This window comes from Terrapene carolina, unplaced genomic scaffold, assembly GCF_002925995.2.
Source record: "Terrapene carolina triunguis isolate 2854851 unplaced genomic scaffold, T_m_triunguis-2.0 Scaffold130, whole genome shotgun sequence".
Taxonomy (NCBI): Eukaryota; Metazoa; Chordata; order Testudines; family Emydidae; genus Terrapene; species Terrapene triunguis.
The window spans coordinates 30337896-30401715 of NW_020664481.1; the positions used below are offsets into that span (position 1 = coordinate 30337896).

General features: G+C 40.8%; 1 protein-coding gene across 1 annotated transcript; it reads right to left on the minus strand.

Moving 5' to 3' along the window:
- Positions 1 to 3476: 3476 nt before the first annotated feature.
- On the minus strand, positions 3477 to 60504 carry ADCY7 (adenylate cyclase 7). Its single transcript, XM_024209214.3, has 25 exons — positions 60343 to 60504; positions 58940 to 59149; positions 56698 to 56862; positions 47106 to 47255; positions 44080 to 44228; positions 43418 to 43529; positions 39283 to 39410; positions 37362 to 37520; positions 32841 to 32973; positions 27353 to 27538; positions 26158 to 26201; positions 24224 to 24304; positions 22909 to 22981; positions 21307 to 21404; positions 19608 to 19692; positions 17403 to 17540; positions 15473 to 15535; positions 12658 to 12830; positions 11124 to 11205; positions 7913 to 8068; positions 7021 to 7167; positions 6382 to 6489; positions 4993 to 5107; positions 4002 to 4126; positions 3477 to 3882 (listed from the first exon to the last, which is right to left on the minus strand). The coding sequence occupies exons 1-25, from the start codon at positions 60502 to 60504 to the stop codon at positions 3736 to 3738; spliced, it is 3189 nt and encodes a 1062-aa protein (XP_024064982.1). The 3' UTR covers positions 3477 to 3735.
- Between the last annotated feature and the right edge of the window lie 3316 nt (positions 60505 to 63820).

The window sequence follows — 63820 nt, forward strand, 5'->3', positions numbered from 1 at the left end:
GTCTACCATCACAAATACACAATATAAAAGCAATAGGGAACTGAAAGCTATTTGACAGAAATATACAAAAGGATACTAAATTATACTGACCTTTTTTATTAGCACAAAGTTTAAGTATTAAACTAGTTAATATATTATGAATCTGCTGACAGAAAGGAAACAGCCAACCTCAAACTACAGTTGTCTAATATACTACTTCCTGTAGGAGACTGCAGCAAAAGTAGTTTTGACCCACCCCCCTCACTAAGGCTTTAAAAACTAAGTTTTTACGCCACAGTAGGACATTACTCAGATTTGTTCCTGTCATGGAACATAGGCACTTTCCAAGAAATTACACAGTAATTAGAAAACAGCAGTGGTGCAGGCAACAACGATTGTTAAAGAGACCATTTGGAGTCATATGCCCTCATACTAAAATTGAAATATTAGCAAATGCTGCTTTGGGTGGTGTAATAAATCATTATCTGAACATAGCACTTTATACTGAACAAAATAACACTTGGATTTATTTTAACCACTTTACTTTCTAGTCACAATATATACAGGGAATGGAGGGGAGAAAATCCTTTCCTGATAAATGTTTATAACCGGCTGTTAGTGTCTCAGAAAGAAAAATCTCTTCCTCACAACCCAAATTTTGTAGGAGTATGTCTTGACATGATTATGTATAGTAGAAAGTTGTTAGCTGAAAATTTAAAGCCATAGCTAAAGCTAATTACACTCACCTGAATAAACTTTAAAGGAAAAATGTGAACATTAAACAAACAGAATTGGACTTATTATAAATAACTAACACCACCATGGAATAAACTAAGTGGAGTAGCTCTCAGGAGTATGATTCTATTATGCAGGCCATGATGAAACATTTCCACTATAAAAGTGATTTTTTTCACACATCCTTCTCTAATATTAAATAATAGAATCCTTTAGTTTTATAACCTGTGTTGTCTTTTAAAAGGAGCAAGGCTTTAAACAAACCCAGCCAGCGACATGTGAAGCGCATAGAACAATCAGATAAAATTCAGGGTTATGCTATGTATAAAAGTTACCTAAATTGAGCATACAAAATGTATGCACAGATACAGAGTAATTAGAGGCACAAAATACAAGTTGAGTGAACATCATATTGGCTATCCTGTTTTGAAAGTTTGTCCCTTGGCTCATTGCACTAACTCAGATTAAAGAAAAAACATTTTTATTAGACCTATCATAAAATAGCTATAATAAAGTATATCAGATTCTGCCTAGTTCAAAAAAAAATTTTTTGCCAAGAATTTCAATAAAGATGTACTCCTTCTTCATGTTGGTCCTACTACTAAAATGTTGTGTGCTCCGGTTCTGAAGAGCTAATTAAAGAGGGGGTGCCATTTCTGGCAAATAGCTAGTTAGCCTAAAGCTGAATACTTGTATATTTCTTAAAAAGTAATGTACATTTATATACATCTATATCTGTACTTTCCTTGTGAGATACACACCTCACGAGCGGTAAAATGCTGAAGATCAGCTGTATCCTTACTCTACAGAGAAATATTGGCCCCAAGTCACATTTGCCTCAAGATTTTTGGGAACTTATGCAATATGGAGCTCAGTTTGATTAGCTATTATTTCCAGAGCTGTCCCAACCCTTTAAAGAATGCTAGTGCAAAATGGTCAAAAGAAAAACATGTTGAGGGCATTAATTCCACAGAGAACATAACAGGAAAAAATATGTATTGAGAACATTGACAAACTTCTGAAGATATCAGACATGTCAAATGTTTAGAAACATGCACAACTCTGAGAACAGAAGCATAGGTGATTAGTTTGGAAGGGTTGTCAAAGGAGTAAGTGCCATCTAGGTTCAAGTTTGCCTCAGGTCACAAATTGGAAAAATAAATAAATTTGGTCTTGTATTTGCCTTTATCACAAAAACACTACACATTGGGCCATCCTGATTATCACTACCAAAGTTGTTTTTTTTTCTCCTGCTGATAATAGCCCACCTTCATTGATTAGTCTCGTTAGAGTTGGTATGGCAATACCCATTTTTTCATGTTCTCTGTGTATATATATCTTCCTACTGTATTTTCCACTGCATGCATCCGATGAAGTGGGTCTTAGCCCATGAAAGCTTATGCCCAAATAAATTTGTTAGTCTTTAAGGTGCCACAAGTACTCCTCGTTCTTTTTGCTGATACAGACAAACACTGCTACCGCTCTGAAACCGACACAATTTGAGTGGCTGTTTCTTGTCAAGAGAAAGTCCGAGCAGGAGATAGCTGGCAGGTCAGAATTAAGGTGCATTGAAAAATCTGTTAAGGGAAGTTTGCACATCAGCTGCTGGTATCCTGCCTGACTGGCCAATGCAGTTTATACTTCACCTTCATAAGCACCAATCCTGACTAACATGTTAAATGCAGATTTTGTTAATGACGAGAAATAAGTTGGGATAGCAATTCTGTATACCTCAGAAACAAGTCAGCAGTTTGAGGGACTGGCTGGCCTCATCCAGGCAATGGAAACCAAACAAGAGAACCTCACAAAACACAGTATAAATACACACAGTCAAAGGGCATGATTGCAGTGAATGCAATACTCACATTTCTGTGGTGCTGACATTTACTGTCTCACTACAACATGCACATCCCTAAATGGGCTTTCACTCTCTGGAAATAGTCTGGATTTCTTCAAAGTCAAAAGACTAATTCTGAAGGTCAAAGTGGCTTACTTCCAATACGTACTAAAACAGTTGTTTTCATCTCATCTAAGAAATGAAATATGGTTTGTCCCTTGGTATAGTGAAAAGCAGGGTAAAGAGAGCAACATGGGTTGTATCCATAATAGAGGTATTTTGAACCAACTTCAGACAAAAATCATTTCCTGTACAACTGCTGATCAAGAAAGGCTTTACATAATGTAAGTTATAGGTATGGGGGAGGCATGAGTTTGTAGAAAAGTCATCAAGGGACAGGGGAACGTGAATTATTGCGCAATTACTCTTTCCAAAAGGAACTAGAGTATAATCACCATATAATAAACTGTAGTTCATTTGTGTATTCCCCCCCTCTCCGCATACAGCAGTCTTTTGTCTTGAAAACAGCTTGGCACTAAAGACCATGCATATATGCAGGGTCCAAATGTACTGTCACTTTTTCTTAAGGTCTCTGACAAGTGCCACACTGCTAGCAGATGTAACAAAGAATGAGGCAGTGGAATCATAAGTACAGGATTGGAAGGGACCTCAAGAGGTCATCAAGTCTAATCCCCTGCACTCAAGGCAGGACTACGTAATACCTAGACCATTCCTGACAGGTGTTTGTCTAACCTGTTCTTAAAAACCTCCAATGACAGAGATTCCACAACCTCCCTAGGCAATTTATTCCAGTGCTTAGCCACCCGACAGTCAGGAAGTTTTTCCTAATATCTGTTTTAACTGGGAAATTAGTTCAATAGTGCATCTGCGTGTGCTATTAAGGCCTTTAGTCTCCCAGATTGCATGTAGGAAAGGAAATATTAGGAAATGCTGCAAGACAATTCCAGAAAAATCCTCAGATTATCCCAGAAACAGGCAGTCCAACAATTGCTTCTAGGCACTTTCAGACTTCTTTTAAAGTCACTCTCCTACCTTGAGATGCAGAGGAACCATTAGTACACATACATTTGGAATAATCTCCTTCACATAAGGAGGGAAATTCTAAGACTTCACAGAAGGGAAGTGGTGGCTCAAAACACATTTTGACAAACTTCGTTACAGACTCAGTTCAGCCCAATACCTTGGGATTTGGCTGTATCTGTGCACACAAAGTAAGTCCTTAGTTCTCCCTTTCCTTTGACATTAATGAGTCCCCTACATTCACATGAATATCCCAGTTCCTGTAATATTTTGCTTGTCTCTTCTGTAACCTGAGTGAAACAGAAATAGTGAAATTCTTGTAAGACACCATGGAAATTAACTTTGAGGATTAAGCAATAAAAATGCTAAAAGTAGTTTTCTAGAAACATCTGAATGCCCATCTTTGTACCTGGATTTTTCCAAGTTCACCAGTACTCTCCATCCTGCTGGCGACATTGACAGTGTTTCCCCAGATATCATACTGGGGTTTACGAGCACCAATCACACCTGCTATTACAGGCCCATGGTTTATCCCTACAGAAATAAAAGTACGTGTCATTAGAGTTAATATAATTTTGCACTTCAGTAACTCCTTCCAGCAGAGGATCACTTTCATAGAATCATAGAATAGCAGGGTTGGAAGGGACCTCAGGAGGTCATCTAGTCCAACCCCCTGCACAAAGCAGGACCAATCCCCAGACAGATTTTTACCCCAGTTCCCTAAATGGCCCCCTCAAGGATTGAACTGACAACCCTGGGTTTAGCAGGCCAATGCTCAAACCACTGAGCTATCCCTCCATTTATAACCAGCAATGAATAAAGCCTCACTGCACCCTTTGAGGATAAGGAAGTGACTTGCCCAGGGGAAGTTTGTGGCAGAGCTGAGCATGTCGTCCAGATCTCCTATCTCACCGACCTGTGCTTTAAGCAGAAGTCCACCCTTCCTGCACTTCATGTAGAACATTAACAGTCTAACAACAATCCTAGAATTGCCATGTAACGAGCCAACAGTAGCACACTACCCAGCGCTCTCATCACCCCCATATCCAACCAGCAAACACACCATGCTCTCCTTCTCCTCCCCGTTTGCAGCTGCAGCATTATTTTCCCTTTTCCCACACCCAGCACCAGAAACATCCCTGAATATTGCAGGAATATCAGGATGATGAGACTACAGCCACACTCCAACGTTAGAGGTGGAAGCTTGGCGCATTTAAAAGCTAGACTAGACAATAATGTTCTCTCTCAGTATTTATATTATGCTTATTACCATAATATCAGTGTTCAGTGTCAAGAATAATTCAGCAATTGACCAGTGGCTTGACCATCTAATAATCCTTTTCCAGCTCTAGTTTTTGCAAAGCTTGTAGCATTCACATCCTGTATGAAACTGAACTTACCAACACGTAGGCGGAAATTGTTAAAGGAATGTCTGTTGATGCCATCCAGTTTACTCATCAAGGCAATTCCATACTCCACCATGATCCCAATTTGAGCATGCTGTCTCTCCTGGTCCTAGGTAATTTATAATGGATATTAATGCCTTAATATGCAAGATCATGTCAAGCTCTCAGTGTAATGAATGGCAACTGTCCATCCCAAAGAACTATGATGTAAACACCAAAGCAGTTCAGTTATTGTGTGTTATGCTACTGCATCGCGAGTGGTCACAGTAATGCTGGTTTCTGATGAAGTCCAGTACTATCAATTAATTATATATCAATTTATCCATGGCAAGCCCCAGGTGAAATAACATACCATTACACAATCACAGCTCAGTTCAGATGAACATGCACAATAATTAAAATGAATATTAAAGTAAATTGGGTCTGGCTGGCAAACGGAGAGCCTGCTCTGCTTAGTATTCATAAACCTGGCTCTTTACATCTCCTTCCAGACTTTAGTGCAGATTTAAAATTAAGCATCCTGTACGTACAGCACATGTATTCTCACTCCTCACACCAAAACCACCTCCTGATGATGGGCCTGAACCAAAAGCCTGGTTTTAAACACCTCTTAGCTACAGGGTGTTTGAAATTTAGATCTGATTTTTGCTACCTGAGTTTATTGTTCTACCATGTTCTCTGCATAGATAACAATTATATTAATCAATTTGCCATCAAATCCTGAATCCAAATCAGACATGGCTGAGGTTGTTCATTCTTTGGTATCAATAGCCACTTGGTACTCCCACCATTCAAGCTATTCTGTTGTGTATCCAGGAGCGTTCAAGCTCCTGGAGTCAAAGATTTTTGAGAATTTAAAGAAAAACAATGTTGGTTTTGGATTTAATATCTGCTCTTGAGGAACAGAACTACAGATACATGAAAGTTAGTCAAAATCACAGTTTCCCAGTGCTTTGACTCACAGAATAGTGTAGGAACAGTTGTAAACAAGAAAACAGCAAATTGATTTTAAAGGAAATAAGCTGACACCAGCTTCACTGGTCTGGTATTAAGGAGTGATGAATTCTCTGCTGTATGTAGGGCTGTAATTCCATTACATGCGACATCTTGGTGACAGTTTAAACCACAGTATTTGTTCTCGACACCAGAACCCAAATATTGCAATTACAGCCTTAATTTTGGAACATTTCAGAAATATATTATTTATAATGTGAAAATACAAAATACAGCCCCAGAATATATTTCCTATCCTCCTCTTCCATACCTGAAACTATGACTGCTGATAACTTCCATCTTCCTTTCCATCCCTCTACACTCTGTCACCTACACACATATGGACAAGTAGAATTCTAAATGTGTTTATGCTTCCAAAGGGTATCATACCTGGTTGTTCTCTTGGCCTGGTGCGACACTAAGGCCTGCTGCTGCCATGTAAGTGCTTCCAATGGTTTTGATTTTTTCAACACCACTAAATTTAGGTTTTAACAACAGCTGATTGGAAGAAAGAAACTGAATTATAATTTGAGATCTTAATGCCTTATATCCCCATGTGTTCTCACCAATGATCTTGTATTCCGTACCACATACATAAGATTTATCTCCAGATACATTATGTCACTTTATCGCAGAAAACATACATTTTAACAAAGTGTGGAAGATTTCTTTTGCTGCTGTTTCCCTCCACCCACTCCCTTTTTTGGACACACATTATAGAAACGTAGTAAATCCTGCAACCCAGTAATAAAATCTGTGACAGATCGGTATTTGCATCATGAGGAAAAACACTAGGGCTTATTTATACTGTACTATTAAAGGGTTAGATGGTCTAACCGCATGAGTGCATCAGATGGAAATTATTAGAATTTCACTTTCCAAGGCTGTAAGGCTGAACTAAGACTCCTGGTTCATCTTACTAAATTTTTTTCACTTTTCATGGTTCCTACATTGAAACACCGCTCTAGAAAAACATTTTATATTGTAATCATGTAAATCCAAGCTAGGTTTGCCTGAAACTTGAAATACCTCATCAAAATCAGCAATGATTTCATTCAGCAGCCGCAAGCACTCCAGTCCCTCTTTATTGACATCACATTCGGTATAAAACACCTTAAAATCAGGTACTGATGCAAACATGACACAGACACAGTCATAAGACTGATGGTACCAATCCTGTTGGAAAGCAATAGAAATTTCACAGTTACCCTGTAACCCCACAGTGTATAACCAAAATTGCATTCAGCTTTTAGTACCTTTAAAAAATAACTATGACTAGAAATGAACCAAGCTAAGCCACTGGAATTCAGCAAAATGATCAGGACCACCATATTTTCCTATTTTTATTGAATCAGAATTCTAAGTGCTGAGAATGAAATCCAATCAGATACCTCCAACTGCATTATACACAGTGACTGCTGGCTCTGCTCCAATAGCCCCCATCCTCCCAGCTCAGTCAATCCAGTGACTCACTATGGAGGTGTTGGCAGAGTGAAGTGCAGGGTCTAAGAAGTGCTGCTATCAGTGCCCTTTTATCATCTGCCATCAGGGTGCTGCCAAGTGGATGCTGTCTGCCCCTCAGCTAGCTCCTTATAGGAATTAAATGAATCAGCTCTGTCAAAAGGGGTCTTTGGAGAGGTGAATCCTAACGTCACTAAACCAATGATCATCTCTGATGTGGATTTCCATGCCCCACTCCTGCCAGTGCTAAAAGCAAGTATTCATTTAAACTGAAGTCCTCTTAATGCCAGGGGGTAGCAGCTCCTTGGGCTTGGGAAGGCCATGGGATTCTCATATCGTGGGCCAAGAAGAGGGAGGAACAGAGGAAGCAAGCAGTCACCCCATTCATGGGCGGTGACGTGGCATTCTCACAGGAGTCTGATTTACCATCCTTCCTATCAGTAGAGTAGATTAAATATACCTCATTTAATTTGTCACCGATGAAATGAGCAGCAACATGTGCCGGAAGGACATTTTCCAGCAAGAGCCTGTTTACGTTCTCCATGGTTTCAAATTGTTCATGTTCTTTTTTAAATTTATTCTTCCACAAGCAATCTAGTCGACAGTAATACTCAATCTGAAAACAAGAATTCATACAGCAAAATAAATCCCCATAGCTCTGATAAGAGTTTACAGGTTTCAAATCAAGTGAAAAGGGGGGCAGTGACAGCCAAGTTTTGTCAGGACACTTCGGACCCAAATGGCCACTGAAATTGTGACTGAAAACCTGCACAAGCATCTGTTTTTGAAAACAGAAGTCACATCTACACAAGCCAACAGCCATTTGTGCATGCGACTCAACTGGCATCAGATGTACACTAGTCCAATTTGCACACAGAATCATAAGACTGGTAGGGACCTTGAGAGATCATCTAGTCCAGTCCCCTGCACTCATGGCAGCACTAAGTATTATCTAGACCAGTGGTTCTCAAACTTGGGCTGCCGCTTGTTCAGGGAAAGCCTCTGGCGGGGCGGGCTGGTTTGTTTACCTGCCACGTCCGCAGGTTCGGCCGATCGTGTCTCCCACTGGCTGCGGTTCGCCTCTCCAGGCCAATGGGGGCTGCAGAAAGTGGCACGGGCCGAGGGACGTGCTGGCCGCCCTTTCTGCAGCCCCCATTGGCCTGGAGCGGCGAACCGCGGCCAGTGGGAGCTGCGATCAGCCGAACCTGCGGAAGTGGCAGGTAAACAAACCGGCCCGCCCCGCCAGGGGCTTTCCCTGAACAAGCGGCAGCCCAAGTATGAGAACCACTGATCTAGACCATCCCTGACAGGTGTTTGTCCAACCTGCTCTTAAAAATCCCCAATGATGGAGATTCCACAACCTCCCTAGGCAATTTATTCCAGTGCTTAACCACCCTGACAGTTAGAAAGTTTTTCCCAATGTCCAACCTAACCCTCCCTTGCTGCAATTTAACCCCCTTGCTTCTTGTCCTTGTGACATTACACTCCATAGCCTTTATGGAAATATCCTTATGATATGGATATGACATAACTGAGATGTATTTTATGCAAGATGGCTCATGTAAGATATCATTGGAAAAGTTATGATTTACTGAATGTGATTATCCAATTTGTATGCACGTATCATTTCTGTATCTAAAGTTAGGAATATGGACTAGGTAACAATTACAACTGGGTGTGTATTGGGAAGACACCCACCAGATGACAGGCCACCAGATTTGATGGGCCATTAGGAAAGGAACAACAAGACTGTGAAGATACTAATCTCTCTCCCTCCTAGGAGGCATTCTGGGATGTAACTGTGACACTACTAGGTCAGGTGGTCTTGTCACCTGATACTAAACATTATTTTGGACTTCTTGTAACTTTCCATTAAAAAGGGGGTCAAGTTTGGGAAACAAAGGATTCCCGCCTTATGTAAACCTTATTTAAGGGTGGGGAGCAAGGCAAACGGGACTTCTCTCCATGACCTGTCTGCCCAAGAAGAAAGACTGCAAAAGACACCTGAAGGGAAGGCAAGGGTGGAGTCCAGTCTGGAAAGAAATATAACTGGAACTCTAAGCTATAGAAACTTTGCAACCTGCCTAAAATAACATTTAGGGTAAGAAGTTACATTTTGTAACCTGTTCCTTAAGTATACTGAGCTTAGCTTGCATATTTTGTTTTGTTTGCTCAGTAATCTGCTTTGTTCTGTCTATCTCTTATATTCACTTAACATTCACCTTTTGTAGTTAATAAACTTATTTCTTGTTTATAATATAACCCAATTTGTGCAATTCATAATTGGGGGGGGGGTGGAAGAGGCTGTGCCTACCTTCCTCCACATTGAGGGAGGAGGCGGATTTCAGAATATACCTTTGGGTCTGCATTCCAAAGGAGGTGGAGTGCTGGGGCAAGTCCCTTAAACTGATCTCAGTGTCTGTGTTGTTCTGCAGTTGGGTGTGGCCCTGCCTGTGTGTGTGCTGGAGGCGGCTTAATAGCCTGCCTCAGCAAGACAGGTTAAAGGGGGCCCAGGCTGGCAGAGCAGGCAGACTCAGTGGTATCTCAGCACATCAGGTGGCAGCTTAACAGGGGGCAACCCGTTACAGTCCTATCCTCAGAGGTTAAGAAAAACAATGTTTCTCCCTCCTCCTTGTAACAACCTTTTACATACTTGAAAACTGTTATCATGTCCTCTCTCAGTCTTCTCTGTTCCAGACTAAAGAAACCCAATTTGTTCAGTCTTCCCTCATAGGTCATGTTTTCTAGACCTTTAATCATTTTTGTTGCTCTTCTCTGGACTCTCTCCGATTTGTTCATATCCTTCCTGAAATGTGGTGCTCAGAACTGGACACAATACTCCAGTTGAGGCCTAATCAGTGCAGAGTAGAGCGGAAGCATTACTTCTCGTGTCTTACAACGCTCCTGCTAAGACATCCCAGAATGAAGTTCGCTTTTTTTCCAACAGCATTACACTGTTGACTCATATTTAGCTTGTGGTCCACTATGACCCCCAGATCCCTTTCCGTAGTACTCCTTCCTAAGCAGTCATTCCCATTTTGTATCTGTGCAACTGATTGTTCCTTCCTAAGTGGCGTACTTTGCATTTGTCCTTATTGAATTTCATCCTAGTTACTTCAGAGCATTTCTCCAGTTTGTCCAGATCATTTTGAATTTTAATCCTATCCTCCAAAGCACTTGCAACCCCCCCCCCCCCCAAGCTTGGTATCAGCTGCAAACTTTATGAGCGTACTCTTGATGTCATTATCTAAATCATTGTAAAGCAATCTGTATTTTTATTTAATCATTACAATTCAATTTAATAATTATACTTTAATTAGTTTAATAAGTATGTTTATTTTGAATATTGCACTGTCCCAAACCACCCTGCCAGAAGGGTGGAAGATGATTTATAAATACAATTGAAAGTGACTAGACAATGTAGATTCTGGGTGCCCAATTTTGTGAGTGCAGTATCAGAAGCCACTTTTAAAAGTTTGCCTTTAGAGTTAGAATCCAAAATACTATTGAAAAATGTGTAAAAATCTTTCCCTTCTTTCCCAAACACTATAAAAATGATTTTTCGGTGTCTAGGACAAACTACAGGGATAGAAAACAGGTGTCTTATATTTAACTCAACTATCACTGAATGAAAAGGACTGTGGGGGTTTTGTTTTGTTTTTTATCCATACCTGTCTTGAAAATAGGATCAGAGTTACGTAAAACAGAGCCAGGTATAAGTTAGTCATCAATATTGGATCTTTCATGAAAAACCTGGAATACAGAAAAGCAACATACAATCGTTGTTTTGAATCTTTTGGAATCTCTGGATGTTTAGAAACAGAACCCCCTGGCGTTCCGAAGAACTCTTTAACAGAAACAACACAAGTGACAGTCCCCCAATTTTAACGTAGTCCCTCTGCTTATGGGTCCTGTCTTCATAGCTGTTCGCCTGCATCTTCATGGGGCTTTTCAATCATACTGAGCTAACACATTTGAAAATCACACCCCTTTTTGCCCAGCAAGACATAACCACAGAGGCTTAAAGTAGGAAACAGCTTCCTTGCTTGTGATGGGCAAAGAGACTAAGAGCTTGTCTACAAGACAACTGGAGCTGAAATAACTAAATCTGCTGTAGTTCACACCTTTAGATATTTCGGTATAAGTCTGAGTAGACGCACTTATTCTGGAAGAAGAGTATTCCATGTCACACTCCAATCCACTCACTGAAATAACTAAAAGTGGGAATTACAACCGGTTTAGTGATTTTGGTTCAGTTCCTGTGTTAGACCAGCCTGAAGTCTCAGCACGCTCACACTATCTTTTGGCTTGATCCCACAGCTCAGACAACTGCCACGCTATGAAACAACTGTGAGATTGTACCCAGAAGATTTGCAAATGAGCACACCAAGCTTCCCACATGGTACACACGATTTATTTTATGGCTTCTTTGCCCTGTTCAATTAGACTGGAGGAGTTAAATGTTTGGTTTTTAAAAGTATTTGGAATCAGGGAAGTAATTTCACAGTTAACTGTTGTGCTGATAAAAGTGGTATGATTAGTGTTGCTTTGGCAAACACATGTTCTCCACAAATACTCATTCCCCATCAGCTCTGGACAAATATTGGATATACCATGAATATAAATGTCCTACCATTTTCTAAAGATTTAATGTACAATGTAGACAAAGTGCCCTAGACTTTGCCATGCCATTCTTCCCCTATGGAAAGTGGAATACAAAGTACCACACACCTTAGGGTTATTACATTGTGAAGTTTATTTTAAAAGACTATTTTAAAATGTGTGAAATGAGCAGCTAAAGTAAGCTCACTTAAGAACCAGCTAAAGCAGATCTATTGACTGAATAACTCAATATTATGGAGAATACTGGAATTTTATGGAGGAGAACAGCCTCCTTCATAGTTTATAGGTTGAGGCCAGCTTCACATTATAGGCTCAGTTTTCAAATTCCCCTCACTAAAATCCCCAAAATGAAACCAGTCTCCCTGAAATTTCACATCCCACATCTCAACCCATGAATGGTACCATTTTTATGGGAAGTCTGGAAAAAGAATTTTTTTTCTAAGATTATGATATATACAAAAATGTCCTAATGGTTTCTGGCTCAAAGTGTTGCAGTACTTCAAAATTCCAATGAAAGTGAAGGACTCTACCAATCCTTTTCATGGAGAGTTATTGTCCATTACTGGGGACTTCATAGCATACCTTAGAGTGGTATTGGTGGTGTTGTTGTAGCCTGCACTCACGTTCTTTGAGGGATTAAAGATGAAGATGTACACAGTAACAGCGATGGACAGAAGGAGAACTTTGAGTTCGAAGCTCATCCGAAGGAATACAGAGCAAGCAATAAACCCTAATATGCAGCAATAAGTATAATACTGTAACAGAAGAAGTTAATGAGATGCTGAATAATTCACACTCTTAGGACAAAGTCGATTTTACTGCTTGTAAGGCTAGGAATTTCATGGCTATCATAATTTAGATCAAGTAAAGAATGAAAGCAGTTGTCAGATATAATCTGTTTTTTGGAAAATCTACTAACAGACAAAACTTAGGCTTTCACCAATTTATCCTTGGATTTATCCAACATAAAACATCATTATATAAAAAACAGTTAAGCAACACCTTGTACAAATGAAAGTGAAGAGCTTTTGACAAGAGGCTTTTTTTTCTATAACTTCTTAGTTTTAAAAATGGATTTCTATTAATGTTTTGAAGATCAAGACTAATTTAGAGAGACAACATAGTCTAGTGCAGGGGTAGACAACCTGCGGCATGCAAGCTGATTTTCAGTGGCACTCACACTGCCCGGGTCCTGGCCACCGGTCCGGGGGGGCTCTGCATTTTAATTTAATTTAAGTGAAGCTTCTTAAACATTTTAAAAACCTTATTTACTTTGCCTACAACAATAGTTTAGTTATATATTATAGACTTAGAGAAAGAGACCATCTAAAAACGTTAAAATGTATTACTGGCACGCGAAACCTTAAATCAGAGTGACTAAATGAAGACTCAGCACACCACTTCTGAAAGGTTACCGACCCCTGGTCTAGTGACTTAAGCACAAGGCTGGGAACCAGGAACTTCAGGATACAGCTACACTATAAAAAATACACCACACAGCAGTGACTCTCAGAGCCTGGGTCAACTGACTGTCTTGTGCTTTGGAGCTAAAAGTACCATTGTAGACATTGCCATTCGGGCAGGAGCCTGGGTCCGAAACTGAGCAAGGCGTTGGGCCTCAGAGCACAGACTCCAGCCTGAGCAGGTACCTCTCCACTGCTATTTCTAGCCCCATAGCAGGAGCCTCACAAACCCCAGTCAGCTGACCCAGGTTCTGAGACTCATTGTGGTGGGGGTTTTTTACTCTGATTTTTGACAGTGACTCCCTTTGCAACCTTGAGCAAGTCACAGCCTCTTTGTGTCTCAGTTTCCTCATCTGTGAAATAAAGATACTACCACTACTTATTTACCTACCAGTGGGGGAGGAGGGGGTTTCATTAATGTGGTAAAGAATTTTGATGACTTGATCCAAAACCCAGTGAAGTCAATGGAAAAACTCCCATTCACTTCAGTGGGCTTTAGATCAGACTTTAGGCAAATCCTAAGTATTGTTTCAAAATATTTACCAGTTTTACAATCACATTCTTTGTTTCTTTTGAGTATAAAAGAGAAAAATATATACAAGGCACTGAACAAATTACTAAGCTCTTTGTACCATAACAGTGATAACAGATATAGGGCAGATCAATAGAGCTATCACAATTTACACCAACTGAGGATCTGCTCAATAGCATGTGATATACTGTATTGGGCCAAACTTGTCCTCTTAAAAGACCTTGGGCCTGATTTTCATAGATTCAAAGGGCAGAAGGGACCATTGTGATCATCTTGTCTGACCTTCTGTATAACACAGGCCACAGAACTAACTCAAAATAATTCCTAAAGCAGATCCTTTAGATCAACATCCAATCCTGATTTAAAAATTGTCAGTGATGAAGAATCCACCACAACGCTTGGTAAATTGTTACAATGGATAATTACCCTCACTGACAAAAATTTACACCTTATTTTCAGTCTGGATTTGTCCAGCTTCAATTTCCAGCCATTGGATTGTGTTACACCTCTCTCTCCTGGATTGAAGACCATTATTAAATTATTTGTTCCCCGGGTAGATACTTACAGACTGTAATCAAATCACCTTTCTTTTTGTTAAACTAAATAGATTGAGCTCTTTGAGAACACAGTATTCCAACAGCAGTGTCAAATACAGAGGTAAAATAACCTTTCTACTCCTCCTTGAGATTCCCCTGTTTACACATCCCAGGATCACATTTTCAAAGGTGCTGAGCACTCAAAGTTTCCATCAGGACTTTAAGAGTGAAATTCACGACAGGTATGTCAACAATGCAGCAGGGAAGGTACCTCTGAGTGCAGGAAGTCAGCCCCATGCTAGCTCTGCTTGAGCCAGCATGCTAAGAGTAGCAGCGTAGCTGGGGGTAACATGGGTGGCAGCTTGAGCTAACTGCCCAGTACCAACTGGGGCTCTTGATGGGTTTGTACTCAGGCAGCACCTTTCCAGCTGCAGGGTAGACACACCATATATGCAGAGGTCAGTGCATATCCATGTACCATTTAAAACCTTTCCCCCCATGCTACCAGTATACCCCAATACACTTTACAGTACAATAAATCATCAATATTTCAGTCATATCCACCATTTGTTTTCTTACGACTTTTCTCAAATTCCAGCTTTGCTTTTTTTAAATCTGAAAATTCCAAAAAGAGAAGCTATAAAAGCATCTTCTTTAGATTCCACCTAATGCAGAAAAATAGTATGAATGACCACAGACAGGACAGCTGGAATTGCAGAGGTGAAGCTTTGTGCACTCAATAATTAAAAAGCTATATTTTTAAAGAGCAAGGGGAAGATACCAAGCGCCTGCCAGCTGTCAATATTAAACCCAGCCTTTGAGGTGTGTGTGTTTTAATCTTGGAAGAAAACTGGTGTTCTACTCACAGGCAAGAAGACATCCTTAATACAGGATTCAGTATAGTCCACAGCTGTACTTCTTTCAGTAGCCTGATTCACAGGCTAGAAAGAATGGAAAAGTTGATTAGCAGCAGAATGGGATGTGCCCCATACGCAAACCGCACATCATTACAGCGATGAGGGCGTGCACATCTAAAGGTCATGTTAGAACTTGCAGCATATGTTTCAAAAACCGACCTAGCTCAGAGCTGTGCAATCAAGTGAGAAAACTTGTTCATGACCATTCTGGTGACTCTTCAATAGAATTTCATTTCTGAACATTAAGTGCCAAAATCGGAGTGCAATTCCCCTGAAATCAATGAACAGACTCCCTTTGGATGTCAATGGGAATTGGGTCAGTCCTTAAGTAAGTGCTAATTATTCTTTAATTTTAAAATATTTCCCACCTTTAAAGCACATTCTTGTCTGTCTGGGCTATAAATTGAAAAATCTACAAGACTGAACAAAAGACTAAATTGCCCAATAGGATTCTATATAAAGTTTAACAGATAGATAATAGTATACACTCTATTGTACTGTACCAAACTGGTCCCCTAAGTACACCTGAATTTCAAAAGGTGGTGAATGCCCACAACTAACGACTTCATCTGGCATCAGGAGTGCTCAACACTTCTGGAAAATCCAGAAAGATGAACTACAAAACCATCTCTTGGAGAACCCAGATAATGCAGGGAATTACAGCTGGAAATGCTTACTGACAGGAGTTAGCCTTTGGGTTATCAATCATTTAAAAGCTCTATTTTCATAAAGAGAAGGGAAGTTACAGAGAAGCTGTCAATATTACACAGAGCATTCCAGGTCTCTGTTTTCATCTAGGAAATGGAAGTGGTGCTGTACTCACCACGCAGGTGACAGCCTCATCACTTGATCCAGTAGCGTTTGTGGATCTACTTTTTTCAGCAGGCTGATTCATTGCCAAGAAAGAATATAAAAGCTGATTAGCAGGCGGGGAGAGGGGGGCGAGTGGGGAGACAGTCATTGGTTACATAAATAATAGCACCAGCACCCTGGGGCCCTGCTCTGATTGTCCTCTGGGCCCTACTGTACCATAAACGTTAAATATCAATGATGATGCCCTGTACGCATGCGGCACATCGGCAAAGTGATCTGGGGTTGCAAGAAAAGGTCATGTCAAAACCTGACACACGTTTTTCAAAAGTGAACCTGTTTTCAGAGCTGGGTGACCAAGTGAGAAGAGTTATTAATGAATATTTTGATGACTTCTAAACAGATTTTTGTTTTTCAGTTTTATGGGCCAAAAGTCCAATAAAACATGTACATTGAAGTCAATAAAAAGGCTCGCTTTGGATTTCAATGAGAATTGAATCAGACCCTAAATCCTGCAGTCCTTATTCAAGTGAACTCCCATAATGGAACTAACAACTGAGTAAACACTCCTGAATAGGACCATAAATATACCATCATGGCTCTGTTTTAAAACAGGGGTCCAATTCATACTTTCCTTGGTTTTCCCCCTCAGTGACCTTAGCTAGTGCAATGATGAAGTGCTGTATTGCCTATACGTCATAAAACCACTACCCACTCACACCCCAAATAATTTCGTGTTATAAAAAAGCTGCAGTTCTCTTATAGCAATAGTAATTATAACCAGCGGATACTATACACGGACAGCCTGAAACAAAGAGAATGTGATATTATATATGGATTTCTGGTTCTACAAATTGGGTGTCTTTCCTCCGCATTCTACTTTGCCCAACATACATCATTATCTTTCTGTACATCAGCTCAATGTTAAAAGCAAGTAGTGAAGAGTTAAACATCAGAAAATAGGGCCAAGAACATGGTACTTGAGATGGGAGAGGAGTGGGGTGGTCAAGTCTGCAAAGGTTACAAAATGAAAGAAATGCACAGAATAAAGATAAATGCAAGTACTTACCAAATTAAAAATGGCAATAATCAGCAATGCACCTATAGTGATGACTGCTAAAGGGAGTCTCACTAGAGGCATGGTTTCTACCTTATCCGAAATAGCACAAAGGTGGCGCATAGAAGGCCATTGTTCTGAGCAGCATTTCTGTAAAGGAAACAAGTTTGTCTTAACAAGATGTATTACATGGAGGCTTTAGTGTGCCAAGAGTCATAATTCTAGATACAAGAAAAAACATTTTGTCCATTGCACACACAAAAGTCTCAATACAGTATTAAACAATCACCAGGGCACAAGAAAATGTTATCTCTGTTTTAAACAGAGAAGTGTTGTTCTCTAATGGTCAGAGCAAGAGACTGAGAGCCAAGACACTCGGGTTGTATTCCCAGCTCCAGAACTGACTCACTGAAAGACACTGGACAAATCACAACTATGCCTCAGTTTCCCCATTAATAAAATGGAGATAAATGCTTCCTTATTCCACAGGGGGTGTTTTCTGAGACTCAGTTAATTTATATTTTCAAAATAGCTTCATGTCACCTAATGAAACATGCTAGAGAAATTATTATTAAATTGTTTACACTAAAATTTGCTAATTTTTCTTTTATGCTTAAAACAAACAACTTAAAGGAGACCAAATAAAATAAACCAATCATACACCAAAAAAACCCCCAAACCGGCACTTCCTATTATGGAAAAAAAATCTCTTTGATAACACATACATCTATGCAGAATGCAAACATTATGCCAATGGAACAAAAGCTTCTTATTCTGGGATACTGAATCCAAACTGTCCTTTTGTAGTACCCGGTTGGCAAAATCAAGCCTAATGCAATGTTGGTTATGGATTTCTTCCTTTTTCTTCCCTCCTGTGGCTCAGCAGAATATATAATACAACATGTGCAATTCAAGAAGGGTCTGCTACTTAATCCTGTAACAAAATTACCATTCTTATATCAGGGTGCAGTGAATGCAGTCTTTTGGCCTAAGGGTATGTCTACACTGCAATTAGACACTTGTGGCTGGCCTGTGCTAGCTGACTGGGCCTCCCAGGGCTCAGCTAAGGGGCTGATTAATTGTCATGTAGACGTTTGGGCTCGGGTAGCAGCCCAAGCTCTGGGACTTTCCCACCTCGCACGGTCCTAGATCTCGGACTCCAGCCCAAGTCCAAACGTCTATACACCGTAACCAAACAGCCCTGTAGCCCGAGACCTGCAAACCTGAGTCAGCTGGCACTGGCCAGCCACAGGTTTTTAATTGCAGTGTAGACATACCCTAAATGGCTTAGGCTCTGGCTACCTAAGAGAACCATCTCTTTCCACATCTTTTTTCATGGTAGCTGAGATCTGCAATGCTGAGGACACCACCGCCATGCTGGGAGTGGCTGATGGCAGGAAATTCTCAACAAAGCTTTAAAATTCACTTCTCTCCTTGGTCCACCAAAGCCAAATTTAGTGACCTTAAGAACACACAGTAACGCTCCCCTGTTCTCCCAGGCATTTTCAAAACAGAGGGCTGATTTGGGGGTGGGCAATGGGGAGGCTGGACTGGAGGATGTTGTCTCTTTTTGTAGGATTGCACTCTGTTTTTGTGCAGCCTGTTTTAATTTTATTTGCATACATTTGGTAATGTACCTGTGCACCACAGCATAGTCAATTCAAATGCAAGTCATTTTACTTTCTAGAATTCTAGGTTTACTTAGGTCCACCTTTAAGAGCGTTACCCTTCTGCCAGCTATGGAATCGCCACCATTACAACATTCATGGATTTGCATTTTTCTTATTGCTTATGAATTCTTATAGTCAATCTAGTCCTAAAATCAATATGCACTCAAAACTCCCTTTCACTTGAATGCCAGTTTCAACATAGAAAACTACAGGATCCATAACCAGGATTACCACTATATAGGGTAAAAAACCCCAGAAAATACGACTGCAAGAACTAAAGGACTTTTTAAAAATCCAGTTAAAAGTGTGTTTACAGCTGTATAACATCATGTAGGAATTATGATCAGAATTTTCAAATGCGGGTGCTGGACATTCAGTCCCATAATCTATATTTTAGGCACCTAAATACAAATGTCCTGACTGTGGGAAGTGCTGAGCATCAGCAACTCTTATGAAAGCTCAGCACCTCTGAAAAGCAGGTCATTATATGTAGATGCCAAACTTTAGCCATCCACTTTTGAAAATGTTGGCCTATGTTTTTACTTACCAGGCATTTATCAGCAAAACACACACACAAAATAAGCACAATTATGATTGCTACAATTCCAAATGAAAGTCCTAGTTTTGCGGTTCTAAAACAGAGAGAGGAGAACAAAGTTAAACAGAAGTATTATGCATATTGTCATAGTCAAATTGCAACTGACCAAGCAACACTCACTAATGCAGTTTCCCATAACTAAAATAAGTATCCTTGCTGTTCTTTTGGCATTAGATGATCATGAGAAAGGGCCTTCCATGGATGTTTATTGCCCTCTCTTGGCAAAGATTCACTTTCAGGTATTCCACTCTCTCATTCAAATCATGTGTAAACCACACAGCCATCATTAGTGTCACAGCAGAGAAAAACAGATATGGCAGAAAATTTAAAAGACCAGGGAAAGTCAGCTGTCTCCGAGCTGTGACAAAGAGCCATTTAACAAACCTTTTTTCAAGTTCCTCTATCATGTCTCCTTTTCCTCTCAAAGAAAAGGGAGCATGAGGCATATACGCCATGTGCTCTCAGTGAAGATATCATTCTTTTATTAGTAATTGTCCACTTAGCAGTTTCTCATCTTTGTATTTTAGGCTCAAATATTCTTCAGTGATGCTTTTTTGTACTTGAGTAACAACCTAGTCTCTGGCCTTAGAGTCATATTAAGCAACTATATTAATAATGTTATCCATGATCGGATAGCAATACTAGAGCTAATATTACTAACCTAATTCATAATCCTGACATCATTACAAGAGATGTTTGTGGTGAGAGTTTCCTTAGTGCTCCACAGCCAATTACAGGTGTCTTGCCCTTCTCCCCCATCATCCAGACTCTCACCAAATCTGGTCTTCCTCCTCCAAGCCTCTCTGAAGGTGTCTCCATCCTGACTGCTTAAATCTTTGTCAAAATTTGGGCCATCTCTACTGATCTACTGTGTCTTCTCTCACCTCTGCAAATCTTATCACCAGTCTATACAAGATGCCACTGCTGCAACTAATTTCCTCTAATGAATACAACACTAAGAACTTCTAGTAGTTTCCCAATATGAATTTATAGTAGATTACACTGTATCGTTGAGCTAGTCACTCACATATTCAAAACCCTTCATTGATTTTCTCTTTCCTTCCCCATCAAATTCAGGCTTCAAACCCTCCTGAACTGCCTAACCCTACTCTCCTTTGTTCATCTTTGGTCATTAAGGTGATGGTCAGAAAAACAATCTAAAATGCACTTCCTTACTTAATAGATCTTCTCCCTGTGTGTAGTGAGCACAGCTAAAATACACTACTAAGGAAACACTGTCCACTTAGATTAATGCAGCTGTCCTGGCTCAGGTGCAAAACTACCTATGAATGCACCATACTACCAAAAAGTATGTCACAATTAAGAATGAATATGTATGTGTGTATGTAACTTGTTAGGTCAACCCAGCCATGTCATGCAGGGATATGAGAAATCCTCATCCTGAGCGACGTAGGTAAACCTATCAAACCCGTGGTGTAGACAGTTCTAGGTTTATGGTAGAACCCCTCCTGTCACAGTAGTTCATGTCTACATTGAAGCACTACTATAGCGGTTTAAGTGTAGACAGCCTTAGCTACAGCCCTTCAGGATGATCTGGAAGAGCTAAAGGTGTCGCTCACATGCAAGCAATGTTTTATCCAGAGAATCCATTTAAAATGTAAAGAAGTGCAAAACACCACACACTTACTTTGGCATGACAAACATCTGTATCACAAATATACAGAGCAACACAATACTGGCACAGGCAAAGTAACTCCTCAGTCTGGGGATGGGGATGGTGCGATACTGAAACAAAGATTGTAATCATTAATAAGGATAATTCTAGAGTTAGTTTTTGTAATCTACCACTTGTATTTTTTAATTCTACCACAAAGTATCTTTGCACCATACTATTAAGCCAAGAATGTGAAGAGAAAGCCAACCAACCAGAGAAAATGTACATTTAGGCATCGTTGAAGAAAAATATTCCAGTCCAAAAGAATCAGTTTCTAACCAGCTGGGACACCTAACGAGGTGCAGTAACTGCACAACAGATTATTACACAACATGTAAATCAGCACAGCTTCCAAACTAACTCTTACTATAAGGGTTGATTATTCGACTATTTATATTATCATAGTGATTGGGGGCCCCGTCCTGTGTGAGTAGATTAATACACACACAGTGAAATCTGTTTTAAACTACCACACGAGACACCAGAAGAAAAAGTTTTAGCAGAAGTTCATTTAACTGAACGCTACCCAAAACTGAACTGAAACCTTGACGACACTGATGCAGCCTCAAACTGAGAAGGCTCTTTATGAAAGTTTTACTATATATACACACTTGTAATATATACATATTCCTCATTAATGTGTCCATATGCATAAATCACTCTGGGTTTAACGAGGGATCTCCTCAGACTGGAATGGTTCAGTGAAGGCTCTTCTTTTTGGGGGGTACGGGGATGGGTTGTGGGTCCTACTGAGTTTGGGAAAGGGCGAGCAATAGAATGGTGAAACACTGTATACATAAGGAGATTTGAAATTCAATCCTGCCTCCATTTAAGCCATGACTCAGGATGTTTTAGTATCAAGGATAACGTTACCATTCATATAGGGTATGTACTGTACCTACCAAATATCATACGGCTATATAAAGAAATGATCATGGAAAGCAGAGTCCTATTTGCTACAATGTATGTAAAGACACATTTTAAATACCTCTTACTGCTTTTTTATAATAAAGATGTTCAGAATAATGCTGGACCCACTGCCAAAATGTCCATTGACTTTAAAGGGCCAAGGTTTAACCCTAGATTATTAACTGGTCCATATTATTAACATTACCAAGAAGCAGGGAATAAGCCAAGTGAACCAAGAGATCTGCATTACATCACATCACCTAAGACGCATTTGGAGCTGCAGTCACCTCAGGAATCCCAATATAGGAACGAACAAACTTTCATTTCAATTGTCCTTTCATGTTTCTATGAAGGTACGTCTACACTGCAGCTGGGGGCAAGCCTCCCAGTCCCAGCAGCCAGAGACGAGTGTGATAAAAATAGCCACGTGGACATGGCAGCTCAGGCTAGCTACTCAAGTTCAGACCCAGAGCTTGGGCTTGGACATGGGCAGCTAGCCCAAGCCATCACCTGTGCTACAATGTCCATACTGCTATTTTTAGCGCGCTCAAGCAGAGCTAATGCATGTCTGTCTACCCCGACTGGAAAGCATGCTCCCAGCTCCCATGTAGACCTAGTCCTTTAACTGTAACTTAGGATAACAAAAAAGATTCATCTCTTACTAACCTCTTTTTCCAATCCTGATTCTACAAAAAACAGTGAGCATCCACAGAAGTCATCTGAGTTACTACACCCTGGTCTGCATTAAAATAGAAATAGGTTTTACAAAATGTATGCAATAAACTAATATAACAGAATGCAAAAATCATATGTTTCAGGTTGGATTCCATGGTTCACATAGCCAGTGGCTTGTTTATCACGGCATAATGTTTTTCTGAACAGCTGGCAAAGCACTCTAAGAGCCTTTACATTTCAGCTATTGGCGGTTTTGCACCAGTTTAGTCATCCCTTTGGTAGTATAGTCATCAATACAAAAGAAATCCAGTCTGAAACCTTCTTGGCTGGGTTAGAGATGTTAGAGATGGATTAGAGATACTAGGTCACCCATGCCTTCACCCTGCAAATACCTGCCATCTATTAGGGATGGTTTGAGTACAATTATATTAGCCTTACCATAACCCAGTAGAAGGGATGGATGGCTCCCTCCCAATTGAAATGATTCTATGTTTGTATAGATCATAGGAATTTCTATGCTAGAATTCATTTTAAAAGATATAAAATACAGCCTTCATCCGACAGATATACTGTGCCAACTGCTGTGCCTGCTATTAGCACTGATACTCCAGGTACCCTCTGTGAACCAGCCATGGGAGTCATATCTGTAGTGCTCCCAGCAGTTACCCATGTGCTCCTGACCTCTGTCGACATGTATGCCCCAGCTGCCTCACCCTCTGACCTTCCCACATTTCCTGTGACCTGGATTCAGCCCACTACTGTGTAATGTGCTGGGAGATGCCTAGAATATTGAATGTGCTGGGACAGTTGAAATGTAGCATTGAACATCTGTGTTGGACATTATCTGTTTTCAGTTACAATTTCTTGTTTTCTCACAAATGAACATTTTTCTATAACCTGACTGAGAATTTCACAGTGGAACTACACCTCTACCCCGATATAACGCTGTCCTCGGGAGCCAAAAAAATCTTACGTGTTATAGGTGAAACCGCTTTATATCGAACTTGCTTTGATCCGTCGGACCGCACAGCCCCGGCCCCCCGGAGCACTGCTTTACCGCGTTATATCCAAATTCATGTTATATCGGGTCGCGTTATATCACGGTAGAGGTGTATATTATTAAGCTGTACTTTAACGCAAAAGAATTCCCATTGTACTCAAGTTAAAAACAAGCAAAATGGCACACAAGCAAGCAAACAAATTTTTCAAAGGTGATGTTTACTTTAAAATTGAGAATGCAGGTTCTCTCTGGAGAAAAGCAGAGCTGCTTTTAAAATCTAGATAAACAATTTAAAAAATTACATACTTAGTCGAACTGAGACCCTCAATGGTCGACATCATTTCATCATAAGTATCTTCTTCCATCCTTCCCTTCTGGGATGTATTTCTAAATATATAGAGAAAGACACAGAAGCTATTAAGCATCAAATCAATTTCTGGCTTATGAATGTGATGCATCTCTACTCAGACTTCCAAAATGTGCTGTAGAATATATGCACAGTGTAGATGTCACATACTGCTATGGTTATTCATCATTGTCACTTAATTACAAATATCCTCAAAAATATATCAAAACAACAACATGATCTCCAAAATAAACCCAAGAAACTATTTAAACAAATATAAATCATTCCAATACTTTATTACACACTGAAGCCAAACTCAGGTCTTATCAAAGCAAAAATACAATTACCTTATGTCAATTTTCTGAAAAATTTCAAACAAAACTTTAAAAAAAAAACAATTGGGAACATTCTCAATTACTGCTAATATGAAAATCAAAAAGGAATGGCATACAAAAGTATAAATTTCTCTAAAGTTACCCTCCCTCCATACACAAACAGCATCTCACTTACTTTCCTATAAAAAGAAGGATATGGAGTCAGTGAGGAAATATGGGGCGTCCAGAGTGACAGAACAAGTACAGAAGTATAAGGAGAAAGGAGGAACTCACTTATAGTTTACAAGTGAAGAGGGACATAACTGTTCTTGTCTAGATCCATGCAGACTAACACAGAGAGAGACACATTTAATGTAATACAACAGCTCCAGCAGATTAATTAACAACAATCAAATTAATCATTCAAGACAAATTATTTTGAAGGCAGTCTTTTGTCAAGATGAAAAATCTCTTCCTAGAGAAGTTTTCATGAGAAGTCTGAAAGACCAAATTTGGTGTGGCTGGTTATTAGTGAGAGACATTAGCTGCAATATCCATCATTCAGAAAGAGTCGGCTCTACCTTAATAAAGCATAAGCGCAGCTAAGAAGCATCTTGTGATTAAATGCAATATTTAAAAACTGGACTTTACAAATTGTTCTACTGAAGATGAATATGAGACCTGTATATGCAACCATGAGATATTTTAAATGTCTCAGACACCAGTTCATCTTGGAATGATGTACCCTGCAGGCTGGAGAACAATACAATAACCAGGGCCGGCCGGCTCCAGGCACCAGCTAAGGAAGCAGGTGCTTGGGGCGGCCAACGCATAGGGACAGCACTCTGTCCGGTATTGGAGTGGTCCGTCCGGGTCTTTGGCGGGAATTCGGCGACGGGTCCCTCATTCCCTCTCTTCCTCCTTGAGCTGCCGCCGAAGTGCCGCCAAAGAGGAGGAGAGGGAGTGAAGGAGCCATCGCTGAAGAAGCGGCGCGATTGAGCTGCCGCTGAAGTGCTGCCGCTCATCTTTTTTTTTGGCCGCTTTGGGGCGGCAGAAAGCTGGAGCCGGCCCTGACAATAACTTCATCGAACAGAGTATGTATAAAGAAATGGCCAAAGCTTGCTATTGTGAATGAGAATGAAAAGGGGGTGTAGAATAACTACCAGGAAAAATTCTGTCACTGACAATTTGTGGGATGGTTATGTCACACCAGAACACAAGTAGGGCAACCAGTAGGGAACAAGTAAACCTTGCAGAGCTCAAAACTAGTTTTAAGATTTGCAGGCTCATAGAACCACTGTATTTGACTTCATTAAAAACGTCTAATTTACTACCAAAGTTATTCTTCAACCAAGATCCAATATTCTTCTTGCTAAACAGAAACAGGTGCAGTGTATCTGAAATTGATCTAGAGTGAAAGCTCTCTGGGGCAGGTACTGTTTTATTACTTCTTTGTACAGTGCCTACCACAATAGGTCTTCCTGCCAATCTAGGGTTTTTTGTTTTAATAAAGTCACAACACTACAGTATGTCAAATTGTAATGGGACCACACGGAACAAAACAACGGTGCTGGACTTACCTATCTGAAGTCTTTTGACGACTTGTAGAATTCAAAGGTATCTCCTAAACAAAAGGATTTGTGAGTGAGTTATACATTTTATAAACTAGAAAAAATATTTTACATGGCTGGTAAGAGAAAGCTACTTAGACACAATGATACAGCACAAGTGGGAGGAACTCAGCTGACAACTCATACTGCAGCTCTTTGTTCCCCAGTAGGCAAGCAGACACAGAGGAGCTGCAGAGGTGTTGTGTAGAGCATTACATGGTATTTGATTAGCATATAAGTTTGGGTTAGCTGAGAGCAAGATGCATCTCTTTCATTTACTTTTCAGCGCCAGAAGATCTAAAATTCAAACCCATACCATAACTTGGTGTTATGTAAGCAGTGAGGGGAAACAGAGGATGCTGCAGAGTTAGAGATGCTATCTGTCAGAGGAGACATTACAGTGAGATCTCTTTTGGATCTAGTGAGTCCTCGGGTGAAAGTTAAGATCCAAAAAGGACAGAGAATAACTGTGATGCACTGGAGACAACATCACCTCTCTCAGTAAGATGAGCTTAATGGCTGATTTATTTACTTACAGTCACTGCACTACCATGGCCCAGATTCAGCAAAGCACTTAATTAAAATAAAGCTGAACATCAACAGAATTTACATTTGTGCTAAAGTTAGGCATGGGCTTAATTACTTTACAGAATCAGAGCCTAAACTGCTACCTTTAAAATCCTCTCTGAAATTCCAGGAGTAGGAAAAGGAGAAGAATAAATCCTGTTTTATTCTTCACGTTAGCACTGTCAAGCTAATTAAGGTTCCCATTGAGAAAAGCAGTTGTGGCCCCCTCCAGACTGGGGCTACGTTTTAAATTGATCCAGAAACTGAAGCTGGTGCAGGATGCAGCAATCCTCTTGTTATGTGATTAACCTTTCCATTCATCCTGTGCTCTGTTATCTGCATTGGCCTGTTCATGTCTGGGTTGATTCTATGGTCTGGTTATATGATCACTGGTGTGTGTGTGTTGCCTTCCTGCTTCCTACTCCCTATCCCTGTTTTGTTTTCTGGTGCTCTCTCCTTAACTCGGTGTTTCTGTTCCTGCTTAAAGCTGTGTGTGTGTGCACAGCACTGGGTGTCACTCTCTCTCTCTCACACACACACAAACACACACACACACACCCATGCTGGAATAAAAAAAAAGTGCCAATCCAACCATCACCTTTCTTTGTCTCCCAGTTGGAGCTGATGATTCACTGCTGACACTTTCTCTGTGGTTCAGGTGGGCAAAGGGCCTGGCTGCTCCCCAGGACTCCAAATAACGTGTCATACGGACAGAGGCTCGCATCTTCAGCCCATCGTTCACTCGTGTTTTAGGGAGATGATTATTCAACGTACGCTGTTTAGACTAAAAGTAAGAGAGACACATTTACATATAAAAAAAAGTACACTGCACTCTGAAGCTCTGTTGGATTTGTACCTGAGAGCCACACAACTATGTAGGACCTTGGTCTCCAGGGACATGGTACTACATATATCAGCCAGAGTGCCATCCTTGATTCCCCATCCCCTGTCTTGTTCGACTCTAGTTTAAGCAAATCATAAACTGAATTGACTGAGGTTCACTGCTTGGAAAACTGCTCTGATTCAACCTTCTGGCTTTCTGGACCATGTGTAGCATCATCAGAGATTGCAGAGTCTTGCAGACAGATGAAGGGGTTTCCTCACTGTCAGAGGAAAGTCAAGGCAGGACGAGACCATAAGCATGAGGTCTTGCGTACATGACGCAGAGGGATCCACACAATGGTTGGGAGGAAGCTTGACAGAGTTCAACAAAGCTCAGCCCTGGATTGCAACAGAGATTATGTCCTTCTGCCATGGATGTGTAGCAAAGGAACATATAAGCCTCATAATGCCCCTTCATGTGACCAAAAGCAGCTGACACATTAGGGATAACTGGGGTAATAAAAGCATCAGATCTTAGATAGTGCATTGATGAATAATCATATCCTCACATTTTAGGCATCTCCAGGAGCGCAAGAGCCATTTTAATGGAGATATATCAAATCACGCTGATGAGTATACACACAGCATAGTGTGCCAGTAAAAATCTAATCACAGAATAGTGTAAAGCACCCAATCACCTGCATGTCTTCGTAGTACCCAGTCTGTAATTTAAAACAGCTAAAGAAGATAATTTGATTTGTTTGCTGCTAATTCTTTTTCTTTCCAGTCTTTGGATACTTGGATTTAAAGGGAATTACGTGGCCTCATAGTTCCTAATTACAGGGAGATAAAAATTTGCATACTGCTTCAAGCTATTATTAATCAATGAGATTGTACAGGAATCACTTGATGATTGCCCTGTTCTGTTCATTCGCTTTGAAGCATCTGGCATTGGCTGCTGTCAGAAGACAGAATACTAGACTAGATGGACCTTTGGTCTGACTCAGTGTGGCCATTCTTATGTTCTTAGGGGTTCTTGTGATTATTTGGAAGTTGTAAAAATAAGTAACGCACAAACAACTTCACCTCCCCATAAAACTGGGGGGGGGAGGGGAATATTACATTCCCTTAGAAATGTTATGTACCTTTTAAAAAAATAGCACATCTGACAACTGTGTTGTATTTGTATACAACATGTGTGTAGGGAGGCATATCTAGGTATGGTAATAAGTACTAGACACCAAGCATGCAAGAAAAAAAGCAGGTTGTTACTTAGAAATTCTATGAAATGTTGAATAACTCTCAGTTGTTCACTGAACATACATTGATATTTTGTTCTCAGTAAAAAGGCATGATTATGGTCAGAAACGTGACCCGTGAAAAAGGCACCTTTCTTACCCAATAGAGCAGTGATCCAGCTCTGTATATTCACAGTCCTTCCTATCTGCTTGCCTTACTGACCAAGACAAAATTCTGCTCTCAGTTATACGTGTACCACCTTCACAGAAATCAAAGGCACTTACACAAGCAGCACTAAGGATATAATTTAGAGCTATGGAAGAGGGAATTCAATTCTATTCTGGCTGAGGTATTAACTGTAAATTAAATTTTAACTGCAGAATCTTTACTACTGATGACGCATAAGGGAGAAAGGACCCAGCTTGGTTTTAGATCTCAAGTGGAGTTTTCAGGACTAGCAGTTTAGGGAAAAAAACCCAAAAATATACTTTCACTTGGGGCTTGTCTACACTGCAAAGTTGTCAACAAAACTTTCACGGGTACTTAACACCCCCCCCCCCCCGTGAAAGACAAAAGTTTTGCCAACGCAAGTGGCAGTGTGAACGTGGCTTTGTCGGCAGAAGCACTCTCCTGCCGACAAAGCTAACGCCACTCACAGGGCTGGAAGTATTTTGTCGGCAAAAGTGCCGACAAAGTACTGAAAAAGAGCATTTACACACTGCATGGTGTAGACAAGCCCTTGTGAACTGAGAAAATTTAACCTTGACCATTCTATGGTGCCATTTTTTTTTTCAAAACACTTTTCAGAATACCAGTTTAACTGCACCATGCGTGGGAAAGATCATATTCTTTAAATTACAAACCATTTGAATGGCGATATTGCTGAAGAGAAATTTGAAAAACTGCCTGTGACAGTCCATATCCCTATGTTCACCCTTTTTACAAAACTATTTTGTAAAACGATTTTGTACAACGCATGCCTTATGAGGTATCATTTGAAAACTGAATCTGTTGATCATTCTTGTCCTGGTAAAATATGTGTGGCAACGTTGTATGTAAAGTTGCATGTCTACTGTATGACATTCCTGAGATGTGTTCCCATTTCAAAAGAGCAGGCACAAACCAGTTCCTCAGAGACAAAAGGCAAACTGACGCCTCAGCCAGGTGTCAACAAAATCAAATGGACTATCATCCGGCTAAGCGGCCATTCTTTGGCAAGAAAAAGGGTGTGAGCGAGAAATGTACAGCTTGGCAAAAGAACAGCTGGAAGTTCCCATGCAATCAGATTTTCTATCGCCTGAACCCCAGCTGGCGATGATTTCAAAGAAGAGAACTGCTATAAGAAAGGGGCAGGGCCACCCAGAGGATTCAGGGGGCCTGGGGCAAAGCAATTTTGGGGGCCCCTTCCATAAAAAAAAGTTGCAATATTATAGAATACTATATTCTCGTGGGGGCCCCTGTGGGGCCCGGGGCAAATTGCCCCACTTGCCCCCCCCCCCTCTGGGCAGCCCTGGAAAGGGGAGCAATCTCCCCAGATCTCTCCCTTCATCTCTACTCACAGCATCGACAACACTTGAAAGATAAAGGAAGCATCATCGGACTGGGGAGAGATCCTGGCTGAAAGATTCAGCCAGTAAGACTGCTAGAACATATGGTGAGAGAGTTCCACCAAATCCACCCTTCCCACACACTCTGCAAACACATTCTGCAGTGACAGGTAGCTCCTTGAAGCTGCCCACGTTCCCTCCCTGCTCCAGTAATAATGCCTAATGTAGCTAGCCACAGTAGTAGCTAATGGGACCTGGCTGGGGACTCGGGCAACTGCTTCACTCAACAGCATAAATTTCTTGCTCCCAAGGTACTCAGCTCAACCATGAGATACACCACCTGGTAACTCCACCCCAAGGTGCATATAGATTTCAGCTGAGTTGGAGGAATGATGGGAAGAAAAGAGGGGAAGTAACCAGAGTAGAGGGACCTAAAAACAAACAACAGCCGGAGGGGGGGGGGGGGGGAAGGCGGGAAGGTGGCTCCTAGCAGGTTTAGAAAGTTTCTGATGGATGTTCTAAGTGTCTGCCTGCTCTGGCTATTCATTTTTCTTACTTCTATCTGTTAAATGGGAATTTAATAGCAAACTGGAGCACCTCAGTATGATCAGTGTTTGAAGAATGGCTTCCAGGGCTATTGACCCAGAATACAGAAATGAGTGAGTTATACGTGGAGGTTATATAAAGCATCCTAGATAGGAATCCTAATCAAAACAACAAAGCAGATAACACAAGCTTTTTCAGAGTCTCTACTACCTGAGCCACAGAACTCCTATCGGGGAACATAAGAACAGCAAGAGTTGGGTTTCAACAGGAACAAAACTTTCATATTTCCGAGGGCGTAACAAAGAAGGATCAGTGGTACCAGTCAACAAGGTCTGTGTACAAGAAAACACTACAGAAGCCGAGCTCTAGGCATATTACTTCCATAAGCAAAATGGCAAATGTTCACTCACAGTCATCCAGTTAATTAACAGTTTTGCTATTAATTAACATTTTGCTACCCTAGATGGATGCCTGTTCTGTCTGCAGCACTGAGCCAGCCCTGACTGCACTAGCATACCCAGGGAAGCTCAGGAACATATAGGCACATAATCCATGCTCAGGGAAACCAATGAAATACAGGAACTGTTGGACTTCATTGCAATAAACTTCACAAGCCAAGCTCTGGATGTGACATAGCAGAGCCCAGCCTCAGATAGTATTTCAGGAGTGCCCCAGAGTCTTTTCTTTTGATTCTTTATTTGCTTTTCATTATAAAACTCTCAAAACTGTTAAACATCCAAGTGGCTTATTTTGCTTGTTTACAGGTAGCCAGAGAAGAGCATGAACTATAGGGAGGAGAATTAGAGGCATCCCTTTGTCTCATTTGTAAAGCTAGCACTTCATCCTGAAATAGTGTGTATTGGGGTAATAATGAAAGATAGTGAATAGCGTGAACAATTGAGGAAGGGCTGATGGTGATAAAGCCCCAGTTTGGCGCTAATTCAGAGATTAGTCACACTAGAGAACCCTTATAGATGTGGATGTATTTTCCACTTCTGACACACAAGAGGAGGACTGAGGAAGGCTTTAAGGAATAAAGAGGATCTCTGTTGGGCAGACAGTCTCAGTAGTTAACAAGTATTCATGTGTGACCGTCACCCTCGAACATCCATTTCTGGGGACAGCAGTAATAAATGAATGTTTAACATTTGGCTACTGAGGTATCTATGGTGAAGCTACTTGTATATCCTACACTGAACGCTATTTAAAACAAGCTTTCCTTCAGAGAGAGTGGGCAGATCAATTTCATAATTATTGGCTTTAGGAGCTTCAGACATTTTTGAGATGGACTTTACCGCAGAGTTTTTCCTTTGAAATTCAGGATCATTATATAGTTTAGCTTTATGCAAAGCCGTTCTCCATAAAGTGCTTTGCATGACACACACTTCAAATAATAGATAAGCATGCATTTTTGTCCCTCTCTAGTGGCTGGACCATGTAAGACATCTGTAAGTCTGCTATTGCCTTCAAGCTAATGGACCTTTAACTCAGGCTAGGTCTACACTACCCACCTGAATCGGTGGGTAGAAATCGACCTCTCGGGGATCGAATTATCGCGTCTCGTCGGGACGCGACAATCGATCCCCGAATCGACGCTCTTACTCCACCAGCGGAGGTGGGAGTAAGCGCCGTCGACGGGAAGCCGCGGAGGTCGATTTTGCCACCGTCCTTACAGCAGGGTAAGTCGGCTGCGATACGTCATTCAGCTACGCTATTCGCGTAGCTGAATTTGCGTATCTTAAATCGACCCCCCCCCCCCTGTAGTGAAGAGGTAGCCTCAGACAGTACAGGCACATGCTTTCAGATCCAGAGGTCCTACATTCAAACCACACAGACAACCCATATAACTCTCTCTCTCTCACACACACACACACACTATATTCCTGAACTAAAACACACACGCATATATATATTTTAAATGTAGACACATACCCTTGGGTCAATCACCAAGTAGGTTTTGATGTTCATTGCTTCAAGGTATGGGTCTCTCAGGTGTCCATTCCCTTCTTCCACTTCGTAAGCTTTGCCTAGGTGATTTAGCGTTGCTTCTGTGATGTGTACACGACTAGAGTGGGGAAAAGGAACAAAAGGCCTAAACGTTTACGGAAAGGTCAGTTTAAGCAACTCATTTACATTTCAATGGCCCCCGTTGACATTTCTGTGCTTTTCAACAGCTTTGGCAGACGACTCCAGGATCCTGCCAGCAGTTCAAACAGCATTGCTTATTTGTGATCCTTCATGGTACATTATACAATACAACTTTATTTGTGTTGCGTCTTTCATACCATGCGTATCCCAAAACACTTCCTAGTACTAAGTAATACATGAAAGTAAATAGCAGAGGGATAGTGAAATTAAGAGGTGCAGGCAAGGGTAGAAGAAATATCGTCAATGAAGATTTGGTGACTGACAAGGCAAAGAGATAGAGGAAGGTTGTTCCAGGTGACAGAAGCTTCAGAGAATGCTCTCTCTCTCACACACCCCCCCCCCCCCCCCCCCCCCCACACACACACACAAGTTAAATTGTGTGGAGGGATGAGTCCTGTGCTAGACAGGCAGAGGGAATATCAGCAAAGTGGGCTGGAGCAAATCCATGGAAGGTTTAACAATAAGGAGGGCAATTCTGAGCATGTATATTTTTCTGGAGAGAGCAATCAGAAGCACAGCAGCAACAGTGCAGGTCTCTGAACAGGATCTGCTAATACTCCCATGCATTCATTCTGATCACATGAGCCTTGTCTTGAATATTTTGTTGCACAAGGTAATCACAAGGAATCAGGTGTTTGTGCAACCCCTTTCTATAGAATTGCTCAATAAAAGCCATTCCGAATAATTAAATATGTTAGTATAATAAAATAACAATAATGATCCTTTCACTTACATGCGTCTCTGTAGCTATAGATTTACCCTATTTTATAGATGGAGTAATTTAGGCAGAGAGAGGTTAAATAATCTGCCCAAGGTCACACATTCAATCAACTACAGAGCTGGGAAGAGAACCCAGTCACTGACTTTAAAATGGAATTTGTGAGAGGGTTCGGATGGCTCACCTGATTACAGCAAGAAATAGGTTAATGGCAGGTCCCCACTCCCTTTCCCTGCACATGTGCTCAATGGAAGGGTCGGAGACTGCTGACCAATCAGATTGCCCAGGAGGAAAGGTAGCTCTTTGGGAGTCAATAGGTGAGGATGCCTTGGAGCAGGGAGGGCTGAACCCCCGTCCTGGCTTCACTTAGCCTCACAGCGACTGGAGATGTTTCTGTTTTGTTTACTGGCAACTGGCCTATGAGTCTATTTTGTTGCAATTCTTACCTCAACTTTAACCAGCCTAAGAGGACTTTCTAAAATGAAATTTTATAAGATGCCCTAAATCATTATTATTTGTGTCCGGTCGCAACTGTAAAATGCTAGGTGACACCCCAAAATTAACCAGGGCTTATTTAGAGGCAGTCTCCCATTCAGCTAATTCTTTAGGGATTTCCAATATACTAGAACCATTCAAATGCAACCTCGGTTAGACAGTATCTTGATTCAAGAGTTTACTCGGCTGCATATTATGATTAACAGCAAAAGATGCTTTTTTTAAGCCTACACAATAAATGCAGCACACTTCGGACCTTGATGCAAGCATGTCTTCTCTCCTTCACTTAAACTCCCATTGTAGAGTAAAGGTCAGTACCATAAAGGATATATTGTTTATAAGATTACAATCATCAGGTCACAACAAGAGCTGGTCATAAAAAAAGTTTTTCTAAATATTTAGAAACAAGAAAGGAAATATTTCTGAAATGATTAAAGGAGCTTTATTTGCTCATGGACGTTACTTGAGCCTCATTGAAAAAGGGGACAGGTATATAATGCCAACTGCTGCCTCGATGCCATTTTTGGTCATTTCTAGAAGAGGGTAAATATACTGTCCCCTCCTCATTCAGCCTTGAAGGCAGAGGCTACTCGCAGTAAGGTTTGCAGGGCTGGGCATAAACCAGTAAATGTTGCTTAAGTCAGCCTGTTCTTCAGATGAACAAAAAAAGCTATTAAGTGAAATTACAAGAAGAGTGACATTTCAAAGGTCACATGCAGAAATGGCCATCAGTAACCAGCTCAGCAACACCAAATGCTTTTAAAAAATTATTCAGAAGCACAGAAAAGAAGTGAGGTCACATTACTATGGTACAAATAACTCTGCTCTAGGTCAGAAGCTCAGCCATTTTTCTATGGAAAGATATTTGGGTGCACATAAATAAAATTTCACCAGTATACTAAAAACCAGTAAACTAAAAACTGAATACACCTGCAGATTATTTGCAATGTCTATTACACTGTAGTGAGAAAAAAATCAGATGGCAAAACAAAAAAGAAACACCACACCTTACAGTAAAATGAGCAAACATGGTCAGTTTTGCATATAATTCTGTTATAGTGTGGGGTTTTCCACAGTGCTCAGTGTCTGCCTAACTGCTCCCAATGAAATAAAACTTCCATTGACTGCAGTGACAGCAAGCTTAGCCAACACTGTGTGCTTATGGGAATCTCACCCACGCTGTATTTTCTTCACAGGCGCTATGTAACAAGCAGCCTCCCTGTGAGGCCACACCATAACCCCTGTGACACAAAATGTCCCCTTCAGCCAAGCAGTGTAAATTTTGAACCCGATGACGACCCAGTGCTAGGCAGTATAGAAAGTGCAGTATTACACAGTGCTGTTTCAGCACAAGCAGGCCAACCTAAACCAGTCATAATATTTAACAGAGAGTTAAGCATAAGCATGTAGAAGGGAACAGAGCCATCAAAGCTTTATAATGTGGTTATGGTCCTAAAATTGACGGTAAAAATGCACCTTCTGATTCCCTCACTGTATTCAGAGTCATGCTAGCTTGCGTCACAGGCAAAAAAACAAAAACAAAAAAACACTTTACAATTCTGTACTCCTGTTAGCATTGCAGAGTCAACCCAGCACACGAGCAGTGTGCTCGATTCTTCTGTGGCTGGCAAGTCACCACCACAACTGGTAACCGATCTGTAGTCACTCAGGCAGGTGGTAACAAGGAACCACCCCTCAAGACCGAGCTGAGCTTTAAGGGTTTAAATGGCAATCGTAGATTTATATAATTGCCACTCCACAAAACATTGTTAGATTTGCACAGGCTACGAAAGCCCCCAGAAAATTACAGAATCATTTGGGGTGGAGGAGGGAACAGATAGAATCAACTTCCTTGGTCCTGTACAGGCTGGGGGAAAAAACCAAGTTTCTTCGCTAAATCCTGTCCATAGAGCTCTCTCTCTCTCTCTGAAAGCAGCATCTATAAAGTATCATGTTGTGAGATAGCGCTGTAAATTACAAAACTAAAATCCCATGAGTGTATCTCTAGATTACAAAAGAGCATCTGACTCAAGGTAATAAAACTGCTGTTCTAATCCATTTTAGACAAAGTTAGCATCATTCATTGGCTAGGACACTGGCTGAGAGCCAGGAGACCAGGCTTTCATTTCTAGCCCTGCCACTCACCTGCTGTGTAGTTTGGACAGGTCACTGCACTTCCTCATGCCTTTGTTCCCTCTTCAGTATTGATTTATCTGATCTGTTTAGACTTTAAACTCTTTTGGGCAGGGCATGTCTCTTACTACACGTACGTACAGAGCCCAGCACAAAGGGGTCCCGCCCTCAGTTGGGGCATTTAGGTACTACTGTAATTCAAATAGTTAATAATACGAGTGTGTGCAAGCCCAGGCCATCTTTATTCGTTTTGTTTTTTTTTACTTTTTAAAACAGAATTTCGGGTATTTTATAAACACAATTTCAAATATTACATATACTGCAACACAGAAAAACACTAAGTTGCTATTCTGTCTCAGTTTTCCCACTATAAAAATATATAAACATGCTTACTACCTTCCTTTGTAAAGTGCTATTATTATTATTATTAATATAGACAAATTACACACAAACCTATTGTTTATACATCATAAGGCTGCATTTTTATCTTGGTTTTCTGGATCTCTCTCTAAATAAATGTATCATTCACACTTGATTTAAATCATCAGTAGAAACACTAAGTAAGTATACAGCCTTGTATTGCCTACGGAAGCTGTGTATGTGTTTTCATCTAAATTTACAAATACAGATACAATATATCTTTATGTACAACTTGAATCAAGTCAGTCAGCATATAATAAAACAGTTTCAGAGATGCAAGGAAGGTCAAGAGCTATATAAGAAGCATTCACTCACATAAGATCAGAGTTCTGTGGATCAGGTGAGAAATTATCAAGAGACAAACATTTTTCACAGTAGAAGTGGACAGACATTTTTACCCATTTCAAACCTTCATTGGTTAAAATAAGTGCAGCAGCACAGTTATGGATTCCAGGCCCAACACAATATAAAGAAATATTGAAATAATATAAAAACTGTCGTTGTGGAACTGAAGCAGCAGCCAAAACAAACGTTCTTACCCAGGTATTCCTGAGGATTCCATACGATTAGCTAAGGAAACATCATGAGACCACACATCATACTGCCATTTCCGGAGTCCAATCACGCCACAAAGCACATTCCCAGAATGGATACCAACTCTCATACTGATGTCCACTCCAGTGGCTTCTTTTACTTGTCTTAGGGGGGGAAGGGAAAGAGGGGAGAAAAATCAGAAAATAAGCTATCTGCCCCACATATATACATTACTTACTAAGGTCAGATTTCCTCCACTCACTAAAAAGCAGATGTGAAACTTAGAATTGCTGAAGACAGGAGGGGAAAAAATGTGGTGATTTATTAAAAGTATCCAAAGATTTTATGGAGACTTCCTCTGATTTGTGCATCTGAAGCTTTTCTAATTTTATTGCATCGAATAATACCATTACTATGGTCTCCCAAATAAAGGATAGACAAACGGATTGATTCTCAGCTCATGGCACAGCGATTCAGAGCAGCAATTAAGATTAGAATACACACAAGGCTCAGTTCATAATGAAAAGAAATATGAACTTAAGATGGGACTGTCAAAGCCATAGGAAGTGGTCTAACTCTGCTCCTACTCAAGTCAAGGGGTACAAAGTTAGGCCAACTTTTGGCACTGTCACAGCTAAAATATACAAGAAAAGAGAATTAAATCCTAGGAACTTAAATGTAATTTACACACAAACAAACCATTTTTGTGTTATTTGGATGTTAGGCTGCTGCTAGAGTTTAAATGTTGTGAAGTGTTCTTAAATACATGTCCTTTCCATTCATGCTGGGGTTAATAGAGGTTGTAGGTGGTCTCATGGCAGTATTTGAAAGAGTTGGCAATAACTTCAGGTGTCCTAGCCAACTTTGTTCTCTTTAATATAAGCAACAACATAGCTTAATTACCTTCACCACTGAAATTTAAGCCTGAACATGAGATGATGCTGGAACGTAATAAGCAGTCAATTCATTCACACTATGTAACCTTAGAATGAAACATTACAGAATCCCACATTATTGTGGGGATGGAACCATACCTTTGCATTATCACCTTGACACCTGACCTTGCACTCCTTGTGCATCCAAATCTGCATTCCTTCTGCACACAAGGAATGCAAGACCAGGCCTGGTACACTACCCTCTTCTCCTCCTCAATACATTTTGTGTTCTAAGCCATAGAAATAATAAAAGGCGGGGATGACTGCCCCTAGATATGAGGAAACAACTTTTTTAAACAAAAACAAAAGGGGGGGGGGCTTGTCTACACAGCACTGTCAAAGTGCATTAGATGGGTGTGATTTGTAGAGCACAACACATCAGAGTGCTTTAACTGCCCTGTGTAGATCCTGCTGGCATGCTCTAAAAGGTGTCTAGTTCATGTTAATGTAGACCCTCCAGCAGGGTCTATATGGGGCAGTTTAAGCACAACATGTCAGAGTGCTTTATAAATTACACCCCTCTGATGCATTTTACTGCACCAGGCAGGCGAGCCCAAAGGAATACTAACACCATCAAGCAGACTTCGCAATTTTTGATTTTATAGATCTATGATAAATCATGTATAACTAAAAATAATAAATTGGCCTCAAAGTATTTCATTCAGCATTGTATTCTCTTCTGATTTCATCTCCTTCCTACATAAGCCATGGAGACCCATGATGTTCTGCTCTCATAATACATAGTTTGTTCATAGAAAAGAGGCTGGAGACATTCTGACGAGACACATGCAAAATGAAACAGCTTAAGTGATACAATAGTTAGTGAATGCATTCTAGACTGTCCACACAAAAGACTAAGAATGATCTTATCCAATGGCTTCATGACCTTTTTAAAAAAATTTAAAAAAAAATCCCAGCCCTACATTTTTAAGGTGCTTGTTTATTTTCTGAGTGTCTATAGGTTAAAGAGCCCTTTTTACTCAGTACATACTTTATAGCTTCACACATGTCGAGTCCCATTTTCACACAGTTCCGGGCATGAACCGGTAAGGACACAGGTAGGCCTGAGACACAGTAATAACAGTCTCCCAAAATTTTTATTCTCATGCATTCATTTTCCTGCAAAATAAGGAGAAAGAAACATAACAGGAAAAAAAGCACTGCTTATATTCATCAGTACGTATCCAGAGTACATACACAGGAGACATCACTTGTTAATGTCATTTTGAGAAAAGTTAGGCCCCATTTAATCCTGGTTGAAGCAACAAAACAATTTCCCTCCTTTTACATTCAAAACTCAAAGAGGTTTGTTAGTGACGTTTCTTGTTACCTGCTTAATTCCTGAGTGTTACCGAAACCAAAAATAAAATTAAAACCAGAAAGAAGTCAGTGAGATGGCTTTATTACTTATGGGGCTACTCCAGTTACGTAGTCCTGCATAATTGTCATGGAATTTACCACCAGAGGGACAAAATCTGCTTGTCTGCCATTTTACAATAGTTTTTCATAAATTGGAAGCCAACAATAAATTACTTGCCCTGACTGACGCATTTTGCAAGGCTGCTCTAGTGGATAAAGCACTGTGTGTTGTCACCGGACCTGCCAAGGCTTGGGGAAGGAACCAGGGTCTGGATATTCAGCCCAACAGTTTACTGAGGATGTTTTCAGTTGCCTGAAGAGAGAGGCCAGCATGAACCACAATTTTGATACTTCTAGCAATAGAGCAGCAATGCAATTTCACAAGAGAATGCCCGCCTGCCAACTGCAGGATGGAAACTACTCCCTATTATTGGGCCTGGAAGGGCAAAGGTGATTAAATGTGATGTCTTGCTCTAAGACATTTATTTAGGCTAAATACTTTCAATCAATGTCTTGGGAAAGCGAAGGCAAAGGCTGTCCTGTAAGATTAGAACACCCATCATGCTCAAACATCTTCTCACTATAGCCATGACAGCTGCTAGGCACCTATGTACCAGCTCTATTTATAGGGGAAATGTGGTCTTACAGTTAAGGTGCTGGACTGAGACTCAAAAGGCTTCGGTTCAATTCCCAGTTATCCCATTTACTTGCTTACTATAGGACTTTGAGCAAGTCATCTAATCTCTCTCTCTCTCTCTCTCTCTCTCTCTCTCTGTTTCACTTCTGTAAAATGAGAGTGTTATTACTTCCTTATCTTTGCCTGGTTTGATTCAACTCCCAGAGTCATTTCAAACCCCACTTTCAGAGTAATTTGTTTACACTACCCTATGGGAGCTATGCCTCTCTCAAATAAAATAATCTAAATGTAACCCAAATCTATCACCGTTTTTTTTGCTCAATCATTTTTCTCAAAGCATAACCTTTGCATAGAAGGGGTGAAATAGTCACAACAAAATTAAGGCAGCTCAAATTTTGTGCATTTTTGCATTTCTTTGTGAAATTAAAATCACTCCTATTTTGCTGACATTTCTGCACCATTTTGTAAGAAAATTGGTTTTGCTTCAAAAATATCAAAACTTGATTTGGGAATGTTTGTGCAGCCATATTACTGGTCTCTCAAAATATCACAAAAACATCAGGGTGATTTACTGTGTTAAATGCAAACAGGCAAAACAACATTGGGGAAAGTTTAATTAAAACATTTCCACAATTTTGTGAAGTTCAAAATATGTATGTATTCAGCTGAGCCTTCCTATTGACAGATGCTAATCACAGGACATAAGGTAACCTATAAACTATATTAATAAATCAGATGTAGAGTATTTTGAGATTATTTTTATGAAATATTATACAAAAATAAATAATACTGTTTTATAAAGGCAATTCAGATGTTACTTTTTCTCAACCTAAAGAACCGTTACAAAATGCCCATAGTTATCCTTTTAATTCATTTTCATTAAAAAAATCTATTTTTATTTTACTTATTTTTATCCTGTGGCATAAAAAACCCATGCAACTGAAGTAACAGTTATATCAAGCCACGTGTTCATAAGCCATGTGTCATACAAAAATACAGCTCTTATAAGGAGGTTAGTATGACCCTCTTATTCTCCAGAGCTTGCAAAGCCGTAATTACAACTCAATTCCTGGAAATACTATATGAACAATTAGAAGTGTGGGAAAAGATCAATTATTATTTACAAAGCTTTAATGTATGCTATTTTAGCACAAGGGATACAGTACATTCAACAATCTAATTTGCCCACATCCATCAAGATTTAATTTAATAACTTTGTTAAGGATTCGTCTCTTTCAATTATTTAGAGCATAATTACACAATACTTTAACAGCAGCATAATCTCCTATTCTAGAATTTACAACTTCTCCTGCTTACTTCCCGAAAAGCTTTAGAACTTTACAAACTAAATGAGATTTTTCCAACCCCATTAAATTCTTCTAACTATGCTTCAGTTAGTTACCTGTACCCAAATATACTCAGTTTATAAATCAAACCACAATCTCTAAAAAAAATCAAGGATTGGGAGTTCTGAAAGCCAGGCTTTGTTCTTTCCTTATTCTTCATCAACAATAAATTTCTAGAACCAGAACTTGGCTGGCATTTACTTCTTGTACATTACAGGACAAAATAAAATGCAGCTTTACTCTTTTGAAGCTCTATAACACTGGCAATAGGAAAATCATTAGATAGGACTCAACAGCTTTCCACCCAGTCCAGGACAAGGAGGGGCAAGTGGCCCAGCTTTAAAGGAGTTGCCAGAGTTAGCTGAATAGCAGACCAGGGAGATACCAGAGCTAGCCAGGAACACAGCAGTTCCTAGGCACGTCAAGCTCTTTCTATGCTACAGTTTTAAGTTCTGGTCATCAGGACGTTCGATAAACACCTCTTTATTTACAGACGTGATTATCAACTATGCAAGTTAGGGCAAGAAGTCATTTGCATACATACTCCAGATTTCTGAGCCTTCAGTTTTAATAGGTGTGTTCTTTATGGACACTGCAATCCACATTTTATAATTTGTTCCATATCTATCATACCGTGTTTCCCCGAAAGTAAGACATTCCCCGAAAATAAGACCTACTTCCAGTTTTGCCTCTCGCTGTAATATAAGGCATCCCCCGAAAATAAGACCTCCCGGATAATAAGGCCACCCCGGAATATAAGGCCCCGAAGCTCCAGGAAAAATAAGACCTCCCCTGAAAATAAGACCTAGCGCATCTTTGGGAGCAAAAATTAATATAAGACACTGTCTTATTTTCGGGGAAACAGGGTAGGTACAGACAGAAAGTAATTTTGAGAACACTGGCAGACAGCCCATACCATCACAAGCAGTATTTTTACCAACATCGTTTCCCCTTTAGCTATATTAATTTGACGTTTTTGGCACAATATTCAAAGATAGATTGTTCTGAAATTCTTTACCCATTTGCTTCATAAAAGTGTATCAAAAGCAGATGTTACAATGATTCATTCTGCCAGCCTAAGGTCAAATTGTATATACGCAAATGACTAATTACAGAGAAAACAGGACAAAATATTCTATAATGTAACTCAATCACTACATTATACTGCAAATATAATTCCACTCTAAAAAAAAATTAATCAAATAGCACAAACCCCTTTTTCATGCTACATGGTCTCTGGCATGGTTTTATATTGTACAGTTCCCAACGTTTACATATTATTGCTGTATTACATAACTAAAATATCCCAATAGTTTGCACTTCATACAGTGCTCTTTAGAGGTCTTCAAAGCATTTTTAAAATGTTAAGGAATTCAGCATCGCAACACCCTGTGAGGTACTGCAGATAAGTATTACTGCTCCCATTTTCCTGGTGGGTAAACCGAAACACAAAGAGTTAGGGAACTCACCCAGAGACCCACAGTGATTCAGTAGAAGAGCTGAAAGTAAAATCCCAGAGAACCAGCCTGGTTTTATACCACAAACCCTCCTCCTGCCACTCAAATAGCTTTCCTGGTTCTTTTAAAAAATTTTAAATCAATTTTGCCTTTTGCTGGGATTTTTACTAGCGGGTCAGGCAGAATCTCCAGTGGATACTTCCTACCCTGTGTTTTGCATCAGCCAGACTTCCCAAATGCAGGAGAACTGACTCCCAGGAGCTTGGAGCTAGTTGTTTTCTAACAGTGGCATTTACCCACCTTCACATAATGAAGAGCAACACCTACCTTTGCAATTTGATCAAACTTCCCAAAGAGCTCATTCAGCATCACTACCAGCTCCTTCGGAGAGCAGTCGCTAGCCAGACGAGTGAATCCTACAATGTCTGCATACAGGATGCTGGACAAGGACACACTATTTAGTCACATTTTAATTATCTTTGTTTTCTAATACAAATATGGACATTTAATTGCACTGTGGTTCAATACTGAAGATCTCTAACAGAGCACCTCTCTCTCTCTTTGGAAATCAACTACAGAAGTGACCTAACGGCAACGTGTTTGGGTTTGTTTTTATTTAAATTTAAAATACAACATGCTAGTCTAGGGCCGACAGTCTTCAAACAAGCTCATTTTTGCATGAAAACACATTAAAAAAACCTGACTTTAAACAGCCCAGTATGTGGATTTGGACAAGTAAAGAGGATAATTAATTGGGGGGTTTTACCATTGCAATGAAAAAAAGAAATCCCAAATCTGGCAAAATAACTTCAATCCAGTTCTCTTCTCTCCTCTCACCTTGGCAGATGTGCTCAGAGCATCTGAACATAAACTCTTCATTCAGCCTGTCCGATCCCAACCATGACACTTCTTACCATCAGTAAACAGACCAAGTATTAAAAGACAGAAGCATGTCTTAATGTAACCATTTGTCAAGTTTCTTTACTTACCTAACATTCTGATGCCTTTTCACATACAGACTATGGAAGTTGTTATCATGCATTTGCCTATCGTCATTGGTTTCCTTCAGTCGCTCTATGATGGCTAGTTTCATTCCCATTGAGATATGAGCTGGCAGTATAGATAAAAGCAAGTTTTCCTAAGAAGAAAAAAAGATTTAATAATGTAAAGTTATTTGAAATGCCATGTTAGGAATCTCAGTGTTTTAGAAAATGATTGGGGGAAGATAAAAAAGAAGTCTCCTTATTCAGCAGTTTCTGATTGTTGCAGCTCCAGCTTTCAATAAAGGATTCTTTTTTCTGCTCTCAAAATGAGAGTTATGAGTGTATACATTATTTTTTAAAATATTACATGCACCTCAGTTTACCAGTTTGATATTATCCTGTCCGAAGGCAACAAAGGAGGCTGTTCAGGGGAAGCAAACAGCAACTAAAACAATGACAAAGGTAAAGCCTTAAGGGGAAAATGTGGGCAGCTATTAATTGGAGAATGCCCCAGCTTGGCTCCCTTCAGGTTAGCAAAGTTTACTCTTCCATCAACGGGTATACTAAAACCTTAAAGATGCTGGCCTACACAGGAAGGAGGGTTGAGTGAGCCATCAACATGCTGACAGAGACACATACTGACAGAAAGAGACACAAACAGCAGCAAGCTGTCTGTTTTTCCTAACTCAGAGATGGAGGTAACTGGACTAAATGGAGCTTACCAAAGCTAGCAAGGAAAAATTCAGGGTAAGTAAGGGGATATGCATGTATAGGTCTTTTTTGTTTTATACATTTGTTCTGTATGCTTCGTACCTTTGGGTGAACAAATGCTTTGTTTTGAGGAAGCAGTTTCTGTGTCACTGCAAGCTTATTCTGTCACAGGCTGTAGCGGGGTGGTCACCCGCTCCTGCCCTGAGGGGTTTAAAACAGCCCTGGAGGAGGGCTGTGGAAGGACAAGATGCCTGGGCTGATTGGGAGAAAACTGGCTCAGCTGGGGCCACGCCCCAACCAGGGCCCAGCTGGCCCTATAAAGGCTTGAGCCAGGAGCTCAAGCAGACAGAGTCTCTCTCTGACTGGAGAGGGAGACAGGCCTGGCTGCTGGGGAACTCACCTGGGGACCTAGAGTGAGGCATGGCTGGAGAAAGGCCTTAGGAGCTGGGAAGCCCTAGGCCAGCAACTCCACAGGCTGCAGGACCTAGTCTTAGGCCCACCTAGGTATTGGGCTTGCAAAGGGGCAGCCTGAGGGTGGGTAAAGGCAGCCAGTCCAACCCCTTTGCCTATGATGAGTGGCTGAAACTGCAGTCTGCCCCAATGAACGGGGGCTAGATGGAGACTGGGCAGTAGCCAAAACTGAGGCGAAGTGGGGATAGTGGGTGGGGAAACCCAGAGAAAGTGGGGTACTGCCAGTGGGGCAGCACTCAAGACAAGGGCACCGGGGTCCTGGGAGGGACATGGGGGCCAACGGCAAGCGGATCACTGGCCTGCAGAGGGCGCTCCTGGGTCAAAGAGCTAATTCCTGAGGACGACCAATAGGAGGCGCCGCAGGGGTGAGTCTTACAGGTACCGCTCACAGTTGGGCTTGTTTGGTGGCTGGCCCAGTAGCGTCCACTGGGCCAGAGTCGAGACTAGTTACCAAGCTGAGTCAGGAAATGGGTACTGACTTTCAAAGCAGTATGGGGTCCAAAGCAGGAGTCCGACTAGTTACCAAGCTGAGTCAGGTGCTAAGGTCAAGCTGGGCCAGGGTAAAAGGCAGGAGTTGGGAGCACAATGGGGCAAAAGGAGAGGTCTTTAGCAGTAGGAAGCCGGAGTCCGCATTGTTGCTCAGATGGTTCCCTAGGGCAGATTTCTTGTTTAAATAGTTGGTGTTGACCAATCAGGCAGCTGCAGGGTTCTGTCGCTCTTGTCTCTTCAGGCAGTACTTCCTGCTGTGCCTAACCTTGCAGTAATTTTTGGATGCTGCTCTGCCTGGCTCTCCAGTGGAGTCATCAGTTGCCCAAGACCCCACAACCCTGGAGTCTAGACCCACAAATCCTTACACTGTTGGGTTAATACAGTTGGGAAGTGGGGCATAGGGGCTGCAGGCCAGAGATCCAGTCCCAGAGTGGTGGAACCACATGGCTCCGCCCGAGTGAGATGCAGGAAGCCAGGCCTATCACCTGAGGCATACACTCGAGACAGACTAAACAGGGTCTAAAGCAGAGCTTAACCAGTCAGTGTGAAACAAACATTCTTCTCTCCATTTCTTTGCAGTCTCCCTCTTCTCAGCAGGCTTCCAGCATCGTTTGATAGAAGGTCAGACTCAAAAGCTCACTCTGTAGAGGTAATAGACTTTAAAATATTCAAACCACCTGAATTCTCAGCGCATGATGTGAAGAATTTAATTGCCTTCCTTGCTAGAGGAAGCATTTGATTAATTCAAATACTGGATAGGAGACTTTAAATAGAAAACTCTATTGCCAAAATGCTAACGCAACTTAAAAGAACCGAGTTACTCAAGGCTATTGAGGTGGAGCCTTTTAATTTTGGCAAGAATGGAATCCTTTCCTCAGAAATTACTAATGTTGCTCGGCTAATCGGAGATCAATAAAGCTTTGTCCCATGTGCCCAAACAAACACATGGTAATGAAATTACACCTCTGACCAGGGAAGAAGTGTCCATGGACAAGAATAAAAGAAAAGCAGGAGTATCAGTGCTTTCAAGTCATCTGCTGCTCCCCTCAGAGGAATGAAACCAACAATACTCTGAAGAGCTTACCTGGAATAAAAAGGATCATAAGATCCTTCAAAGAATGAGCACACTCAGAACTGATCCAACGTTCTTCTCCACAGACTGCAGAAATCACTTTGCTGAAGCAATTTCTCCCTTTAATTTCTCCTCTCTATTGTCAATAGCACAGTTGTTTTTGACATTAGGTGGTTTTCATAGGAATTGGATCAAGCCTTTCAGTGTGCATTAGTCACAAACTTAGAAAAAAAGACACACATCGCCCAAAAGAAAACACATAACTCATGTAATAGAGGCTTTTACTCACTTGTTGCCTCTTTTCAATCTTCAGTTTCATTCGGACTTGAATGCACTTTAAAGTGTATCTGTACAAATCCCATGAGGCATCTTGCATCCGATGCTTGTGAAATGCACCCATCAGGTTACCACAAAGAAAAATTACAGCATTGGCAAGTAACTGCAAGAGAAGAAAAATATTCAAGTGCTGCAGAAGAGTTTGATTCATATTCTATATTGAAGTCACTTAATATGTTTTTTGTCCAGAACATAAGAAAAAGCTCAAGTTTTCCCCATCCTTTCACACAAGCAAACCACCACCAAACTTTGGGTTAGCCAACTTGTGTGTGTGTTAAACAGACGCTAACTCAACAACATGCGTGCTTCTATTTAACTCACTCATGTTAGTCCATTAAAACACAAGAGGGATTCAGTCACATAAGTTAAGGCCCATGTTTGCAGACATGTGCCTGCCATTGGGGCACGTGTTCCCAATATGATGAAGCTGTGAAAAGGGCATATCTGATCCTAGGATGTGCCAGGCAAGGCATTTCCAGTAGAGAGAGAGGTATTTAATGCCATTGTACAAGGCACTGATAAGACTTCATTTAGAATACTAGAATGTGTACAATTCTGATCACCCATGTTAAAGACTCGACAAATGCAGAGAAGAACTCCTAGGATGGTCAGGGGAATGAAGGGCCTATTTTATCAGAGGAGACTGGAAGACTATAGTTTCTTTAACTTCACAAAAAAGATGGCTAACAGGGGGATATGATTACTCTCTCTAAGTACATCACAGGGGTAACCACCAGGGAGGGCGAAGAGCTATTTAAGCCAAAGGGCAAAGTTAGTAGAGAAGCAAACAAGTATAAACTGACCAGGAACAAATACAGGCTGGAAATAGAAGGTTTCTAATCATCAGAGGTGAGAGGTTCTGGAACAGCTTGGGAGCTAACTTCATTAGTTGTGAGAGAGCTGGACAAATTTTTGAGTGCAACTGTAGGACAGGGTTGCTCGGAATAGTAGGGGTCAGGCAGCCCTAGCGATCACTTCCAGGTTATATCTTATATTCCTAAAAGCTCATGCTTCAAGTTTTCAGCTAACCACTGCAAGGATCAGACACGGATTTCCCTATACCCACAATGCACTCGAGGGGGAGGGTTTGTCTCTTTCCTCTAAAGCATCAACAATGGCCCTGACTGGGGATGGGATATCAGGCAGAGCGAGCCCGGGCTCCAAGGTGGCACTGGGCATTCTCTCTCTCAGCTGCATGGCTGGCTGGTTCTTGCTCACATGCTCACGGTTCACCACATGTGGGGTTGGGAAGGAATTTCCCCGAGGTCGGACGGGCAGTAGCAACCTTGCAGCATCTTGGTCTTCCCCTGTAGTGTGGGGGTGCAGGTCACTTGCCAGCATGATCTGGGTGTATCTCAATCATTTCCCTGGCATTGCAGGGCTCTCAGTGCACCTCAGTCACTCCTATTCTCTCCCTGTGGCACATACTAGTTTAGTCTCCTGCGGGCTGTAATACTTTGGTCTCATTTCAGTTGCTGGGTTTAGTGTGCAAATGCTGGGTAGTGCTTGTGACCTGTGATATACAAGAGGTCAGACTAGATCGGGGTGGGCAAACTGCGGCCTGCGAGCCATTTTAAGCCGGCCTGTGAGCTCCTGCTGGGTAGGGGGCCGCACCACACGGCTCGGCCCCACTCCGGTGCTCGAGCCGGGGCGCAGAGTCGAGGCCGAACCTGCGGATGGGGCAGCGTGCAGAGCCGCCTGGCCACGTAGGAGCCGGAGACACTGCTTCTGGGAGCCGCTTGAGGTAAGCGATGTTTGGAGCCTGCACCCTTGAGCCTCTCCCCACGCCCAACCCGCTGCCCCGGCCCTGATCCCCCTCCTGCTCTCCAAACCCTTCAATCCTAGCCCAGAGCACCTTCCTGCACCCCAAACACTCCTCATCCCCAGCCCCACCTCAGAGCCGGCACCCCCAACCAGAGACCTCACCCCCTCCCACATCGCAGCCCCAATTTTGTGAGCATTCATGGCCCACCATAAAATTTCTATTCCCCAATGTGGCCCTCAGGCCAAAAAGTTTGCCCACCCCTGGACTAGATGATCTGATGGTCCCTTCTGGCTGTCAACTATGACTCTACGATTTAGGCATAGAAAACTCCATGGGCACATACCTATGCCAGAAGTACATGCATGTATGCACATGCAAGTTACCACAGTACACATGTATGTATTCATCAGACATGGACACATCTGAAACTGTTCAGAGTAGCTGGGTCCTTCTGTGAATGCACCTGATAAGTGTTCAAACAAGGAGTGACTAATGCTGCTGACTCATTGTGACGGCCGTGGCTCATTAACTCCACCTTTGATTGACGAGAAGTGGAAGTCGCCCCTTTGAGAGATGACTCTAGGGTCTGGGTCTGAAAGGAACCCTTGGAAAAACAGCCAAGTCTCGGGGGAGGGATTGGGCTGGAGTTTGTTTTTATATTTTGAGTTACCCCAGGGGTGGCGCCAACCACTTCCTGATGCGGGGCCTCAGGTGGACCAGACACAAAATGGAGTGGGCTTCTCCCCTCCTTGCCATGAGGCCCCTTCCTTCTCCATGGCCCTGCCCCCTGGCCTGGCTGGTTGGGGCACTAGCTGCTCGCAGCCAGCAAGAGCCGCCCAGGCTGGGGGACCAAAGCCCTCAGGGAGCAGCAACCTCTGGGGGCAGGGCCCAGGAGTCTGGGCTGGAGCAGGTCAGTCTGGGCCATTATGGGGAACCCTAGACCCTCCACCTGCCCAGGGCAGAGACATGCGCCGGGGGTGCTTTCAGGTACCCCAGCCCCCCGCCCAGGCTTTCTTCTCCTCTGCTGCTGGAGCTGGGTGTCAGGCCAGCAGCCACCTCTCTCCGCTCTGCCTTCAGAGCTGGGCAGCGGGAGAGCGGGAGCTGCTACAGGGTGGCTACAGGGGATCTAAGCACATTTTGAGGTGGCTATACCCCTCGCAGCCCCCCCTCTCCCCCCAAGTTACCTGGTTAATAAAGCCAAACCTCAGGAGGTAGGCAAGTTTTGATCCAACACAGCATGTTTGTTCACGGTGTTTAGGAGGGAGAGATATGGGGGGGAAGGGCAAGAAAGTGCTACCGGCTCTCTGTCAGTCATACACTTCGGTGTACATGTCTGAAAATGCGTGCCTTGATTTCTTCATCTCAAATGAATCAGTCTCACAATACCAGGATATGCCTTCACCTAGGTCTACACTACAACTTATGTCGGCATAACTTATGTCGCTCAGGGAGGAGAATAAATCACCCCCCTGAGCTACATAAGTTACGCCGACATCACCGCCGATGTGGACAGCGCTATGCCAGTGGGAGAGCATCTCCCACCGACATAGCTACTGGCGCTTGCGGGGGCTGGAGTAGTTAAGCCGATGGGAAAGCTCTCTCCTGTCAGTTTAGAGCAGCTACATCAGACAGCTTACAACTCTCTAGTGTAGCTGCGCCCTAAGTAACCACAGCTCAGGTTATAGCGGGTTTAATCCTTTCAGTATATGTACTCATCTAATTTTGTATCCTACTCCAAACGATAAACGAAGAGCACTTCACAGTCTCCCAGCATGAACTTTATTTGCATGTCAACGAGCCCTTTCTAGGACAGGTGTTACCTGAACTCATTTAGCAATACCAGAGTGGTAGTAATTTAAAATTATGTGTTTACCTGACTGGAGCTACCAGGAAAAAAATAAAGGAAATCATAGGTAAGTTTATTTTGGCAAAACATCTGAAGGTCAAGAGACCCTGTTTGAAAGGGGCAGGATTTAATAACTGATAAAAGAAAATTAACCATGTCAAGTGGATACATTTGAAGAAGAATTAATAGGTACCATGACTCAAGAAAACGGCAATTACACCTTTCAATTGTAACTTCTAAAGATCAAAGAGGAACTGGCCTATCTAGGAGGATATTGAACTAACAGGAGCTAATAGACGAATCCATTTGATGGCAAGCTATAAGGTTGAAACTGGACCACATTTGCCTCTTGGACAGGTGCAATCCAACTGATCGGGCTTGAAAAAAATCCATTAACCAAGGACAAGTGGGAAATGTTCTCCCCAAACTCCATGCTTGCAATAGAAAGATAGGGCTACAGCAATCATTTTTGCAGAATGCAAGCATCTTTGTTTTTTTTAAAATTGTCTAGCCTTTAAGGTTGTGAAATTAACCAAAGTTTGGTCAATTTCCACTGCTGCTATTCAGAAAAGCGTGGGCAGCAGCCACATTATCAATCATGTCTATTTTATTTTGCTACAACATGGGAAAGCTACAGGCTGCAGCCGATGCTGGCCATGGAATTATTCAAGGGTGGGATCACCCAAAAAACCCAGGGAGGCCTTGTATGGGCGGTGAAGCAGCAGTAACTTTTTTCCTCATGTCTCCTTGTAGGGGAGAGGTAGAGCAGCAGAGGCCTCCACTCCATAGAAAACAGGGCGCTGGGATAAGTAGCAAAGATCCCAAACATGAGACTTCTCAGGTCTATCCAGTGTCATCCACGCCAGCTAATATTTCTGGAAGAGTACCTTCCAACTTCTGCTTCTTTCTAGCAGGTCTGTTTTTAATATTGATATATCGAGTATGGAGTAGGGCAATACCCACAGGTTATTATGGCAAGATTTTTTTCCTTGGAGCTAATTTTAAAATCTGAACATCCATCTATAAAGCCAAAATCTGAATTAGGTGTTTTTTTGTTTTGGTTTTGGCTGTTGTATCAGGACCATATATATATATTCTCCCTCTTTGCCCCTCCCCCAAATGTTGCAGCTCTGAAGTATTCTCTCTCTCTTTCTCTCAAATCATTTTAAAATCACAAAAAGGCCAAGTTTTATATGCTTTCCAAATAGGATTATACTATGGGGCCTGATCCTGCAAATCTCTGGGAGCAGCCCTTACTCATACAAGCAATCCCATGGAAGTCACTTACTTCAATAGGAAGCTCTTCGGGGCAGGGATCGTAATTTTGTACTTCGTACATTGCCTAGCACAACTGGGTTCTGGTCCGTGACTGGGGCTTCCTAGGTGCTACCACAGTGCATATAATAAATACTAACTGTGTAAGAACATGCAGGATCTGGCCCACAGATAGGAACAAAGGAAGAGTAACTTTCAGAGACTATAAGAGAATTGTATTAATAAGGATGCTGTGTACTATGATAACCCAGTATTTCCAATTTATAACAACAATTTTACAAACATTTCAATACTAAAATAGGCTAAAAGCTACAGCCCCAGCCACCGCCCCCCCCCCCCCGACACACACACACACACACACACACATATAAAGGGGCAATGTTAAGAGAATTAAAGCTCCAGTTGCTGTGAAGTCACTTTGTGGTTACTTGCACTGGAAATGAAAATATTGTATTTGGTGTTTGTTCGCTTTCATCCTAAAACGATTACAAATGTTGGGTTCAAAATGTTTGATATATCGAGTATGGGTAGGGCATCATGTTAGAAATGTTTTAAACAAGTGCTTGGGTTTTATTACATCGGTCTCAAAATCTGAAATCTAGCCCAAAGTAAAACACCAATTAAGCTACATTATTTCACTCCCCAGTCCATTATAAGTAGGATTTTCAAAAGCACGCAGCATGACTTAACACTGCTCCCATTAGGCCAACACTGAGCCCACCCTCCATGTATACAACCTCCCCCCTCCCCCAAAGATATTCTTCCTACTTAAAGAAAAAACAAAACATGAACATGTAATTACTGTTCCACTTCAGTGTAAACCTCCTGACCTGCCTGAGAGAGCCTCTCTCTCCCTATGAACATTGCCACAGTTGCAGTCTGCAGGGCCACTAAACTCCCCTTGAAATAATAGAGAAGAGGCTGCTGGAAGGCTGTTCTCCATAAGAGTTCTGGGCCTCTCAAATGCCTTTCGATCCCTGCTCTGAAACAGCCTGGATTTACAGAGTTCCGGGCAGCACTGCAGTGCCGCTGTAGCATTTCAAGTGTAGACAAGGCCTGAGACACCTGAAATCACTAGCCACTTCTGAAAACGTATGCCAAGTACAGTTAGTGAAGTCATTTAGATTAGACTCTGATTCCATTCCTATGGGAGCTTTTAATACACAGGAGCTGCCCTGGACTGTGATTAGTGTATTGAAAACAGATCTGCTGCTGACAATGAAATGAGTATCAAATGTTAGAAAGAGCAGTGACCTCACTCTACCACAAGCATTTGTCTGGGAAGGAAAAAAGGTTGTCATGAGTTACCTCATTTACTGAGACATGACATGCATGTATAAAATATGCAGAGAGCCTCAATCACAGTGCTTGCCCTCCTTATTCTAGCTATTTATCTTTTTTTCAAAGTGGAAGGATAGACTGGTGGCGGCGCCTGCAAATGATTGTGGAAACTCACTGACAAGGTGGGGCTGGTACATACCATACGCTGTTAGGAACTGTCAGATTGCTACCTCTCCCCTCCACCACCACCCCCACACCAACCCAGCAGTTTAGGGAACACACATCTTTTCCCTCACCTTCCAAGACAGACACATGCACACCCTCTCTCTTTTATTCTGACACTTAATCAAAAATACACTATAAAAGATTTCTCTTCCTCTTGGTAAGTGAAAGGAGTAGTGCTAAGCGCTTGCTTTCTCCTGAGTAAGTTGAAACAAATTCAGGTTTGTGTTTTGCATTCTCTTTAATTACAGTAGAGTGATCATGTGCAGCTGCAGGGCTACATTTCAGTACCTTTGTTCCAACACTGTGACAGAACACTGGATTCATGGCTTTGGAATGGAAAGAAAGTGGCCGGGAAGGAGTGCACTAATAGGTGTTTTTGCTGTTTGATAAGGGTGCCCCCAAATTAGTTATATTCACTTCAAGTCCTTGAATGAAGGCCACTAGTATTACTGACATAGTGATTTAACCATACAAAGTACAAATGGAAAGGAATATATTTTTATCATCAATTCAGTTTCATAATCCGTGATGCATGTTCTTGTAAACAAGCTTGATATCTAAAGCACACATCATTCACAAGGCAAATAAATTGAAGGAAACTGTAGTAAGTGTTTTCCCATATTGTTCCTTAAGACATGTAAAATGACTGTTAGCTCTAAGCGAAAAGAGCTCATCAATTTCCAAAATGCCTTTGTCTGACCTACACTCCCCGTCACTCATGCAAAATCCTCACCAGGCTCGCGTATTTCAGGAGGTGGGGAAAATACAGTAAATACCAATCAAAAAACTTTTCCTTTAGAAGTAACAGACCATCCCTTCCCTTAGTAACTGAAAATATCCTAAATGGCAGCGCCATAAAGACTTAATTTATCTTTCAATAGAGGATGGCTGTGCTGAACTTAAATGGTGATGTCCCTTTGACAATAAAATAGTCAAAAGGCTATAGCATTAGGTCATTCCACCAATAATTAATGTTTCCCCCTGCTGTGAGAGGCAATAGAAAATCTAATTATTTTTAAATGCAATAATGAAACAAGGATGATGTGCTTAGAATCCTAACAAAGCTGCTAGTATTGAACTGTGCTAATCAAGTTTAAATTAAATTAAATTAAAAGGGGCAAAAAGAAAATTTGCATAAAGTAGCAATGGAGGGTCGGGGGGGAGAGACTATAATCTAACAATGTTTGTTTGTGAAAATTAAAACATAATCAAAACACATGATACATGAAAACATATTGCAGCTGTAAGAGACAAGATCACAGGGAAAAACTGATAAGCATAGCCAAGGCAGACTACAAACAAAAAGATTGTTCTTAAAAGAAGATCTCCAAAAGGACAGCTGCAAATCGCAGATGTCCATGGTATAACTACGTTAGATTACCTGAGGATAATTTGATATCTTGTTTATATTTACTACTACATACTTATTTCATCTAGTAATTTACTGCTTCTCATATTAATTTGTTATATGGGTTAGCTCTCTCATGGGAAAATATCTCAGGAAATTCTAGAATTTCACGAGTTATCTTTATAAAAAACACAAAAAAGTTATTTGCAGGATGAAACTTACCATAATATTATCAGTTTTTGAAATCACGGTTCTACCTTTTGGCTACAGGTCTATTTTTTGTCTTATAGTCAAATGGGGCCACTTACTATACTATAGTATTCTATACTATACAGCCAATCACATGTAGTCTTGAGTGCTAATATTCTATTCTACTGTTCTTATACTGCATTCATCACCATGGTATCAGAGTGACTTCCAGTAGTTTAAGTATATTAAGTAATGTGACTAATATATGTCACACGTTTATTCAACAAATTGCAATTTCTTTTTGGAGAAGCATGCAACATGAGGACACGAATACAGTGATTCATGAACTCCACATTTTTGCAGAGTGATCTAGACCAGGGGTTCTCAAACTTCATTGCTCCGCGACCCCTATCTGACAAAAATTACTACACGACCTCAGGAGGGGGGACTGAAGCCAGAGCCCGCCCATGCCCTGCCACCCGGGGGGCGGCGTCAAAGCCCAAGCCCCACCACCTCGGGCGGGGGGACAAAGCCAACACCCAAGAGCTTCAGCCCCAGGCAGGAGGGCCTGTAACCTGAGCCCCATCACCCAGGGCTGAAGTCCTTGGGCTTCGGCCCTAAGCAGTGGGGCTCAGGCTTCAGCTTCCGCCCCAGCAAGTCTAAAGCCACCCCTGGCAACCCCACTAAAACAGGGTCGTGACCGACTTTGGGGTCTCGACCCACAGTTTGAGAACCACTGACCTAGATACAATTTTATCACAAAAAGGTATAGCATTCAGTTTTAGGGGACGCCAGTGCATTTGTTCCAGTCACTAATAAAAACATTTCATTCATTCAAAAAGGGAATTTCATTTGATAGACTTATTCTGCTACTAAATACGCTCCAGTAACTAGGAGTTTTTTAATGTAAAATCCTCCATGAAGGCTGCAGCATAGTTTCTAAAACCATGGATTGAATGCAACTAAACTGCACATAAAGTTACACTTTTCCTATCTCCGAGGGTCTATGATCAAAGACACCTTAAACATTAAGCTTTTTCTTAATAGTCTGGAAAGCATAATGCTAACAGAAATAACTTTCACTATTTTTTAAAATTCTATTCTTAATGTTGTCCCAAGATTTTTTTTTTAAATTTGTTGTCCCTTTCGTTTTCTGTCTCCTCATCTGTGTTGAAAACAGATATGTATCATACGTAAAAAGTAAGTAGTTACCAATGGGTGTCATTTGCGTGCAAAGGAAGGCATGTCTGCATTTAAAATGATACAGCGCCACTGCTGTAGCTCTACAGTATAGGCACTACCTACCCCATGAGGCGGGCTTCTCCCAGTGCCGAAGGTAATCCACCGCCCTGAGAGGCGACAGCTAGGTAATGGAAGAATTCTTCTGTCAACCTAGCGCTGTCTACACCAGGGGTTACATCAGTATAGCTCTGTCTCTGAGGGGTGTGGATTTTTTCACGTAGCTATACTGAATAATTCCTTGTGTATGAGGTGGACCCAAACCCTTGAACTATGTGGAAGCTTGCATCCATATCTGAACTTTGCAGTTTGTTCCCATCTCTAATGGAAATGCTGCCTAAGACATTTGAATATTCTAACAAATAGCATTTCCTTACCTGAAACGTAGTGAGTTTTTGGCGTGGTTCAGAATATAGTGTCACTGCAATGCTTAGGGCTACAATATGGGACACTGCAGAAAGGATGCTGATGATGACAGCATCTCTCATCCCAAAGGGTAACATGGTATAAACTGTGAAGATTATGAACAGGAAGAATGGCACCTTCAAAAAGAAAAAGGGAAAAATCTGTTATTAGGTGCCAGCCAAAAATCACTGCAGAGCAAGGGGGGAAACAAGCATTCTGACTTTTCTTCAGGCTGCATCCTCTAGCATTGACATTTCAATGGAACAATTAAAATCACAAGGAGTGTAGTGTTCATAAAAGCTTTGAGGAAACTGGATAAAATTATAATACGAATGTAGCCAAACCAGTAGCTTAAAGAGGACATTTGACCCTTAATTTGTCTCATTCTCCTTTGGTAAAGTAGCAGATATACTGCAGACCTTATAACCACAGACATGACATGACACAACTTGCATCTGAATTATGTACCAAGAACAGTCCAAAGCAAGGATGAAGCTATCTCCTTTCATTTCAAATTTCGCAAGTGCTTTAAGTTCTTATTATAATGTTAATATCAACAGCTTGCATGTGTTTATTTGGTTGATATTTTATTGACCCTAAAACCAAATAATCCTTCATGGAGTTGATACAACAGAGTAATCACTACTGCATATAAACATACATTTGAAGGCACAGTTAAAGAGTTTACAAATGTCCATTGGCCTGCTAAAGCATAATGGTTCAGAAAGCGCTATTAAAGTCTACCATTAAATCCATATTTATGGACTTCTGTTGTAGCCTATGGTACCTATATATGGGGCCTGATAATACTTGAGTCAAGTACTGTGACAAACACACTGCAAGACTGCCCACTCAGCTCTCCCGCTTCATTTCAACCCCAGCTTCCTGCTGTTTCCAGACATCAGCCTCCTTTGGGGAGATTCTCACTCATGGCAAATTCTAAATACCATATGACGGTTTTGTAACATGGACAAACGGAGACCAGATAAGGAAACACACAAGCTTCACTTGTGACCACAGTCACATCAGAAGGTTAAAGGCAGAAAAATCCTGTTCCAGCTGACCTCCTATAATATGGTCTTCACATTTAAAAAAAAAAAAAAAAAAAAAGTCAAAGGTATCAGCCCACATTATGTCTTGCAACATTTAAAGAAGCAAAGCCAGGGAAAAAACAATCACCCTGAACAACTAACATCATTTTCCCTATGTCTAAGGTGAGATTCCCCCCCCCCCCCCCATAAATTTTATATTAAAATTTCACTACTAAGTAGAATGATTTTGAAGGCAAAGTCTCACCAGAGGAAATTGAAGCAATAAACCTGGGGATCTATGGCTTTCTAGTATACATGTTGCTACCTTTAACTGTTGTACAGCTGCAATAGCTGAAGTCTGCAGTCAACATATCACTGTGCTGGACAGCATTCATAGTGGAAATCCATTCTGATTGTCTAGTAGATAATTTCTAATTTTCATTATTCAGAAAAGGATGGACAGAATGGGAAGGGTCAGTATAATTAGATAAAAAGTAATTTTTCTTTTCTTAAAAACTGTTCTGCTTATGTTATCAGAGCTTAGGAGGAGTTTCCTACAGGCTTCATAATGACTTTTTGGCTTCATAAAACTGTCAGTTTTCTGGTCAGAGATACCAAGTAATCAACTCCAGCCGTACCCAGCAATGCCAGGATGTGTCATTAGTTCTTATTGTTCACTTCACCCTCTCTACTTGATTTGAAAACACTTTCACTAGGCACACCCAGCTATAGAGTTCTTTAAAAAATTACTTGAACACCACTTTGTAATCAGGATCCTAATCAGCACCTATCAAAACACTGAGAATTATGAAAGAAATAATTTACTTTTAAGGTACATTCATGACAAGTAATACATTTTCATTTGTGTAATTTAAATTAAAAGCATAAGGCCAAGATCTTACAAAGACTTCGGCACATGCTTAATTTTACACACTGTGTGGAGTAGTCCCAGTGAAGTCAATGTGATTATGCTGAACTTTAAGCAGTGTATGCACATAAGTCTTTGCAGGATCAGGGACAGACAGAGTTAACAAAAAGTGTTATCCTATAATCCAATATAACTGGTTTGGGGAAGAAGTAACCTAAAACTAATGGAATAAATATTATATCATTACAATTTTAAGAACAAATATATACTGATTACCACTTCTAAATGTAAGTGCATCAAACAGGAAATACATACCTGTTCCCATGCATAGAATGAAAGGGTATCTGCCCTTCCAAAAACTGACACATATCCTATGGTCAGGAAGCAGATCCAAATCAAAATCCCAAATAATTTCAGCCATCTCCGAAATAAGGATTCAATGCACACAAGCAAGTACATGACTGCAAATATTACAAGAGCTGTACATACTGTAATAATGAAAGCAAGATGAGGACGTGTTTCCGTCTAAAAGCAGAACAAAAGTGTTACATTAGTACTGAACTTTCCTTTTAATAAGCGCAAAACCTAATGGTGTGTCTAATGTCACCCATGCAGCTATGATGTCACCATATTACATTAGAGATAAAAAGCTATTCCTACAGCAATGTCTATGCAGATGTACTTTCTGTCATGTTATATGTGGGACCATGCATGTTTTCAGAATCCCAGGTACAGGAAATTCCCTATTAAAACTAAAAGAAAAAACACCCCAACTTATTTCTGCAATTTCACCTGCTAATATTAGGGAATGCCATCCATTACACTAACATTTTTTATTAATATCTAATACTTGCAGAGCATAGTTTTTCTATTAAATTATGTTAAAAGTAAAGAAAATTGTTAAGTCATTATTACTGTTCTTTGTAAGAACAACAAGGGAGGGAGAGTGTGATTAGCAAAATTCAGGATCAACTTCCCTCCAGAAGTACCACAAATCATGGGTACACAGTCTAGGTCCTCGGTTCTGAACACCTGATTCAACCTGCACTTGAAGAGGAGTGTAAAAAAGTGACAGGGAGGATTTACCAGCCCTTTTATCACTATCTTTACAACCAGCTCCTTTTCCCTTTTACCACCTGTGAATTTGACTCTTTGGTTCTATTTAAGAAAAGCAGACACTCCTTCCAAACCCTACGTCTATTTCCTTAATTAGCCAACAAATGATGCTGGTAGCCTGTTCACATATAGATTTTGGCACAATATATTTTTCCTAACCCCCACAAGCAGTAATTCCCTAAACCTGGATCTGTCACATAGCAAAGTGATCCCACTCCCGGCTAACTTAACAATTTTACTGTTTCCATCCCAAAGGAGTTTCCATAATAGTTTTTTCCAAACAATTAAACTCTAAAAACTGCCGCCTATAAAATCAATCACAAGAATTCATAACCAAGGAACCCATATGTTATTTCACCTTTTAGTTTGCTGTACTTTTAAAAACATTCATATTCTTGAATCTGAAGTTAGAATTTACACACACACAAAATGCTGGTAACTCCCATGGACACAACTACCACTAACCTGAAGTAAGGGTTACACTATTCTAGCCCAATGAAACTTTTGCCCAGTGAGTTTCGTGAGCTTTGATACAAGTTCTTTCTTACCTCACACAATGTACTGTACAAACCGAGAACCCTGGTTATACTCACATGCATGACAAAGAATAGTATAATTAGCGTAATACAGAAAGTAATTGCAATGAAGAGCAGCAGGAGAAGAAGCGGGTGCTGCTGGCTCGTGTAGCGATACTTCTCATAAAGTGGATCTGTTATCTTGCAGTCTTCATTTTCATTAAAGAAGTATTTTCCCTTAGCTGGCATTTTATTCCAGTTTGGCTTTGACTTCTCTCTCAGTTCCCAGTGATGGCAACAAAGCAAAGATAGATCTATCCTTCTTTGAAGAGCACTTCTGTCTTCTAAGGTAGCCCTTGGTTCTGACTTGCTTGACCACACTGAGTGACTCACATTCTGCACTTGCGCTTCTCCTCATGAGCATAAAGTTCAGATCTCAATATAAATGAAAGGGAAGAGCCCTCCTCTGCAGAGCCACATCCTACTCTTCAACAGCTCCATGCAAGTTTTTTCTAGATTGATTGATACTTGTGCTGCTGCTGTCGAGGTTTTATTTTGCTACAATCACTTTAACTCCGTTCCACAAGCTGTCAGCAATTCCCTTCGAGTGCTGTTTCATGGGATAAACTCTGTGGAGAGAAAGCATGATTAAAAATAAGGCTTCAGTTAAGTGGATGCATTTTTGTCTGAGAAAAGTATATTCTTTAACCTCACTGTAAATAACCTTTAACAAGGGGACAAAAAAATATTCCTTGGCCATGAGAATTAGGCAGAACAGTACTTTCTGTTTAACATAACATATAAACTCTAAAGCAGTGGTTCTCAAACGGTGATCCATGGAGCACTTGCTAAAGCTGGACATATTGTGCTGGCTCACCTTTTTCTAGCCATTGAAACACTTAAAAGAGCTAAAAAATATATTAAACACTTTTCTAATGTTACATTCCCACATGAGCAATTGCTGCAGTTGCCACAGGCACATTAAACAGTTGTGAATGGTAGGGGGAGATGGTCCAAGCAATCAAAAATGGCAAGAGAGGTGACCAACGCTATGTAAAAGTTTGCTACCACCACCCCCCCCCGCCAATAAAAGCTTAGTTCCAGCCTAATCTTGAAACTGACTGTACATATAGACATGCAGAATCCTTCTGAGATTGAAACAGGCAGAATAAATTGAGCAGTGCAGTGGAATACTACTCATGCATATTTAATATTTTGATAGGCTAACAGATTTGACTTTGATATTCAGTTACAGAAGGATTTTAACTATATAACAGAATCATGTATTGGTCATACTAAAAATGAGAAACATAATATACTCATGTTTAAAAACTGGCTGTTTAAAGCCAAAACAATGTCTGAATTCTCCTCTGTACCCCAAATTATTATTCCCCACCCAAAACTAACAAAACAGGTCCTTCCAAGGATCAGATTACTAATTTTCCAAAAACACTTTCATGATTTCTTTGCAGAGAGTTGCCCTATTTTACAAGTCTGCATAACATGTACTTAAAGATGTGGGCATACATCACGGTACCGTCACTTAAATAGCAGAAAGAGCACAAATAAGTAAAACACACAATCCCTTTGGGCTGAATTTTGCCACCCTTACAATAAGTGATATCTTACTCCTCTAGCAGTCCCAGTGAAATAGATTTAACAGCTCGTGGAGGAAGAAACTACACATAACAGTGGTGGTTATTTGAAATCAGTACTTTAAAATATTCCTAATCAGTCCTAAGAACTGATTTCAGTTCTTGCTAATTAAAGGATCCAATCCTGCATTCCTACTCAGGCAAAATTCCCTGAAACCTTAAATATGTAATAGTTTGCTCAGACTGAAGAAGCTTTGTTTCTTCTTGTTAAAAGCAACAGGCCATACTAGATTATCAGTTTCTAAGAAGAACTCCCCTGAATCAATTGAAATTTCTGCCTAAAACTGACAGTACAATATGGCCCAACACATACAGACAATTTCATTTTTATTCACAATATCTTGTTGGCATTCCATTGATTTTGCAACATAATAAAAAAAACCCTAATTTAAATTTTCTTTAAATTAAATTTACCTCCTTAAAAATATGAAACAAAAAATAAAATAGGAAAATAAAGTACAGACTGTCAAAACCAAAACCTACTACATTAATATTTAAAGCACAGATTTGTTTAAAAACAGAAACCAAAAAACTATAGCTCCTAGTTCTTTCAAATCTAATTTATACTATTTCTATGGCAACAGCCATGTTAAGGTAACAATGAACATTAAGGGATAAGTTACACTGTTAACTAGTAATGACTGATGATTTTCAAATAGCAGCTTGAATATAGTTCATTCAATGACAGGGGAGACTTTTTTTAAAAGAGCCAGTGAAGTGTGAAGAACAGGATTTCAAAAAATGTTTTATTAGGACTTGATAAAATAATTACAGCTTCCTTACTGTTAGATTACCATCACCATGGAGTTCTAATCTTGGCATTTCTCCCAAAAGGTATGGCCTGATACAAGAAAACTTGCCGAAAAGCCAATTTAAATCAGTTACTCTCAAGTGACAAACTGTTTAACCACATGCAGACACAGTGGACACATGACAACTGGAGATGGTGCTGGGGCTTTTTTTTAAACCAATATACCAAATGATTTAGACGACACCAATATAAGCAAATTCTAGAACATTACCCATTGGAAAATTAACAAGTGAATTTTCCAGACATTAGCCTCAGGTGAAAGCAAAAGGCCCAATCCTGCAATTGTAGCAAGTATGAAACTCCCATTGACAAACACGTTGAGCACTTGCCCACAAAGTTCTGTAAATCTGCATTACTTACAAAACAAGAGGACAAGGTAGAAGAACAGAATATATTGGATTGTGAATTGTTGCTGAATAATAAAAAAAGTGATTCCTATCAAACGTCATAAAACAACAACAACGTTTATACACACACTTTGCAAACAAAAGGAAGTCATTTTTAGGAAAAAACAAATTACATTTATTAACTGTAATTGTCAAAACCTGGTTTACCATAAAGGACAAGTTTTAAAAAGTCACACTTTACCTGTGAAATTAGTAACCTCACAGATACCCCTTTGCATATACACATTGGTCCTTTGCAAGTTCTGTGGATGTAGTTTAGAAGGCATCTTTCAAAATCAAACTGAAGGGGGGCAGGGAAGAGATATTTTATATATGCACATGATGCCACGTTTCACTTTCTCATAGTAGGAATATAAATCTGTAAATGCATGTCTACTTTTTGTTGAGCTACCAAATAAATGATAGCACAACTACTTTTGAGACTAAACTGATATGGGTAATTCAGCACTGAGTCTTGTGCCTTGCCCCTTCCCTCCTTTGGTATTGTCAAAGAATGACAATTTATCAGGCCAAATATTTTGAAATATGGTAACAGATTTTTCTCAATACAAGAGAGAAGATACAAGTACATTTGTGATTCACGCAATTGTTAGAAGAGATGCAATATACATTTACTCCAATATGCCTTCTCCAACAATAGCTTATACCAGGGGTCGGCAACGTTCGGCACGCGGCTCGCCAGGGTAAGCACC

Excerpts from the sequence above, each read along its gene's own strand:
- ADCY7 (XM_024209214.3), bottom strand. The coding sequence starts at position 60,504 with ATGCCAGCTAAGGGAAAATACTTCTTTAATGAAAATGAAGACTGCAAG. Across the intron at positions 22,982-24,223 it reads GAGGGTCTCAGTTCGACTAA|ACCAGGGTGTAGTAACTCAG; the intron begins GTATGTAATTTT and ends ATTTTAATGCAG. Across the intron at positions 5,108-6,381 it reads CAGGCCAAGAGAACAACCAG|GACCAGGAGAGACAGCATGC; the intron begins GTATGATACCCT and ends TAAATTACCTAG.